Source organism: Topomyia yanbarensis, chromosome 2 (assembly GCF_030247195.1).
Source record: "Topomyia yanbarensis strain Yona2022 chromosome 2, ASM3024719v1, whole genome shotgun sequence".
Taxonomy (NCBI): Eukaryota; Metazoa; Arthropoda; class Insecta; order Diptera; family Culicidae; genus Topomyia; species Topomyia yanbarensis.
The window spans coordinates 194,386,441-194,458,529 of record NC_080671.1 but is presented as its reverse complement, the minus strand read 5'-3'; the positions used below and the strand labels follow the sequence as shown (position 1 = coordinate 194,458,529).

The following is a 72,089-nucleotide window of genomic DNA, read 5'->3' as shown; positions in this document are numbered from 1 at the left end:
GGATGGCAGCGTACTATTTGTTATTTGTGAATACAGTAAAGACCTGTTTTTATCAGCCCCTTGGCGAATTTTAAGCTGATAAAACAGGGACATTGATAAAATCGGGACATATGTATATTTTTGTCTTTTTAACAAGACGCAGCTCTTAAAGTATTTTTCTTTGTTCCTTAGATATAGCCTCGCAACCTTGTCTGATTATTTACTTTAAGTTACCCTTAAGGGGGTCTGACAGAACAAAATTAAAAAAAATAAGTATTTTTCTTTTTGCATTTTCCGGATCTCTAATAATATATACCCAAGAAAGGATTTACTCAAATTCAACTTGGTTCGTCTGCTAGAGCCCATCAAACTACCAACTATCAATTTGCATATAAAGCTAATAAATTCGGGGGCTGATAAAATCGGATCTCCACTGTACTACACAATTTTGCGACGTCAAATTATGTTATTTGAAATCCAGTACCTGAGTAGCCAGATCATACTATACGTCACGCTGTCCATGTAAGCTCGCTCGAAAATGTTTAAAAATTTTTGGCCGAACTGACCACTACAGAGAAGATAACCGCTTTGGTTCACAAATGAAAAAGTATCGATTTGCAAGCAAGGTTTTGAATTTTGGTTCCGGTAGCTTCGACTGGAAGTTGGGATTTGAAAATGTAATTTCTCATCTTTGATTCGCACATTAGATTTTAAATATTCTGTCAGTATTCGGAACGAACATCCCCTTTTTTTGTAATGACTATATATATATATGTTTATTTTTTTTTGTACCTAAGCCAAACTTAAAAATGAATGCCAACATGTTTTTCATGTAATTAAACAATCATGTAGTACTGCACTGTTTACTACTTAGTGTATCCTAATCTGTATGTACTGTTGAAATCATGTTTGAGTCCTGAGCCTGACGACCGAGTACTCGACCTTCATCATCCCAGGGCCATCCGAATGCGGTCATAATAAGCACGAATGGCACTTCTGTAAATCGCTCTAGCACTGTGCCACTAGAACCAAAAGCACCATCAGCCTGATGTAAGGTTATAATTGTATATGTATATTAAATCTCCAAATGTGCCTACGTATACGAGATGGTGAAGCGGGTATTTAAAAGCCACGAACACGTACCTGTAGTACCGAGCTCATTTCGCGAGGGGAGATGCAATGAACTTGTACGCCACGGCCCACCAACTTTAATTGAATGTGTTGTGTTGGGTGCAAGTATATTCACAGCTGACTCGGTGCTTTCATTTGTGAAGACAGTTTACTGACGGAGCTGTCGACCGGTTGTATTGTGGAATTTATTATGTAAATTGATGTGCTTATTGGTCGCGTCATTCATATTCTGGTACAGCTACTCAGTAGACGTATGCTAAATAGACAGCACGGATCTGTTGTAAAACATCAATTAAATCACAGTTTTCGCAAGTTGATTGGTCCGTTTTTTTCCATATAACACAATTTTCAACAAATATAAGGTTTAAATTGCTATAAATCGATAGACTATTTAAGAAGTATCACGTAATCTGCTACAAGTGGTATGTACTCGTATATATAATCAGAACAACCGAAGTTAAAGTTGGGTACATTTTCTTAGCTAGTACAGAAACTAAACTCTCATTGAAAGCATAAGGACAGTCTAAACTATTCAGATTAATCAACAATAGCAAGAAGCCTGGATATTCCCCAGCAAGCGGAATCTCATATTTTTTCCACCCTGCGCAAAAAAAAAAAATAAACAAAAAAATTCACGTTTCTTACGCTAAATGTGAATACTTTGAAATTTAGTACAAGATCGTTAAAATTTTATTTCGAGCATATGGTGCAGGAATTTAAATAAACCGTTCAGTGCAACAGTTGTCAATAATGTTTAATTTCTAGAATTATTATGATGATGGTCCCACCTAATTCTTCACAAGGGCAAAAGCTGAACGATTTATCTGGAAGATAATTAATATAGTTAAAAGCCACCTGGCACACCGATATTTTGAAACGGCCCCCCCTATAAAGTCCACATATTTTTCATAAACGATTTTGTATGGTACCGAAAATACCTGTGCTGGATTTTTTCAGTACCGGTATTACCCTATTAACACAAGAAAGCTATTCAATTAGTCTCTAACAACGATTGGAGTTCCAATTTTCACGGCAATCTTCGAGGTATACCTATTCTTAAAAATTAATCTAAACAAATCGCTGCTACTTTCTGTTGCTCTTTGCGTGCGTTTGTTTCTTTTTGTTTGTATGTTTATATCCTTACAATTCATCTGACAAATTATAGTATTAACGAATAATCTTATTGAAAAAATACCGAAAATATTCAATTTTCAAAACTTAAAATACAAATAAGCGTTGACATTAGTCTCATCCGTTCGTCTTGGAACGTGGCACTCTTGTGTCGTTTAAATTCCATAAGCAAATTAATTATTGGATTCACGAATAATTGTTAATATAGCTCTGGGAAACCAAAGAGACGACGACGAAAGGTTATCGTTAGTATTAAGTCGAACTTTCGTCGTTGAATTCGGTGAGGAGCATTTAAGGAGATAGACACAAGCAGAAATGGACCATTTAGTACTTTTACAGCGATCATACTTTATTGGTCTTATCGGCGTTGTTCCAGCAATTCTTATCCTAGCTGACGACACCGATCAATATAGGTGGAGAGTAGATGGCATCCCTTCAAGGAAGCAACCGCAGGGGAATCGAACAAATGGTTTTTGTACACGTTAAACCAGACTTCCCATGAACATCGACAAGTTTGCACCTGTGTACAAAATTGCATGCGCTCAACCTCAAACATACTTCCTTGCGATGTACAAACTCGTACACAGGGGCGTACATGAGAACGATTCACACAAGCCAAAAAGGGTCAACGCTAGTGATGATGAGAGTAAGAAATAGAAAACTAGCGCCACGATCCTGTGTATACGCACACCGTGTACATACATGGGCTTCGGTTGTGCACGTGCACATGGTGTTTTAGTACGAAATAGCGTGTTCGTGTTCGTACACAAAATGTGGGTTTTATATGAGCACAGAACTAGAGCGAACATTGTGTATATTCATTTGGGAAGACTGCGTTAAATTCTCGCAATGGACTGCATGATGCGGACTCCATATAGCGGGCGAAAATTCCAGAATTGAGCGAACCAGTGAAAAGTATAGCGATTTCGTACAATTGTCAGTGAATTCTCTGATTGATGGATTTTAGTTGGCTATTGGCAAGATAGTTGATATCCGTCCCTTGAGCATTGAAGTTGAAGGAAGCAGACTGGAGCGTGAACTACGAATTGTACGACGTATTCAAACATGCTGACATCGGAAGGCTGATTAAACGCAGCACACTACATTGGACTGGACATGTAGCGCGAATGTCGGAAACCTACTAAAGTTATGTTTAGCAGAGAATCTGGGAGAGGACGTCCACTTTGGGGCAGACCCCGCGCTCGCTGGATGTATGTAAGCAAGGGAGCTGCGCATTCGGTGGATGTTTACAGAAATTGAAGATTGACGGAAACTCCCCCCAGGTGAGTTGCGCACATGACAACGGATTTACCAAATGCAATAGGTCCACTCCCAATGACTATCCTGGTACCACGCTGCATTTACTACACTTTATACGTCTATTTTGCTACGAATTATACATTCACTACACAATAGTACAGACTATTGCGGCTATGCGACTTGGGCGTTTGTTTCTTTTTGTTTGTATGTTTATATGCTTACAATTCATCTGACAAATTATAGTCTTGGCAGTTTGTCTTCACATCTCGCCCTGAGCAGAAGCAAAAAATCGTCCCGCGCAAGTGAAACAGTCAATTCTACCTAAAAATCAATCGGTGCCTATCACACAAGCAGTCCATATAACAATAGCCTATACCTACTGTGCGATATAGTGATGAGTGACGGTGCCCAGCAAAAAGCAACCCAGATGCGACCGAACTGTGTTGCTGTTGATTTTTCAAAATGCCCCGTAAGACCAGCCATTCGGGAAGTGGAACAGTTATTAAAAGTGCAAATGGAACTCAATATGGCTGAAGTGAGAACCCTACAAATGCATCATACCAAAAATTGCGTGCTGATTTCGTTCAAAAACATTAACCATGACAACGGATTTACCAAATGCAATAGGTCCACTCCCAATGACTATCCTGGTACCACGCTGCATTTACTACACTTTATACGTCTATTTTGCTACGAATTATACATTCACTACACAATAGTACAGACTAAGTACAAAACTACACACGTCAGAGTGGACAAACTCCTACCATACGGGAAGTTGACTTCTCCCGAAATATTAATTTCTACACTCATAATTTTATCCCTCTCTCCTTACCTCGTGGTTTCTTACTTGTTTCGTTAAGTTTCGATACCATCATAATCGAAAGAGAAAGTAAACAAAGAGAGGCTCTCATTTGTAGACAGCACCTAATGGAAAAAGTCTTCACATGCGCATTTAACTTCAAGAGCGATGCGTTCATACTTCTCATCTGTTACTCTTGCAGCGCAAATATGCAGAGATCAGTTATGCTAGTGTGAAACGTCAACAATGTATATGTAATCGCTTTGAATTTAATGTTAATATGTATCAGAATAAATATAATTTCTTCATAATGATTTCTTCTAGTCAGAAATACACAAATATGAATAGTTTCTTCCATAAATTGTAGCCGACATTAATTGCAAACGATTGGAAAATTTTAATTCAAGCATTGATGTACGAATTTGTATTCGTACATCAATGCTTTGAATTAAAATCTTCCAATGATTTTCAAATTAGGCTCTTCTGTAAATGTTAGCCTACATTGCAGTCGATTGATGTATGCAAATGTATATGTCACTGCGATGAACTCATATTTATTGAATAAATGAAATTTCTGAATTTCTTCGTATTTCTATGATTTCAATCAATTACGAAATGTTTCTTCCATAAATCATATCCTGCATTAATTGCAATCGATTGATATATCGTCGCTGTTGTGCTATCTTATGACAAGCGCCATTTTGCACATTTCGAGAAAAACGATTTTTAAAGTTTGAGATTGAATATCTTGAAACTTATAAATGGCATAAACAATTCAAAGAAAACAAATGATGCTTCTATCTATTCTGCATTAATCTCTCAAATATTACGAAAATCGGTAAACTACCTTGCGAGTCTTCTTTAAAAATATAAACAAAAGTCGGTCTCACACGTGTCATAGGTGTGTATTGATGACAAAATTTGTATGGCGTGTCATAATCGTGCATGGAAAATTTTCCATATAAAAAATCATCAAATATTAACTTTTATTCATATCTTTGGCTTCATTTGGTCTATAAACAATCGGTGAGATGCATTTTGAAGGGAATGAGTCAGGGAATCTAGAAAAAAAAGTTATTTTTGGTTGCAGTGTTGCCAAATATGCTATATTTCCAGTTTAAAACTTAAATTGCATTTTTCTCACTGTTCGTGCATTTTTGCTTCGAAAATGATTATGCCATTGTGTTTATCAGATAGTTTTACATATAAAAACATCTCATACATAAAGATAATTTGAGCCAATCCCCAGACACAGTCACATGAAGCAAAAAATTAAAAATTTCTCAGCACGTTTCTCGCTATATCTCAGTAACCAAGCAGAATGTCAAAATTCTGTAAACGCCACTTTGTAGAGATTTTTTGGACAAGTAATGTGGCATATCTAACTCAGTTTACCCCAAAATGGCGTTTGTCATATGATACCACAACAGCGACGATATAAAGATGTACATGTGGTTGCATACAATTCGAAGTTATTTGATAAATAAGTGTTAGACACACTCTTTTGCCACATTTTTGGAAAAAAAATCTATCCCTCTTCCTCATTTTTTTTTTCAAGTTTTAAACGACGCAAACAGCCGCACCTGCAGTTAGTTGTATGGTTCCACACAAGCAATGGCATTGGTTAAAAACGCCTTGTAGTGTCGTAACCACAGTGATTGTGTTCACGCCTTAACGATCGAAAATGTTCATTCACGAAAGTTACTAATCACTTCTCTCAAGCGCTACAAATCTCAACACTGTCCGAAATCGCCCAGCTCAAATAACGATCCTACCTGAATCAGCTGGGTACATTACTCGAACGAATCAAACAATCTGAGTAAACAAACGCCAACCTAGAGAGACCAATCAAATCGTGAACCGTCCATTCGACCTTCAGGATCCCACCAATCCACCAAAAACTTCGAGAACCGACCAAGTTAGTGAAGCTATCCTCTATCAAACTGAACCACTGTTCATGGGTAACAATCAAAAGATGCTTATAATAAAATGATTAATTACCGTCGTTATCACCAATCATGCAAGAGCAATTTATCAAAAAATAAGTTGAAAGACGCTAGACGTCATTGTTGAAATGATCAACAGGTAGGGTTTTGAGCCTATTTTCGCCATGTTCAAATTATCATCCCAACCACAGGATCCTAAAGCTTGTGGCAACATCGACTATCTCTGTTCAACGCAAAATGGTGGAGGCACTCGACGTGATGATTAGCATTGCTCAAATGCGAGTTTATCATATGTTTTGTGCCAGTTTTAGAATTGTTTTTTCATTTTATTTTCATTTTCTTGGTTTATTATTAAGCTTAATTTTTGTTCCATTTCTTGGAAGCGAAGCAAATATATTGATTCTAATTTATGGACAATTCATCGATTTCTGACGAGTTGTTAGGAGAATTGTGCGACACTCTCTGCGTATATGATCAACATAGTCAAATCAATCCTACTTGGTTTCAGTACCCCATTTACGTCTAGTTAGCCATTACTCACCTAGCCTGCATGTCTGTTCATCCGTAGACCGTACTCAGACGCACTGCTATTCAACCATGGAGTTGTGATTGAGGCGGAAAAAGTGCATCCATCACAACTAGTGTAGCCCTTTCGTTCGATAAACAAACTGATACTCATTGGTGCATAAAATTGTAGATTGCTTCATTGTGCGCTTTTTCGAACAGTTTTTTTCCTAACCTCATTTATTTAAACTTGTTCCAAGAGAAATACTGCGTGTAAAAGTGTATACTTACGTGTAGATTTATTCGTTTCATTAGAAACGATTAATACACATTTATGTGATTAAATTTATATAACCTTCATCGTGCCAGGAAGTATTCTTGAGTTGTCAATTTTCACATGATTTTTAGTTGACCAGTTTCAAACGAAGATTGTTTTTATTCTCTTGGTGTTATAGACCATCTTCCCAAAAACAATAGTATAAACAGACATTTATTTTTTCCTCATCGAAAAAAGAAACCCTGACACTGAAGCGTCGTTCACCAAAAGAGGTTGCCAGAACTCAACAGCTCTTCCATCTCTCAATCATTCTAACCTTCTCATATTGGTACTAAATATACATTCACTTGTTCCGCTAAATCACGTCGCACTGCCGGTGCCGTGAGTCACGGCCATGATATTGAAATCCAGTCGGTCATTATACGTGTAATACTAAACAGCGGGCGTCGGTTAGGGAGCAGGTACAAAGAGTATAAAGGATAAATTTAGAAGAGTGGCAGAAGTTTCGCCCACGCGCTGTAATTCGGGCGGTTGTGCTTTTCTCTCGTGCTCTCCCCCAAGCGACCATGTCTACCCTGGCTACCCCGCAAAGAACGGCTGGTTGAAAATAACCGTTTCATTTTGGGAAACCAGTCGGTCGGTGACGATTTGTGTGCCGATGGTTCTGTGGTCGTAGATAAAAGTGAAAAGCAAGGGAAAATGGCTTGCCTCTTATTTATGTCTAAATTGTTCCATTTCTGGGAGGTTTATGGGTTATCAATAAAGAAAATTCTCAAGCGAATTTTTCTCTTTGTCGCGTAGAATCGAATATCAGCTGATTGATAAACGGTAAATTGTCTCTCGTTATTAACGAAGTCTTTCTCTCTCTGTGTCTTCACGAGTTTCACTTCTACCCATTCGAAAGTGTTGGTTAGAGCAGCATCTGCGATCTTTGTTCAATACATTGCCTCAAATGGCTGGGTGAAAATTTATATGAGTAATATATTCAAGGCTACTTTGAAACATATCACATTGCCAGTTTAACACATTGACCAGGTCCAACGAACCCAAATACTGACATTTTCTTCAAATCTCTAATCTTAACATTGAAGTGTGAAAACCATCTAGGGGAATTGTGGGAAAAACCGACACTGTGGGTAAAACCGACACCCCACAACTTTGCCTAGAAATCAAATTTTTATTCATTTCATAATGATACATTATTATTAGTACGTTTATGTAGAGCATTTGAATAAAAATTGGATTTACGTTAGTGCGCCGAATGTCAGAAAAATAAACAAAACATACGACAGCAGCGTTCATACTCGTCTGGATGTAAAATTTCGTTGGTAGATTTTAAGGTTTTAACCGAACAAAAGCTTTTCAAATCACCCCATTTTTCAGTACCTATTATTATCGGCCTTTCCTATGATCAATTAGATGCATTGAAGACGAGTTTGAGAAATTCAATATTTTTAATTGCTTTTATAAAAAATGTGCGCTGTTGGGGTAAAACCGACACCCTTTGGTTAGGGTAAAACCGACACACTGTTAAGATGGTTGTGTTTACTTGCGATTCATTACAAAAGGCTGGTGATCTTTGTGACATTTCAATTACACTATTAGCACACTATAGTAATAGCTGAAATACACAGAAATACTTTTATTGTGTTTATTTCTTATAAGTCTCTTTTAAAATCAAAAATTAGAATATTTGCTTATCTAATTCTATCGAAGCTTTTGCTATTTCTCCAAAAAGCTCATCAAACCGAATTTCTAGTGTTTTCTTGGTTTGTCATAGACGAACTTTATCACAATGAGACAATGATATTATGTATACCCCAATAGATCGTTGATAATCAGAGTCCGAAAAATCAAATCTGAAAAAGATAGTTTTACTAAAAAATGTGTGTGTGTCACTTATAAGTGAATGAATCCAATTAGCAGAACGTAGAACGCTTGCAAATCTTCTCTTACGAAATAAAATGACACTGGAAGTTGCAATGATGTGCGCAAGGATTATTTGGAAATACTCATATCAATAAATAATCCTATAGCATAAAATACTCTTTTTTATAGTACTACGCTTTCGAACTTTCTTCCCCTCACTACATGATGAAGCAATAAAAAGCACATATTTTGCATCATACATACTCACACTTTATTAATCACGCATATATCTAATTTTTAATAAAGATAAAGATTTTAATAAAGTGGAGAGAAAATAAATTAAAGGGGGTGTCGATCTTACCCCTATAGGGTGTCGGTTTTACCCGCAGTGCCTACAAAAAGTCACTTTGTTTTCCAAGTTTTACAACCAATAATTTTTAATGAAATTAATTTTTCGAAGCGCTGGAAAAATTAAGCCTTGTTAAAAATTTTCTGAAGAAGAATTGTGCATTAAAATTATAATTTTATTGGTTTTGTGGCAACTTAGAAAAAGTGTTAAGCTTAAGGTGTCGGTTTTAACCATAATTCCCCTACTGGGCCTCACAAGAACTAATTTGGAGGCCGGTTTGGTCATTCAAAACATAGGACATTACATACCCGGACTTACACTGGTGTGTTTCTAGCCTTTGGACCTCTCTAGGCCAAACAAATTTCCCGCATGGTCTTTTATAGAACATAACTCATCATCATGTTTTACCTAAAAAAATGATTATCATTGAATGAAAAAAAAAAATGTTTTAGAATCCCCGATAGAACATTCCAAAGTTATTATTAGGGTGAGGCATTGTTATGTGGAAAAACGTAATCATAACCACATCAACCGAGCACAACACTTTTTTGGTTCCTTTTGGGGTCCCAAATAACTGTGCAAAATTTTGGGTCGATTGGTTTTGACCCGGTGTAGCGCATTGCGTTTGAAATTTGTATGGAAATTAGTATGGGAAAACCTACTTTTTTGCATTTTCAATTCTACAGACTGCAATTATTCCTGCAGTATGCCAACAATTAGATAGAAGTGTAGTCCATGATATGCTGAACAAGGCGGGTTCAAAGCATGACTCGTATTAATTACTATAACTTATCTGAACATATTTTTGAGCTAAACCTAACGATTATTTCACAAAAATGTTTAGTTTGTGCGAATCGAGTACTGATACACAACCATGCACTGCTAAGCCCCATGCAAAACTGACTCAGACATAACTCGGTTATAAGTTCAATAACTTCTTTTAACAAAGCCGGATTCACTAGCACTCTTCGGCAAAGTTGTAGACAATTAAATTATCTTTCTTATTTTCACTTACAGTTATAATACGATGCATACAGCGCCACCTAGCGACGAAAATGCGAGCTAGTGAGTTTTCTCCATGTAAATTGTCGACAAATCCCATGCAAACTTCAGGCACGTTGGTCCGGTAGCTAGACTTGTCCGATTTGCTTCAAATTTGGAGCTAGTACTCCTGGCAAGACTAGGAATCGACTCAGGTGTAGGCCGATAGAGGTCATTTTTTTCCTGTCACTCTAATGACCAACTTTGGGATCTGTAATCAATTACTCCTCAATGGCACAAATTTGTTTTATTCAGATTCTCTCATGAAACAGCTATCGAGTTAATTCTAAGCGCAATTCAGTTGCACTCGTATTCAGTGCTAGTCCATAGCGGCATTAGAAAACGCACTGCTTTCATACTTCTGAATCCCGCACGTTGGCTGCCTCTGTTCTTCGTCTGAAGATAGTCATTAGTCCAAAACGCCGTTCCGGGGTCAAATTATCAGATAGTCCCATGACGATTATTAGCAATCTCTGAGGCAATCCCAAGAATTTTGACATCCGTATTAAAATTGGGGTTTTTCGTGTTGCGAATTCATCTCGTCAGTAACTAGCATCATCTGGGTGTCTAGTTAGACGATGTATCTAAACTAGTACCACCCAAATCAGCACTAGTTAAACACAAAATAATTCCAAACAGTTCACACGACATAACGCACTTTTCAAAAGCATTAATGGGGTCTTCTACTCTCACGGTTTCAAAAAATCGATTTTTTTTCTTTGTCTGATTTCAATCTATATGTATCTGAGAACACGTCACAGAAAGGATTTGGTGAAAATCATATTCCTTGGCATGTTTCTGGGAACCGAAAGGTACCCATCTCCGGCCATTTCTGGATGCAAAACGCGGTACGATGACGCTTGTCTATGGAAAAATCATTGTTTCAAGAATTCACCGGTCGATTCTTTACGGTTTATGTATATGTGAGCGTCTGTGAATGGTTTCTTGCTTTTGTGGGACGAGATTATCGTACGGAAGAAAGAATGCGTCGGACATGTTGAGAAGCGTATGGGAACGCGATTACGAAAACTGAAGAAAGAAAACAAAGGTATCGGTGGGAAAGGAAAGGGAAAGTTGACGGACAAATCAATCGGCCAGCTAACAAAATTTTATGGGCCGGCGATTCGGAGATACTCGCATTCTGTAGAACATATGCGAAATGCAGTCTGGGCTTCCCTCGAACACTGCTCGTCATCGAACGAAAATCCTCAATACTCAAAGTGTTTACCCGGCGAGGACAGTTGGTGCAAGTATCGTCAAGCTGAAGTAAAAGGAACTTTAGAAACTTTCGAACATGGCAGGACCTACGAAAGTCTATCATCTAATGATTTATTAGAAAGATACTCAGGAACTCACACCCAAAACATTAATGAGTCTCTGAATAGTAAAATCTGTTCTTAGCGCCAAAACACACAAATTCTGGCAAGCAGGTGGTTAATGTTGTGACTTATTTGGCAGTCAGTATCTTCAACCAACGATTTTCAGCGATCTTGCAAGCTATGGAGGTATAACTCGTTCTGAACCAAAATGGGTGTCACGGAAAAACAGGCCCGAATTCAACAGAGAGAGAAAAATGTGCAAAACCAAGAACATTTTCGTGATGAGGAGGGTGAGCTCTGTGGACCCGGTATAATAGATTGTTTAGTAAGTTATTACTATCGAGTTATACACCGTACTTTATCTTTAAACGCGTTTTCCCAAAAGTAGTGTTTTTTAGCGGTCAAGTAAGACTTTTCATGGAAGTACTGGTTCGATTTCAATACTTTTTTCTCCAATTGTTCAGAAAACATATCGCTATGTTTGGTCGAGAGGGATTTGCAAAATACCAATTTGTTCAGTTTTTATGACCCCTAATGGGACAAAAAATAACGTAAATATTGGAAATTTTCACAAATCGTTACATAACTTTTACAAATTATAAAATAAAAGAATTTCCTTTCGTCTAAACATATCCAACGTGACTATGATTATAAAAAAATATGAGTTTTCTGCTTACAGATTACCCAATTTGCCACAACTTTACTTAAGCGGGGCCCATGCAGTTTCAACATCAATGTCATCAATGAAGAGTCAAGGTCGCGAGAGATTTTTTTTTGTCTTCAAAAGTAAAATTGAAAAGTGAAAACATGTATCTTCAAAATAAAAAAGTTTCTAAAATTATGGGCCTCGCGAGTAGAAAACCCCCTTCCCGACCAGAAACACAACAAAAAAAATTCAAAAGTATATCTCGCGTTGTTACTTGTTATAATTTTCTGTTATTTTAACTACTAACGAGACCAAATTTATAACATAATCTGTTACGAAAATTGTATTCTGTCATAATCTTGTTATGTCATTCTGATCGGGTTAACATGTCAACAAATTATGTAGTTTTAGATAGAACAGACATACGTCCATAGCACTGAAAAATATTTTCTATTTTTGGTTGAATATTTGAATGTATTTTAGGCGTCCAGATTTCGTCACGAATAAGCCTTACATTGCAAATTGACATAAGAGTTGGTTGCGACCACCTTCAAGGGTACTTGAAATGAGATAGAGTATGTCCCTCTTTTATACACGGTCCACTTATTTGCTTGTCGGTTATTCCTCGGGCGTGGGAGCCATTTTTCGCTATGGGTCTACTTGTGCATATGTTAATGGCTGCATTAACGTAAATAGAACATTGCATGAAAATGTTTAACCTCACTTTTCTGACAGCTCAGAGAGCTTGTGTTTATTTGGAATATTTTTAATTTCACCCAGTACAAGAAACTTGTTTCGAATCGCTTTTAAATTTTAACACCATGTTAACAAGCTGGCTGAGCTTTAATTTTTTCGAGCATTTTTCCTCAGATGACGTCATCTTGCAACGTCCATGCGAACACATTCCCAACTAAAACTATATTTAAAATGACCGGTTAATTAAGCGAAGCATTGTTTGCGAGTGTTATATCCGTTTATCTGTGATTTTCATAAGCACCACGGTTTCAGATCGAAGAGTATGCATTGATCCAGGATTCGCCACAATGAGGCATTGTGATCTTGAAAACATATTTTATTTAGTAATTTAGAGGAATAAAAAAACTTGTTTAGATTTGGAAATAATTAGAATGCACGGTAGTTAAGAGAGCAACAAAGGTTTAATAGAAATGGAATTCCCATTGCAAAAAGTTATGTTTAAAAATTAACTAAAAATGAACTACAGGTTGTAAACATAAACAGTAAAAATTTAAAAAATGTGAATTTAATCGGTAAACTTTAATAAGAGTTATTTGTTACAGGTTTTAAGGATATCACATCCCGAATGTTTAGGTGTTCAAAACTACCAGATGAATCTTGTTTGTGAGGCTTTTCCCCAATTGGGTCGCATGTTGAAACCCTATGCTATGTCCCAGAAATAAATGTTTTATCCATTTTATAAAAACGTGCTAATCCAGTCTAGGGGGTCTAGTTTATGGTGTTCTGATTAATTATCAAGCCAGATTTGTTTCAATAATTATTACTTCCTAGGAGTAAGGCAATGATTTTACCGACTCAAATGTTGCTCATTGATTATTGAGGACAGAATAAAATAGTGTGGTACCATTAATAATTAGTATGAATATGGGATCATACACACACAAAAAAAGACCACCCTACACACAAAAATAGAACAAAAAATAATAAACTGAAATATCCTGCACTGTTTAAAGGCCATTGCACTCACATATAATCCAAAACATTGCTTATATTTATAAGTATGACGGCATGCATAACGCAATTGGTTGGCACTAGTCGCTCCAGTTACTCGTGCTCTACCGGTTATCCACAGCAGAGGTAACTTAATTGCTCACACAATCCATTCAAATCCACCTGGAGTAGCGGGGCTGATGTTGTGGTTATCCACAACTTTTACGCTCACCACTCTTTTCTGCAGTCGGAAAGCACAGGTCCACACTTCGCTGCCAGTGAAGCTTTGTTTTCAGTTGATTTTTGTTTGTGTTTTGCTCAACAGGTTTTGGCATTCACGAAGAATGATCCGAAAGTGCAAGTGAAACCAATAGTTTACGGTGTTGTCAGAAGTCATCAACTGTCAAAATCTGTCACTGAGTTTCTTAAGCTGTCCCGTTATTGTACCACACAGGCAGCATGACACCACCACAAGAAATTGTGCTTCTCCGCGTAATTTTGTAGAAGGTCGCGTGCAAATAAAAAGCATAAAAATATTTCTTACACAACGTTGACGTAATCAACAAGTTCATCATTTTCCACAACTGATAGAGTGGGTTATCGTCGATATAATAGCCGTCATCTATTTGTGAATCAGTTTTCCGAGAGCACATTACACACCTCCAGTATAGAAGAGTATTGAACGAATATGGATAATTTGTAATGATCAATCTCTGTACAAGACGATTGAGGACTGGCGAAGAGGACTTTATGGGTGGAAAGTAAATTTCTCGGTTACTTAATCTTAGGCTACCACTCCACAGTGGGGCCGAGCTGGACAAAACCCCCAAAATTAATTTTCGATTTTTATACCTTTTATTTTTTTTCCTCAATGTACCATACCTAAAGCTGTATTTGCCAAATTTTTTAGTCATTCGATTGAAAAATCTAAGTGCTACATTTTGTTGAACCGTACAAGGTCTTGAAAATCGGCAAGAATTTGCGTAACAAAAAGTTTTTGTTCATTCTAATTCATCTCGCTAGGTACTACAATGATAATTTAACAACACATATAGGCGTTTCTAATAGAAAATGATCTCAGGAATTCAATGGTGTATTTCGATTCGAGAGATAATGAATATTCAAAAAGTTACCAATGGAATCAATATAAGTATTTTGTAGCGGACTTATTTACATTCAGAATGTCATCGCTTTATCGGTAAAAGCGTGTTGAAGGATTTCATCTAGTACAACTGACGTAGAATTCGAGTTTTCAAAAATCATAGTGTCATCTTGCGCCGCTTTGCGACGAAGGTTGATATTTGTTCATTTGTAAAATTAGTTGTTTCATGGAGACGCATGGTATTTTTGGTTTCATGAAGTTTTGCATTATTATTCACCGGTGGATTTCTTTTTCAGAACACTGCTTGTAAACGAAGGGTTTGGGTCGATTTCCTTGATACAAATTTAAGTATGCCTTATCCGTCTTGCAACTATGGCTCGTGTTTCTACATTTTCAGTTATCGTCAGTATATGAAAATTCAAATAAATAGAAGCCAACGATGCAAACTAACTGCAACTATAATTCTATTCACTTCCAAATTGACGAGAGTTTCCTGCAAAAACGCCCACGTCTCTATTTCATAGCACACACAAACAATGCAATGTATACTCAAGATATTTTTGCACGAAAAACCAAGTCAGACCCATAGGGATATTCATATCATCATTGGAATTGAAAATCAATGGAAAGTATTGGGCGGCTTAGCTGCAGTATGCATCGTATGAGCAACTGTGACTAGAGCATAGCACGGCGTGATTTGAGATCTTCATCAAAATCAAATAAACGTGTCATCTTTTAACAGCTTTGGCGATAGCTGTAAATAAATAAACCAATAAAACAAGAATTAAAGGCATTCTATCAAACACCATGCTATCTTTTATAACTATTCTAAACGCATACGTTCATAAATTAGTACATGAGGATTATCTCTTAAAGAACTATGAAGGGATGATTTTTTTAGATTGGACTGAAGATCTACAAACAAATGTATAAAATTACATCATTTTTTATTCACCAGATTTCGATAAATTGAAACCACTCTAGCTAAATCGTCACTAAGGACCTTAGGAAATGAAAATGTTTCTATTCACTTACGAAGTCTGTTCAAAAAATTCACTTCTGCGGAATTAAAAAAAAACTTGAACTACCCTAGGCTGTCTAATTATCATTTTAGCGTCCTAATTTAATCGAAATCGAGTTCAGCACACCAAAATTACCCTCAGATGATATTTTCAGTCATTTTAAACTTTTTTTGAGGTTTTGTCCAGCTTCTGTATGTAGTGGATCCCCTGTGCACTCTCGAGTCCTGTATGTCCTTGTATGCTCGCCTCGTGTGCATCTCATCGACTTTATCCAGGTTACCCACTGACCATTATTTTAAATAGTCTCTTTTCCGGCATTCATGTTTAATTCAAAGCTTATTGTAGTCTGCAGTGTTTTATCAGTCTTTTTTCTACTGTGTCGCCGAGTATTGAGTGAAAGATATAAATGTTGGATTTAACTTCAAAATTCACACATATACTTTTGAATGTATACGTGATCAAGCAAACAAAATCGTTTCTTGAAATTATGTGAGACCGCCTTCTTAAAAAAAACATGCGAGCAACTTTCCAATTTAGGTTTCTAATTGAAAAACGCGGGCACTTTTCAGCCGATTTTGACAATAAACGGTCATCAGATGCAGAATGTTCTCTAAATTTTTATTGAAGCAAGGACGCTTCGTTATAAAAACGTTAAGCTATGTACATATTTTTATGAAAAAATCCTATGTAATGATTATTTTTATATTGTCTCAAAACCGCACAGTATTTTTAACAAAAAACAACACAGCATACGGTTGAAAAGGTCTATTCTCTTCCTTTCAGAAAAATTGACAGTTTGAAAATCGGTAGAAAAATGACAGCGTAGATAAGTTTTAAGTGCCGAAAGTCCCAATAAATAGTTTCTTGCTAAAAATCTTGAGGGTATATCAAATTGATCAAATGAGATTTGGTGCTGTATTTGATCAGATCTACAGCCTTTCGTAGATCACTCTTGAAGAGTGTGTCAATTTCTTTATTATGTTGCGCCATGTTATGTATTGTATACGATAACGAAAATATTTAATTAAGGTAAACTTTTGGTACGACAACCTAAATATATTTTTATCTGGACTTCAAATAATGGCATACTTTATGAGGCACCTTTTTTCTCACAGAAAAACGGTTGATGGTCGAGCGAAAACGGTAAAACTGAAGAAATTTATCGTTGTCTAGAAGAGTTAAAGTTATAGTTGAAAGAACTATTGTTCCTCAAAGAAAGTCAAAATTCTTGATATAAAAAAAATATGCGGTCATGAAAGTTGTGTTTTGACAATTGGAACAATTTCGACGAATATAGAAATCCTATTCGTATTTTTTTTTCAGAAATGGATGTTTATTGGTCATTCATATATAACGAGTAATATAACTTTAAAGTATTTGAAAAAGAGATTCAGTGTATTCAGCTGAAATATTGAAAAAAATCAACAATTTCATCTACATGTCGTCTATCAATACTCCCGTTCTCTCTCAAAACTGAAATAAGACTTATCAATCTCCAAGAAAAATATTGCACGATTTTTTTTTGCACATAATAAGTCGGATAATAAAGGAAAGCTCATGTTAAAAAGAAGGGAAATTTATTAACTACAAATATTGTAAATATAAGAATAAATAACAAGTATTCAACTCAAGGCAGAAAAATCACATGAGTAATTAATAAATTCGTATTTTTATGGATTATTCAGACAAATAGTGTGGCATTCGGTATAATTACTCATTCTACCAATCGGCATTCAACCAAGGTTAAATTTAGTTGTCAATACGAATTTTAGTTGTCAATAATAATAATAACAATTTTGATTTAAGATTTCCAAACTCGATGGAATAATTAACGACATTGTCCATCGATTTATATAATGATTTAACATGCATTTTTGTGTGCGCATTCACTTGCAGCGTACGTCAAATCGTTCCGTGCTTTAGATGTTGTGTTGAAACGTTTTCATGCGAACTGCAAGTAATTAATTTTGGCGTCTTGTTGACTTGCTGTTAAGGTGACAAAGACTGACGGATCGTGTAAATGACACTTAAACGCTCCACACACGTTTTTTGCCATCAATATCCATTTCTCATGATCAAAGGGTATTTTCGTAATTTTACACAATCACATTTTGATGAATTCAGTCTTAGATGTAGTGAAGATGCAAAAATCCGCGAGAAACTATATGAAGTAAGCGGAAATATCAACAAGTTAGTTATGGAATTTGTGTTTCGACCTTTTCTCATTAGAATCCCGAGCAGAGTCTGATAACAAATTGAGAACTAAACTTGATGTTGTAATGTAGTAGGGAATAATTGCTCAGGTTGTTATCATTTTGGTCGTTTTAACGGTTAAAAGATCAAAATTGAAAGCAGAAAAATTGCACTATGACATCAAACAGAAAACTATTTATGCTATCAGTGAAAGCAAATTGAAAACTTCTTGAGATGGTGAAATATTTCATTGATAACAAAATAAGGAATCAATTTGATGTTTGTCAAAGAAATAGAAACAAACATATTTTTCTAAAAATGTAAGCACATCAAAATGAGATAAAAATATGATGCCATATCTGAAAAAGTTTAAACTGATATCAAAATAAGATTTCAATTTGATGCTTGATATCAAAATATGTTGTCTATTTGCTGTAATTTTGATGTTGGACTTTGCTCGGGATCCGACACTAAGTGACAGAACTAAGCTAGCGCCGCCGGATTAACGCTAGCTCCAACAAAACGGAGACACAATTTGTGTTCCTGATCAAACGCCTAATCAAGCGTAATGTCCCGCAAGAAAAGGAGCTCATTTTAAGCTGATGGGAACTAATTAAATCGAAACATGTGGTTTGGATTTACAAGTCAATGCAAGGTGCACTATGCTATATTTTACCTTAGTGGAGAACAATTTAGGTAAAAATATTTTTTCTCAATTAAGGAAAAAAATGTTTGAAACAATCTTTGCGCGTGAAGAACAAAAAAAACCTAAACTAAACTGCCCATAATCGTAAGTTAGTCCCATGTTCTATGGAATTCCCTATCTACATGGGACCGACTTGCGATTACAGGCAGTAAATCAGTTATAGAATTTGCGCTTCGACTTTGTCTCATCAGACTCCGACACATCACGGGGACATCACGCTTGACTAGGGGTTTGTTCAGGAACACAAATTTTGTCTCCGTTTTTTAGAGCTAGCGTCAATCCGGCGCTAGCTTTGAGTCTTGTCACTAAGTTAGTATCGGATTCTAATGAGACGAAGTCGAAACGCATATCCCATACTAATTTAGATATAGGGTTTACCTAAATTGTTCTCCACAAAGGGGAAATATAACTTAGTTAATATCAACGAAGTTCTCTGCTTTCCCTCTAAACCTAGCGATTAATTCGAAAACACCAAAACTAATTGATCGTTTAGCAGTGCTACACTGTTATTTCTTGGCAATTTCATTGTTTCAACGTGTTTTTTTTAATTCGATGAATTCAGACACGCATTGATTTCATCTGCTGCGGTTGGTCGAAGAAACTACATCTGGTTTTCGCTTCAACTAGTAAACACACTATTCAACATATAGTTATCGGTTTTCACACCTCAGCGTTGACGGAACCCTTGTTTGTTGTTTTTATTAGACATGTGGTGCTGTCTCTCATTGTGTACTTCAAATCATGAGAAATGGTCGCTGTTGTGCTATCTTACGACAAGCGCTATTGATATGGTTAGCAAATGGGCTGGGAGTAAATTAAGGACACCCCCATAGAAAATTTGACAGTTGCAAAATTTTACAGTAGACCGACGAAATCTTTGAGGTCAACCGATCATTCAACCGACTAAGTCGGGTTTCTTAGGTACACTATTTTCGTCAGCATATTAATCGCTGGATTTAATCTGTGTAAATCTGGTTTAATCAGTTATTGCATCGGCAGACTCCTATATTGCCTATAGAAGAGCCGGTACAACAACCGACCGCAAAATCGGTTGCATAAATAGTCTATCACACCAAAATTTGGTTGTCGATTTCAATAAAATTTTGCTGAATATTCAAAATATTCGCAAAAATACGAAAAGATTTTGTATGCGGATTTAACTTGCTACATTAGTTAGCTAATGTTGCTAACTAGTAGACTTAGTTTGGAAGCTGAATTAAATTTTCACTTCGGAATCAACCAAACTAAATTTAGTAATTTAGATGAACGTATGTTTCTTAGAATCATTGGCAGCTACAGGATTGAGAGAACTTCTCTTCATGCTCCCCTTGACATATAAAATTCAAAACAAAACTATCAACACTATATTTGTGATGAAATGAGCTTATTTTGCACGTAATTTGCTGTTATAATGAAAATGTTGATAAAAGTCGTCAAACATTTCGAAAGGACATGTATTTAAAATAATTGAAAAGCATGTAATTTTTTTTTCATCACCCGGGCGCTGTGCATGGGACGAGGGGGAGGGGGTAGGTAAATGCTACGTTATTTACGAGGGGGAGGTTAGAATTTTGTGACCAAATGCTACGAGGGGGGAGGGAGGGGTCAAAAATCGCTGAAAAAAGCTACGTCATTTGTGTACGGCCCCTTAAAAAATCACCTTTTGAAAATAAGCGGGGCAAAATGCACCACAATAACGGGGCTTATTGCACTACAACAACGGGGTAGAATGCACCGCAACAACGGGGCATAATGCTCGGTGAACAAGCAAGTAGTTTTGTTTTCTGACGAGATTTCACAAAAGCGCGCCATCAAATAGCCTTAGGTTATGCAATTGGTAGGTTTTCGGAACGATTTTACTATTTTCGATTAAAAACCAGCAAAATCAGCGAAGATGGCATTTTGCCCCCGATGGAGCAGAGATATAAATTTAGCAAAAAGTGAATTATTTAGTAGATTTTTCATATGTAGTGCGACAAAATAATGAACAACGGTATAAATAGAACTGGAAAGCTCTAATATAATAGTAAAACAGTATTTATAATAGCCGAAAATCCTTGTTGTACGAGCCGCAATAATTACATGAGAAGAGCACGTTATTGTTTTTTGTTTATTTCTCGAGCTGCTATTGATGTACGGTTATCAAACTTTGATAGTGTATGTTTACTATGGCGGACTTCCGACTGGTGTTACCGTTTTTTAGAAATTTTCAGTTGTTTTAGATATAAGCAAAGGGTGCATTTTGCCCCGGGGGTGCGTTTTACCCCATCTTCTTCTATCTATCATCGGTAGAACATGCATGTGTAATTTACGCGAAAACAGCACCGCCTGTTTCTGACATCATATTGTAATATATTTTGGCAAGGTTTGCTGTTAGTGTGAATTGCCTAGTAGTACAACCGGCTAGAAAAACACTTTTAATCAAGTTTTCTTTTTTCTCTTTCGTTTACAGGCGAAAATCGCAGTACTATTAGGCGAAAGGAAAGGTCAGGAATCTCTCAAATCCGACCTCATTAGGCGTATTAAAATGTTAGAATATGCTCTGAAACAGGAAAGGGCAAAATTCCACCGGTTAAAGTACGGCGTTGATCCACCCATGAACGACATTAAGCCCCCTTCGGATGATCCAGGCATCGGCACCGAGGTAGCTCCAGGTGAGTTTGAACGGCAAGAGCTTTCAAATGAGCAGTTGATGGTAACCATTTACATGACTGTTTGCAGATCCCGAAGTACCGTACAGCTCCGTGTCCAATATAACATGGAGGCAAGGCAGACAACTGCTTCGGCAGTATTTACAGGAGATTGGGTACACCGAAACCATTCTTGACATTCGTTCGACCCGAGTCCGTTCGTTACTAGGGTTAAACAACAACAGCGAACAGGAGGAGAATGTCAACCCAAATATCAATGGAGGAAGCGAAAACAACAAGCGTGCTAGCGAGTCGCAAGGTAAGAATGTATGCTTAAAAGTAAATCGATTAAAAAACCACAACGCATGCATACGTTTGCCAGGTCGCCGGACACCGGCAAAAAAATCCCAATCTTCAATGAATGAAGCAATGATAATGGACTCGGAGGCAGCAGTCATAGCAAATTTCGAATTCCTGGCACAGGCCGATGCCGAAATGTCCGACGATGACGACATGTCGGACGAGATCGGCGAGAACGAGGAAACGGATATGAAAACGACAAAGCGAAAAGCCAAAGGTGTTACTATGAATGACGGTAAGTGCATCGGAATGGCATGGTTGAGCGATGGGTGAAGCTGAACGTACTCTAATTGATTTTATTTGTTTGTTTCAACAATCTGCAGATGATGTCGATGCTGAAGCAGACGAAGTAATCAATGAATTGAATCTGCTAACAGAAGGTGAGGACAGCAATTTGACTGAAAGCAGGAAAATTGACGGAGGGGATTTATTTGTTGGTGAGTAGTATTTGCGGGAAGGGAAGTTATTATTATTTGTTCTCATTCCCCTCCGTCCTTTTGTGTTATATTCTGCAATACCCTAACGAACAAATTGTAAATTTGCTTGCATCGTATAGTTTGTTTAATATTTGGAGCACAAAGGGTTACGTTTGGGATAATTGTTTGACATTGTCCAAAAGTGTGCGGAAGTAGGAACGACCGGGATTAGTTGGTGGTGTCAAAACACATAAATAAAGCATAAAAGGGCATACAGATAACTACATCTCAAAATAGTAGCCATAACAAAGATTTTGATTAACTCAATCGACGCAAATGTTCGACGCAGAGATCAACAAAATTATCTACAGAATCATGTAGATCTGGCTACTAAGAAGTTTGGCCCCAGTCTCGTAAGTACGAGCCAGGAAGGATTTTTAGTGATCGTAGCACTAGTCATGCATTTTTATTCAAAACATGTATTTGATACAGCTTGATGCGTTAGCTTGGCGGAGCTGTGCTTTTTTTATTTTTACAAGATGTAATTTGTACCATTGCGTGCGGTGACCTTTTTTCGTACACGTCCGTGTCGTCATCGTGGTTATTATTGGTTATTGGTTTGATGTTCGCAATCAGATGTTATTCCTAGCTTTTGCCGGTACGAGTAACGAGTGGGAAGCACTCATTGATGGTACTCAATGTTGGTTTTGTGGTACTTGACGCAGCTTTTACAGTTGTCATTGTCTGAATAACAGCCAAAAATTTGGCCATCGTTTGTGGTTCAGGTTAAAATATTGGTCTCTGTGTGTTGAAGTTTATTTCCGGTTTCCTCGACGGTTTCTAAGCAGTGTAATGCGCCATCTACTCATAGAACTGGCACGTATTAATTTACCCGTTATATGTGCAAATAGCAGGGTGGATAATTGTGTCGCATTTTGTTTTGTGTTCCAGGGTCAAGTAGGAAAGATTGGGTCAGTCCAACCGCAGTCCAATCATTGAGAATACTTAAGAAGAAGTTTCTCCATGTAACCCCTGTAACTGTGTCTACCTCTGATTTGCGACATGATTTTTAATATCAAGTTTGCAGTAATTCCAAATGGTGTAGACGTTTTTCGATTTCGGCTGTCGAAACATAAGTTCCGTAACGGATTTTGTCATAGGTCCATCCATAATTATTGCTTTTAAAGCTTTCCATTTTAACGTTAACTCTAAAAATCTAAGACTGTTTCTTTAGAAATTATAACTCTGCGTAATTGTCCCATTTCGCCCAAAATGTGCATTTTAACTTTCTTTAAGCGTAGTTAAACATGTGTAAGGGAGCACGTCGTTTGGCATAAGTTCATTTGGCATAGGATCGTTTGGCCTAATGTTCAAGCAAGTTGCACATGTATTCGGTTGGCATATTGTTCATTTGGCATAACGGTCAGTTGGCATAATTGGCGCATGGCATAATTAGGAATACGTGCGTATAATATTCGACATCGAATTTGAGTGCAACAACTATAACATTCACCCGAATGGCATTCGCCCGAAAGTCATTTACTCGTTCTCCCAAAAACCATTTACCATGTACCCGAACGTCATTAACCAGAATTGACTATTTACCCGAACGCCAAAAATCCGAATAGACTACTTGCCCGAATGTCAACCCGAATACCGCTTTCACTCAAACAACATAAAATCAAATGAACGGACGGTAACCCTATTCTTATAATACTATTTACTATTGTTACAATTCCAACAAACGGATTCCGCAATGTCATGTCACAGAGTCTGGGTATTGAGCACATCATCATCATCGTGGGCTACTGTGATTTCCTGGTTGCTGTCAGCTGAGAGCAAAAGACCAAATCACCGGCTCCGTCGTCCTTGGAATAACATTCGTTCGTGGCAACGACATCAACAGCTTGCCAGAAATATAATAGTTCCTTCTTTTAAACATGAGTAGTTCTTTATTCTTGCATGCCAAATAAGTTAACTGCTCATTTGTCCGGATAGGGTTCATACAGCTTTCAAACATAAGCATATTTGAATCTATATACCGTATAGCTCACATAACCAAGACCAAGGATCCGAAGCGGCGCAAAGCCACTGTGGATCCGTTGGGCGATGTTGCCGCCGACCCACCGTCGGAACCATGGTCTCTCGCAAGCAAACCTATGATCCACTCCTTCACCCGGATTGCTCAAACATAGGCGCTATGAACTAGACCCAAACGTAAAGCGACGTGGCGCAGCCATACTGGGCTACAACGTCTAATAGAGAATTCCATGTATATTTCAAATTATGCCAATCGAGAATTATGCCAAATAAACAAACGAAAGCATGTGTCATTTGCTGCTATGCAAAATAATCTTATGCCAAACGAACTTATGCCAAGCGACGTGCTCAACATGTGTAAAATATAACATATCTCGTTATTCACAGGTTATAACAAACCCGCCATCCCACGTCATCCCACGATACCCGGCATCACCAACGACGAAGAGGTCGATTCGTCACTAGGGCTAGGCGAATTGGCGCAGCTGACTGTCAACAATGAGGCCGAGTCGACGTACGAGGTGTCCAACGCTAAAGAACCATACCGTAAAACCTGGAATGCCAAGTACACGCTACGGTCGCACTTTGACGGAGTTCGCGCCCTTGCTTTTCACCCACAAGAACCAGTTCTGATAACTGCCTCTGAAGATCACACACTTAAACTGTGGAATTTACAGAAAACCGTGCCAGCCAAAAAATCAGCTAGTCTCGATGTCGAACCACTTTACACGTTTCGTTCGCATAACGGTCCGGTGCTGTGCTTGGCAATGTCCGCTACAGGAGAACAGTGCTACTCAGGTGGATTAGATGGCGCAATCAATTGTTGGAACTTACCAAGTTCCAACATTGACCCGTACGATAGCTATGACCCCGAGGTCATGAAATGTACGCTGGACGGACACACCAATGCCGTATGGGGTCTGGCAGTGAACCATGCGAAAAACAGTCTGGTGTCATGTTCCGCCGACGGTACGGTCAAATTGTGGACACCTTCAGGTAAAATTCCACAGCTGAACACGACGTTTACTTCCGAAACGGAAGGTGTTCCAACATCGGTCGATTTCGTACGAGATCAAACTGACAGAATAGTGGTCGCCTACAGTAGTACACACTGCATAATCTACGACACCGAGACAGGAAGACAAGTGGTGAAACTGGAAGCCAGTCAGGAGATGACTGGTAATGTAGGAAAACATATTAACAAAGTTGTTAGCCATCCGACGCTACCGATCACGATAACGGCGCATGAGGATCGACATATTCGCTTCTGGGATAACACAACCGGTTCGCTAATACACTCAATGGTGGCCCATTTGGACGCCGTGACCAGTCTGGCAATTGACTCCCACGGGTTGTATCTTCTGTCGGGATCGCACGACTGCTCGATTCGTCTGTGGCACATGGATAACAAAACGTGTGTGCAGGAGATTACGGCACATCGCAAGAAGTTTGACGAGAGCATATTAGATGTTGCATTTCATCCATCAAAACCGTATATTGCTAGTGCCGGTGCCGATGCAATCGCTAAAGTGTTCGTTTAATGTACTGTCGTGAAGGAATCAAGTGAAAATTAAACAAAAAGCAAAACAAGTTCTTTATACATTATGATATAAACGTAAAAAAATGCGAGCGGTGGAAAAAGCAAATGATGGCGATACACAAGAGGCAAGAGAAAAGAAAGTAGTCGTTTTTAATTATCACGAACATTCTAGTTACAAAATATAACAAATAAAAAATGAAAAGGAAGCAAGTAAAACTGACTTAGTAATATGCATGATAATTTTTACATAAACGCAAAAACACATGGATACACAAAATAACATACATATACACTTACAAAAAAAATCTAGTATTTGGATGCTGAATACTACCAAGCAATTACATGTTTCAGAGCGACCAGTTTTAAATAAAAGTGCAGCAACACACCTAACAAACAGTGAATCAATCTGCCGACATTAAGATCCACAACAGCAACAAAATCCAGCAAACGAATTTTTATATAGACGATTTATAAACTAATGCAAAAACACAAAACAATACGACATCGGCAAGCAGGCAAAGGAACGTTTGTAGGAAATCAATCCCCTTTTCTTTCTTCGCCTTCAACAGTCAACTAATGCTCCCTCTTGGCCCCTTACCCACGTTCCGCTTGACAAAGCAATTCCGGACGAATGAATCTTGTGCGACAGTCAGTCCATCAATTCCCGTCGAGAAGCATTATTTCCCACTCGGTAGTCTGTATATCTTTTAAATAAATAGTTTTTTTTATGTTGCTAGAACAACACGGGACAAAATATAATAAGCAGAAACATAATGTTGAAACAAGTATAGAGGACACACATTCATGGATTTCAACGTGAGTTTTAGATCGTAGTGTAGAAAGTGATAAGAAATGATATAAAAAGCGAATGAAAAAGCAAAACTATGTGTAACTATGTAGACTTCTATACACACACACAGATAGTGGATAGAACAAGATAATAAAAAATGTAGTCACAGCAAAATTAAAGCGAGTTAACTTCTAGAAACCAGTCGGCAGAAAAAAAAAAATAATTGACCGCATTCGACAGCCGAGGGCTGAGCGGAAAAGGAAAAAAAAACTAATAAAATGTATTTATTTTACTCATATATTCGTAATATGTTGTTAATTAATGATTTGATCTATTATAAATAAAGTGTAGATTAATTACGTTTGTGTTCTTTTAGTTTTCATACACTTCCTTTTTATAGTCCAGTAGGTTTACTTCACGCAAAGGCAGCGCTGGTCGTTACCAACACAAAGTTTTTTTTTATGTTTCCTTGCGTTGTTTTACACTTATTTTTAAAATGGTTAACTACGTGGGATCATAGTTCATTTCTTACACACTTATCCCTAAACATAAACAATCTGACAATTTAGATTGTAGCAATGTAGTGAAACTAGCATGAAAGCTTCTTGAAAAACTAGTTACGAATGGTGTGCTCTCCCTAGTGTAACTTCCAATTCAGAACATGCAATAATTTGTTGTTGCTTGTAAAATAAAAGTGTTAGAAAGTAATATGTCATCGATGAATAATGATTTAATGATGCAGAATTACCATTTCAAGTGCACTTTTCTTCCACATTTCCCACCATTATTCATTTTTTTTTGTTTATGTCGAGAAATGAACATAAATTTAAATTGCTGTAAAAGGAAATTGGATGAAAATGATGTTGAACTTCTCATAGGCCACAATGATTTGCAGCGTCATTGTCGTTGTGGCCGAACGTTCTACGTTCCATGACGTAGAGTCTCTTTTTCAGTATTCGGGTAGCATATTCTTACAGTCACGTCACCTGGTGACTAGAAATTTTCTTCTAGTCACTAAGCGACATGACTGTGAGAATAGGACTCGTGTTTTCGTAGCGTGCTTGTATACTTAGTACAACACGTGGTTTATGTGTCTGCATAATTCTCTATTTTCTACAGTGCGACCGCGTATTGAATGCAAAATTCTTTTCTCTAATAAACCGAGCACTCGATAACCTTCAATACCTATGCCTCATGACCGTAAAAAGGTATCGGAAAAATCGGCGATTTGTATAAAAACAAGTTTTGTGCGCCTCTGTAGGCTATGGGACTACGCAAGCCATAGAAAGTTTTATTCACAACAGTCATTTTCACCTTTTCTGCGCACATTCACAGTAATCTTGGAGCACCGCTGATGAATATGAATTCGTAGACAAGCTCGTACTGTACCCCATCAATTTTCACATCAGAGTCAACACGGTCCGAATTCTCTCGCTTTCTACCAGCTATTATGTTGAACAATAGATTAGCGATTGCATCGCCGTACCTCAATCCATATAACATCGATTATTTTGACGCTTGATCCTGACTCATCCAGTGTCATACGAAGCAATTTTGTTGGAAAGTAATCTTCAAGCATTCAGCCTTATTCTACATTATGACGGATCGCTTTTCTCAACATCGTTTCACTGTATCGTACGCCGCCTTGAAATCGTAAGTTGTATTCCCAGAATTTATTCATAATTCAACATTTGATTCTTCCATTATCGTCCCGAATTCAAACCATGGCAGCTAATAACATTTACTACCTAGTTTGTCAGCTGCTAGTCGTGACTCAAAATAACAGTTCATTATTGGGTAGGGCAGTATTGCTCATCAAAGAGACTTCAAAGACTAAAAAGTCAAACAAACAATGACGAAGCGTCAGAGCCGCCCCATTTCGGAATCTTCCAAAGCATAATTACTTTCTGTAGCAAGCGATGTGATATTGTCGCGATTTCAAATAGGGCCTGACAATGCGTAACTAGCGCATCATTCTGATCCTTGAGAATACTTCGATTTTATAATCTAACCAAAATTTCTAGCCAGTTTGTTCCAAATAATTTCATGTTCTGCATAGAATGACTCTTCATGGGGAATGAGCCATTTGAGCCAATTTATTCTGATTCTTGGGGCCGCGCGCAAATGAGGCAGATTTTTCGACGATTTGAGCCAAGTTTTCTTCTTTACGTTTAGTTACAAAATTCAAACTACCATCTTGAAAACAAATTAGATAACAAATGCATATCTTCTTAGCATATACATACTAAACGGTGGTTCATCTTAGAGTTAAAATAGGCATTGCCGTCTTTCCTCATAATTCTTCTGATGATATGGGAAGGAGAGAAGGAAGTAGAATTGAAAGTTTGAGAAGAATAACGACTCAAAAACAAACAGAAGATATTTCTGGGAGACAGCTTAAAAATTAAGAGCAAGGATTAGAACCCAAAAACAATTGTGTTAGAGGTTCTTCGAAATCGGTTGAAGTCCAAGACTTTTTCTTTATCCAACGTTTCGAAATTTTCAAAGTTGGTTCAGAAGCAACAAAGTCAATCTCAGCGCTTGACCGGGCAAATTCTTCTGCCCATTATTTTCCAGTAACACCAGAATGCCCTCGCACGCAGACAAGTCTGATAGTGTTAGGAATGCTAAATTCTTCGATTTGAGCTCGGCTGTTCGTGAGTTGTCCGAGCTAAGAGCCTTGCTATTGGAGCCGACATTTATAACTTTACCGGACTAGCTCTGGTGAAGAACCGATTGCGCAATACAGAAAATTTCTGTTAGGAATGACGTGTAGTAACTTACGTAGTGAATGAGACTTTTTCCAATCCCATTCCACGGCAGTAGACAACAGCATATCCCTTCATCAGTGTAGCAATCCCTTGCACTTGCTCTTGTCTTCATAGAAGACAATTACTTATCTCAAGAGAGAATCTTCACGTATAATGCTATGTAGAGAAAACTACACTTATCAGTCAATGAACGCATGAATATCCCCATTTGTGAGCAGTCGTATTTGGCTCTTAGCAAAATCAAAAAGGGTTCCTGTAGACCCAACGTACTTAACAGGGCAAATTCTTCAGCCCATTAATTCCCAGTAACACCAGAATGCTCTTGCACCAAGACGAGTCTGATAGTATTAAGAATGCTAAGTTCTTCCACCACTAGCATGAATCTAGAGTTGTTCGAGCTAAGGGCCTTGCTATTGGAGACGAAATTTGTAATTTTGCCGGACAAGTTCTGGTAGTGCGTACGTTGCTGAACTGACATCTATTGTAAACCATCGAGCAATAAACCTCGAGGAATTAGTCTGTCACATCGTAATAACAGGCGCATTACCTGTTTTTTATAATCTGCATTCGCTAGTGCTGTTTCGTGAATGCTAGGAACAGAATAGAAGCGCAGTAATCAAAATGAGGAGCTACAATGGTCTTGCAAACAGTTATCTTCGAGTCAAATGTGATCCAATAAAGAATGCCAAACCTTCTGACAGTTTTCCGGAACTATAGTTCACGTGCTCAGTAAAGCTCAGTTTTTCGTCCAAGTGACCCCAATATATTTGATAGTTGAAACTCGTTCAACCATCTCTCCATCTATTTCAACTGTTGCAATACTCTCATTCCTCTGTCGCGTAGTTACAATCCTATATTTGTTCTTGTAAATATTCAGTCTGAGTTTTTATCACTTCAATCAATCACTAAACTTTGTCAGTGCAAGGTTCATTAGCCTGATGCACTCATCGAAACTATCACCGATGATAAGCAAAACTATGACATCGGCAATGTATAAATGTATAGGATAAACAAAAGGGGTCCTAGTACACTATCCTGTGAACAACCGAGATAAATTCCGGCTTCCGATGATGTAGAGCTGGTGTATCTTGTAACTTGCTCACGTCTTTTTAAGTATCTGCGAAACGATTCGAAAGCATTTCCTCTTACACCACACTGCCAACACAACTTTTCCATTTTCAATGACCTGCTACCATTTTGACAAAATCTGATTAGGCGCTGTTTTAGACGAATGATTTTTCCGGAACCCTGATTGATCACACAACAGTATACCAGCACTATCTACATAACCCATCCATTGTTCTCTAACGACCGTCTCTAAAACATTCTCATACATCGGCATCATATTTATTGGTCTGCGATCCTCTGCTCGTGACGAATTCGAACTTGGAACTTCCGTAACACACCTTACCGGAGTGACTCATTAATAACTGTAATTAATAACGCATTCCCCAGCCTTATAACGCATCCACCAGCACCCGCTTAGTAACATTATCCCTTCCCGAACAATTTTTAAGGTCCGAGACAATTTTCTCAAGTTTAAGCATATTGATAGGCTCGAAACCACAAAGCTGATTTTCGATTACCTCGTTTTCCTCCACTGGTCGCCATATGTAGGTGATGGGATAGTTTGGTAAATCTCTTCAACACTCTTGATAAAAAAACTTATTGAGTTTTTCTACCGTAACTTCGCCATACTACCAGCCTTCTTCTGCATTACACTCCAAATTCTAGATTTGATGTTCGGTAATTTTGTTTACGGTTTTGGTCTGTAAAATTTCATTTCTATTGAATGTTCAGCAAAAATGTTGCAATTGACATTCATCTGTCAAATAATTACCAAATATTCGGTAATTCGAATGAGAATATTGCTGGACATTTGTTTTTATTTCACCGATGTATTTTGTAAACAATGAAATATCATTGCATCTAAACTGTTCAGTGAAAGTTTCACCGATTTTCAGTAAATAGCAATAAATACTGCAAAACAATATGTAAAAATCACTGCAGTTCAGAATTTTTTACTGAACGCTTCAGTAACCACCACGCTTGTCCAATATCGCCATTTTGTAAGTAACCCGATCAAAATGAAATAACAATATTATAACACAATAAAATTTTCGTAACAGATTGTGTTATAAATTTGGTCTCGTTAGTAGTTAAAATAACAGAAAATTATAACAACGCGAGATATAGTTTTAAAATCTTTTTGTTATGTGTTTCTGATCGGGTAATAGAGACAGAAGCAATCTCAAATGTTATAACATACGAAAATTTTAAACAGACAATTAAGATAAAATCCGTTCAAGGAAAATAAAAAAAACATGTTGGACGTGCTCGCGGCAACGGATCCAAAAGTAAAGTCCTTTTTCGGCACATAAAATTTAAAGCTTTGAAAAATTTTGCATTTTTCAGAACTCCGACAATATGGCCGTCGATAAAAAATTTGCTCTTTTGCCGATGAACCGTTTCGAGACCTATGTAGGCGGACTTGGACGTTTTATTCAATGACATGCCCTTATAAGCCCTTCAGAAAACATTTGTTTTTGCGCTGTTGGATATCGGCGACTAAAGGAAAATTAATACACCATCTTAATTTTTTTTCGTTCCTTCGTAATGTGAAATTTTCAAAGCGATCAAAAATGATTTATTCTAGTTACGTTTTTGCCAACTCTAAAACGTGGCATAAGTTTTCAGTACATGAATAAGAGACATTCGAACATTTTGATATTATTATCACCTTCCATTTTTTAAAATACATTCTAGATAAAAAAAAACATTTCGGTTTTTTTTAATTCAACAGTGGTGTAATCCCTTAAGCAACTTCCAAGTTCCATCGAAGTTTAAAAAGCTGGAAAGTTGTCTGTGAACTATGAAGCGTGCTTTGTAAGTTCTGTAGGAACTAACTCTTGGTTGGTTGACCACAGATTTTACAGGCACTAAATATTCATGTACAGTGGACCAAAACAAGCATTCATGTTCACAGATGCCACCAAATTCCCAATTATTCCCGAAAAATCAATGCCGGATTGCGATGTAGATCTGGGAACACTGGTTTTTAAATTATTTACTCATTTCAATACTTTAGCAAACTGCCTTAACCCATTATAACCCAGCTATGTTAAAACTTTTGATATTTTATAAAATACTTCGTAACCCCTTATATTATGCCGAAATAAGTATGGGAAAAATAAAATAACCTCTTTGAAACGTTTTGTTGCGCAAAAAACTAACGTATGAAATTTCATACGTTGGGCTGATAGGGTATCAAAAAATCATTACAAAGAAATTTCGGCTAATATCCTTATATTCAGCATAAAATCGAATAATATCTTCAACCTTGCGAGATCATTAATTTAGCAGCTTTTTTGAATGAATTTAATACTTCTCTCCTCTTTGGTACCGTTTCGTTGCATGATTGGTTCGTTGCATCAAACCATCTTTCCCTCAATCTTTGCAATTATTTTAAGAAAAAGAACATTTTACAAGAATTTACATAAAAAATATTCTGGTTAGAACCAGGCATGATTTGCAACGTATTAAGCATTTGTTAACCTTGAATGCACTGATTCAACGTTAAAATCAGCGGGAAAGTTGTGAATCCCCTCCGGGTTCTAAAGAGAAAATAATTTTGCCTTAGGAAACAAAGATATCGGTTCAGCCTAGCGTATGAAATTTCATACCTGGAACTACCAGCAGAATTTTCGCAATTGTTTCACCAATTTCTTTCATTTTTTCGCACTGAACCACATCTTTCACACCTCTCATGGTCATTCGTTCTCAATCCGAAACAAGAATTAGTGATTTAGAAGAGAAATTTAATAATATGTATTGTTCATATTTTGGTTTAAATTTTGTCCAACTTTGACATTCGAAAACACAATAAAATTTTATAAAAAAGATTATTGAGCATACACATTATAAAACATAGGGTATTAATTAACGTTTACAAAAGACCAGAAATTTGAAAACGCCTTTATTGTATAACAAGTATAATGTGTTGTTTTTGCGTATGAAATTTCATACGCTAGGACATAATGGGTTAAAAATATACCAGTGTGAAAACACGTTGTCTACTGATCTGTCGCTAAACTCGTCTCGCGTACGGCTATTCCGTTCATGCTATCATCTGTAATAGTGATTTGTTTTTAAAATAATTACAGTTGCTAAACCTACTTTATAAAAAGCCCATTTTTTCTTCATATTAAGCACGATCGTTTTTATGTGTACTTATTTGATTTGAATTTTGGACTAAAGCTGTTCTAACAATTTTCAATTATCTGTGGATGAAAGCTGGCACAAGATAGAGAGGCCACTGATAAATTAAAATTGCCTTTTCACAGTCCAGGAATATTTATTCGTTGAAGAAAATATGTTATCTAGAGTGAAGAACTACAAATATGCCATGAATAGCACTCACTAAATAGTCTAGAATGAAGCGTACTATTGTAAAATATCTAATAACATTAGGGCATCATGCAAGCAAATATAATCAATCTCATCACTAATTTTCGGCATGTATCGAAAAAATCTGAGGAATTTTGAGGCATGCAGGTGCCACGCATCAGTGAGTTTTAGTTGCAAGGAATTGTTTGGATCTCTCATACTCACGAGCTACATTCGACTGCATTTACATAGATTACTTCAGGCATTACTCCATAGAGCTACTCATCTCTTTTTAAAAAGAGGAACGTTATGATAATAATAGATAATAACTTTCGTATGAATTAAATTCATAACCCTATTGCGTATTGTATAGACTGCGAAAACCGATAAAGCAAAGGCTGCAATTCACTACAGCAGTGTAAAGGCGTACAGTTTGAGTTCTACCAACACGCAAACAACTCTACTAACCCGATTGATTTTGTTCAACAGCGTGCACTATCCCATCACTAGTTGAATTAATGAAAAAAATCAGCATACATTAAAACGGCAAATCAGTTGTAGTAATTCAGTAATTGGTAAACAAAATTATAGCTGGAATATAAATGAATCATATAGACTACCCAATAGTTAAGCAAAGCAACAGTAGTAGACAAAATAATGTAATTGCAATTTGTGGAGTACTAAACTATTGTGCTAATATTATTCCACGTAGAGAGGGTTAGTAGCGAACGGTCGAAAAAGGCAAAAATATGGCACATCTAAACCGACAGAGGTGGGAGGGGAAACGCACCACCTTTGACTCTATTTTTCCTGTAATATATTGTAACAAACTATTTGACGAGTCGTGTATAATTTACAAAGGGGAAAACCACGAAAAAAAACATCTAAGAAAACAAATTAAACAATAATGAATTAGATCGCCTATAACCTATGAAATATTGATTTTCGAGTAAACAGAAGAGGTATGAACTCTATACAACAAAAAGAACAACAAAAAAGAAAACAACAAAGCGAAAACTAAAAAATAAATTTATTGAAGTTTAAATAAATGGACTAAAATCAACCCTCTTGACTTCTTGATTCCTTCGTTTAAGGGCACTCGAAACCATTGAAACAAATGCAACTTAACCCATCAACACAACAATGGCCGACTTCAAGTTCTTCATAACATTTTATTATTATGATCGTTAGGTATAGATTACAATCGTTAGAAACGTAAACAATATGATACTGGTCATACCATGCAATCGCATACTTTTTTGAGACACTTCTGCCTACAAATTTCACTGTTTATGGTACCTGTTGTTACAAATGTATGATATTTCAATCTATTGGGGTTTTCGATTGATTGACACCGGTGTAGTGGAGTGCATTGAAACTGCATCGTTTTTGCACTTTCTAGCAGAAGTGCAGAAAACTGGGTATGTTCTATTGCAAGGTTGTTAATCGATAATTAATCGTCATCGTCGATAACGTTAACCACCCGTCAACGTCATCGGAAACTCCGTTAACGATAATTTATCGTCGGATTCATCGTCATCGTCGATAATTCATCGGTGGTTATCGCGATACATTTTGCGTTACTTTCCCGTTTATTGGAGTTGAAGTTGATGCGGTTAACTTTCAATTGTTTTGAAATAAATAACTATTGGAGGAAATGTTGTTGGCAGTTGAAAATCAATAGTTTTGGACATTTTCTATGCACAGGGGGGTCCGACGATGTGTCAAAATGGAATTTTTGTCAACTTTTCGGGAGTTTTATATTGAAAGGAAAGTTATTGGCAGTTGACAATCAATAGTTTTGGACATTTTCAATACACATGGGGTTCGACGATGTGTCAAAATGGATTTTTTCAACTTTTGGGGAAAGTTTATTATATTGAAGAAGTTATTGGTAAGTGAAAATCAATAGTTTTGGGCATTTTCAATGTACCATCGGTGCGTCAAAATAGAAATTTTTTCAACTTTTCGCGAACTTTTTATATTGAAGGGCAGGTTGTTGGCGGTTGAAAATCGATAGTTTTGGACATTTTCAATTCAGGATCCACCAGTGCACAGTGTTTCCAAAGTGGCAAAAAGGTGAAAGAAATTCTTTGAACCACGAAAAACATTTTTAATGCTATCGTGTCTTCAGCAAAGTTTATTTATATTTTTTTGCATTTAAAAAGTATTAGTTGGGTGATTAATCCCTCTAAAGCTGAGCAGCAAGTTTTTGTTTGGTCATTTATGAAAATAAAAAAAACTTTCTTTGGCAAAGTTCTTGAGAATATCTTAAGTATTAACTTCGCTGAAGAGACTATGTGTCTTCCTGTCGATTTTAAATTACATTTGTGGAGATTTCTTTGATATACCCCTGAAAATTTGCCTGGTAATTTTATAGAATTTCAAAATGTTCAAAGATTTTGTTCAGTATAAGAAAATACAGAATTTTTGTAATGTAAGTTTATTTGTATCTCTTACAACTTAGAAGTTATCGAATGTTTTAGTGCCTGTAAATCTGTAAAAAAAAACACTATCAAAATCGTTTGGTGGGCTCTAGCCTACGTTCAAGTCAAATTCGAGTAAATTCCTTCTTTAGTATATTTTTCTTATCTTAGAGATGCAAAATATACAAAAATAATAATACTGTACTGTAAGACCTCCTTAAGGGAAATTTTTACTAAATGATCAGAACGGGTTAAGAGGCTTTGTCGAGGGACTAAAGAAGAATATTTTAACCGCTCCGATTTATTAAAAAGAAAAAATATGTTAGTCCAGGTGTTTGCGTTTCGACTTCGTCTCTTCAGAACCAGAAAAAATATGTGCCGATTTTGCCAATGTCATCGATTTATCAGCCTAAAATTCACCAAGGGGCTGATAAAAACGGGTCTTCACTGTATTCAAAAAACGACTAAAACTCTATTATGAGGCCGTTCATAAATTACACTACATATTTAAGGGTAAAAGAAGGAAGAATGAAGCATCTTGTTACACAGTGTAGAGAAGAAAGAGGGGGCTAAAAGCTTCCTAACTAGAAAAGGTAATCAAACATTGGAAATATGTATGTACATTCTCTTTTTTAAAATCCGAAATCTTCTAGTTTAAATTGCAATTATAATAAAATCTGTTAATCACCACACCACTAAAATGTGTAGTGTAATTTGTGAATGGCCTAATAATAGAAGTTTTTTTCAATACACTACAATTTTGCGTGTTATAAATTACTAATTACACAATAGCTCAAAATTTGTTTTTTTCATGGTCAAAACAATTTTGATCACCTTTTTGCCGCTTGGAAACACTGTGCACCTGGGACTCTTCTGTGCACAAACTTATTCGAAAAGTTGAAAAATTCAATTTTGACACATCGTCGGACCCTTATGCGTATTGAAATGTCCAAAATTATTGATTTTTAATTGCCAACATTTTTTCTTTCAATATAATACACTTTCCCGAAAAGTTTAAATAATTTCATTTTGACGCATCGTTGGACCCCGCTGTGCATAGAAAATGTCCAAAACTATTGATTTTCAACTGCCAACAACATGTCCTTCAATAGGTATTTATTTCTAAACAATTGAAAGTTAACCGGATCAACTTCAACTCCAATAAATGGGAAAGTAACGCAAAATGTATCGCGATAACCGATGAACCGACGATGACGATGAAAACGACGATACAATTATCGACGATGACGATGAAGGCGACGATACATTATCGTTAACGGAGTTTCCGATGACGATACATTATCGTTAACGAGTAACGCCGATAAATTATCGTGAAAAATGTATCGTATTAACAACCCTGTTCTATTGACACTTCTGCTAGAAAGTGCAAAACCAGTGCAATCCACTGCACCGGTGTCAATCAATCGAAAATCCCATATAAGAACTTGCCATCAGGAATCAGAATATAGTGGTTCGAATGGCACGTTCCCCGTATGTAGTCGGGGATTTGTGCCTTGCCGTGTCTTCTTATCATTTCCTAAGCGAAAGGAAAGGAGAAGGTGGAAGGAGGAAATAGAATTGGAAGCGTGGGAAAAATAACAGTACAAAAGCAAACAGCAGGTAAATTAAACTCACAAGTCGTTCAAATCGCTTGCGAGTAAGCCGTAAAGCTCTTTACCACATTGGATAAGAATCTTTAGTATGTCTCTTAGTTTTAGTCGTCCAAACACGATGCAAGGACGGGCGAAAGCTCGAAATTGGAATTGCTTTACTCCTGGGCAGTTACATATCAGATGATATAAGGTTACGTAGTCGGATTCACAAAGATCACATGAGAAAGACTCAGCGCGTAGAATAGTTTTGCCATGTGATAAATGAGTTTGCAGTGACCGGTTAAAATCCTAGTCAGCATGCATGGAGTTTCGAAAAATGTAGGAGATTTTTCGATATCACTCGGCCCGGTTGTTCTAGAAACATCTTTGTTTGTTTGTTTGTAGATTTCTCCTATACTTCAATATTAATTTTTCAAAAAGGGCTGATAAGATTTGTAAACGAACTTTCGTTTTGATGATTTCTTTACCCTGGCTATTATTTCAACGCAGAAAAAATGTGATATTGCTTCTACAAAGGGTGAAGATGTTGATTAACGTGTATTTTCAATGAAATTCCACTCAGCAGCAGAATAATGAGCAAAACAAGTTTGTTTACAAAAATCTGTTTAGCCCTTTTAAAGCATCAACGTTCCATGCCGTTGATGTTGTGTGTGGATGGTTCCATTTAACTGCATGTATCTAATCTTGACGTTCCGTACCGGTGATGGAAACTTGATGTATCGTGCCTTATTTGTACAGCAAATTATCTTGCACGATTATGACAAGTCATACAAATTTCACCATCAATACACACTTATGACACGTGTGAATGCGACTTTTGCTCACATATTTAACAAAAACCGATCTTCGTAATATTTGAGATATATTTTTATAAATCATGAAAACTATAGCATTGTGTACAATAAACTCAGGTCACCCGCAATAATCATCTCAAAAGCACCTGACTCAATAAAGCAAGGCAAAGCTAGAAAAGCCTACACGGAAACGAAAAACTACCTAAAATTGAGTTCCTTTGACTCAATCTCGTGGTATCGTGGGGGAACTTAAAATTAGGTAAACCGTGTTGAAGGTAGTTTCCATTTAACCACGGCAAAAATTACAACTCATTGATAGGTTTTTATACTCAAATTTAAGTTGAATTTACCTAATTTGGAGTATATCCCAAACAACTCAAAAGTACCTTCCTCCACTGAAGACCTCGACTGAGTCGAATCTCTCGTTTTGTTTTTGACAACACTAAGAAGTGCGAAAGCGACGCGCAACTCAAAAGTAAGTTAAAAGAACTTATTCTGCAGGTTGTTTTATTTAATCGTGTGCACAGCGTGCCCGAAGCATTTAACCGTTACCAATAACAAGCGCACGCGCAAAGTTATTAACCACGAAATGGTCAGTGCTATCCTAGCACGCCATGCTTGATCGTACACATTTTGAACCAAGTGAATGACAGTTGGTGATAATAAAAGTTTCCCAAGTCGAACCAGCGGGTCAGAAACGGTGTTCTTTTTATGGTTCTGATTGAACCCAACGGGTACATCTACATAATGTACATTGATTTGGATCTTCTGTCGCTGCAGCGAAATGGGTGCCTTGCAGCAGTGTGGCTTGCGGCAACAAATAAAACGTTGTTCCGACGACACTTCAAACGTGGCCAATGTGACAGGATTGACATAGATGATCTGTGGTAAGTAAAAATTTGAGAATCGGTGTCTGTTAATTAAATACAGCAGCTAACATTTTTATATTAGTAAATCCATCTTGGCTTGCGCAAACACCCATTCACCATTGGTACTGGTAGCCAAACTGGCATACGGAGTCACCTATATCTACCAGCAGCAGGTTCAGTTTTTGTACGGTATGTATGAATAATATCGTATAACGTCGTGGTCATAGAATTTATGTTATATAACGTGTTTACGAGTTTCAACTCATCAAACACGGCGAATATTGAAGGCAATCACATTAATACCGTTTTCGTTTGTACCAACTGCTAACGGGATTCGCGTATACGAAAAAAACTAAACGTCAAACGCAGCCACTTCGTTCAAAATATGTGAGATAGATCGAGTGATAATAATCGAAAATACCATGAGGCAATCCATATACCACGTTGACAATTTAGGGGAGTGCAGGAATCACAAGAATTCCACGCTTGTCCATGGGGAGGAGAGTGGGGGTGTGGGAAATGTCCACGAAGACTTTTCATTATATTGTTGGCTTTTATAAGAAATTTGTACCGCCATTGCAATGCATTGGTGTGAGCGCTTACCTTTTAATTTTTTCAAGATTTTGAAATATTCAAAGTGCTAAAAACAACATAGTATTTGAGTCGAACATCGATGGTAACTGTCACTAATTTTTGATTTGAAAACATGTGGTTGAAATCGCGAACCAATTCGAGAATCCAAAGGCAACTTCAATTTTGAGTTATTATGATGAATCTTTAAAACGTAAATATAAAAGATCATAATATCGTTCAGAAATGAGTTATTTCCATGGAAATCTCACAAAAGACTAAAAAGTGTATGACATTCTGTTCTGTCAAGTTTGAACGATTTTCAATACGTTTTTCAGCATCATAGTAGTCTAACATATTGAAAATTTTTCTAAAAACCCATTTTTAACTACCGAAATTTTTTTTAGAAAGTCCACGTGGACATCGTAGAAAGGGGAGTAGGGGTACAGGAATTGTCCACGCTTGTCCACGGAGGGGGAGGAGGGGGTTGAAAACGAAGGTTTTTTTGTCCACGTGGTATATGACCGGCCCCCATACACATTAGGATTGGGCAAAATCATGGCTTACATATACTAGGCTAGCTCGTTAGAGTGTAAACATTTGACGAGAGCGCGTCATAGAAATCGTCGGCGAAAACAATTACATGAAATTCATATATTGTTTGCTGCTAACGAATGATCGGCACCTGGTAAATCACAAGGAAGCTATGCGGATGTCCAAAACCTTTGCTATGATCAGAAAATTACGGTGGGATATGTTTTCTATGGCATACATCCAAATTCCCGATTTACGCTAATAATCACATAGATGCACTGATTATCCAATGTGTCTAGTGTAATTATGGCGTAATTAACGTCAAAAATCCATTGCGCACTATTTTTTCCACCGTAAGAGCTCAAATATTGTCAATTAACAACTTTCGAGAAATCCGTTTGTTTATATCAACAATTTCTCTGACGTCACCGAAAACTGTCGATTCGCGGAATAGCAAGCCTCCTTTCTGTGAGCCGTGGGGCAAAATGATCATTTTTGCAGCACAGCACTTTTTTGATTCCATTTGGGGTCCCAAGTAACTGTGCAAAATTTGGAGTCGATTGGTTTTGACCCGGCGTGGCGCATTGCGTTTGAAATTTGTATTAAATTAGTATGGGGAAACCTACTTTTTGCATTTTCAATTCTACAGACTACAATTCTTCTTGCAACTAATTAGATAGAAGTATAGTCCAGGATATGCCGAACAACTTTGCCGAAGGATGTATTGTGTTAGAATGTCACTAAAACAAGTTATAGTTGTTCAAAGTTCGATAGCTCGAACTAATTGCCAAAAATCATTTTCTTTGCCAACACTGCCAGTGTACCAATGATATTTCATATAGCATTCCGAAATAACATCAAATAGATAAGATTTACCACATTGGTATGTTTGGATGAGTTATTCAAAAGTCTTAGCTCAATTCCATGGGCGTAGATAGTTGAGTATTAGGGCGTAGTGAGGGGAGATGGGGGTGACTTTACTATATAGAAATTCGAACTGAAATAGCTGAAATATTAAAATGTTCAGATGAATTTTTTAAAATATTTGCATAATAGTAACGATGAAATGTATCGCTCTGTATTGGCTTATATCAGTAGAAGTAAAATTACAGATTGATTCAACTGATGTTGAGTTCCTATGTCAGAGGATTGCATTGATATTATATTTCAGTTTAAGACGCATTATGATTTGATAGGATGTTCTTTTCGACAACCTGAAGCAAAAATTGTTGTTGAACTGGGGTTCTTGTGCATTTTTTTTGTTGGAATCAGAAATTAGCTTCCCGCCTCGTCGCTGAGACATCGTTGACAACCATCAAGGGACCCAATCGTTTTGCATTGAGGTAACCCTTACTTTTACTCCACTCGTTTGCTAGTTTTCGCATGAAATCTGTTGAAATTTCCATGATGTCAAAGAACTCCTTCGTGTCTGTAACTTTACTTGCATTAATATAAGTCGATGCAGAGGGATACAGTATGTTTCATTTCATCGTTACTATTATGCATAGGACATTGTGCAAATGTTTTAAAATAATTCATCTGAACATTTAAACGTTTCAGCTATTTCAGTTCGAATTTCTATATAGTAAAGTCACCCCCATCTCCCCTCACTACGCCCTAATACTCAACTATCTACGCCCATGGAATTGTGCTAAGACTTTTGAATAACTCATCCAAACATACCAATGTGGTAAATCTTATCTATATGATGTTATTTCGGAATGCTATTTAGTTCTACAAGATGACGACACGAATGAACTCATGATGAATGAAGTTCACGTTTGACAATTCTCGGTGGTTTGTTTACTTTGTCAGTTCCGTAAGTTCGTGTGCAACGGGTGCTCATCTGTCACATTCGAACTCACGTAACTCCTATGTAAACAAACCACCGAGAATTGTCAAACGAAGTTCATCCGGCTCATTTTGTGGGGTTATGTCGGTTGGGGTAAAACCTAATATGAAATATCATTGGTACACTGGCAGTGTTGGCAAAGAAAATGATTTTTGGCAATTAATTCGAGCTATCGAACTTTGAACAACTATAACTTGTTTTAGTGACATTTTAACACCATACATCCTTCGGCAAAGTTGTTCAGTATATTCTTGACTATACTTCTATCTAATTAGTTGCATACTGTAGGAAGAATTGTAGTCTGTAGAATTGAAAATGCAAAAAGTAGGTTTTCCCATGCTAATTTCCATACAAATTTGAAACGCAATGCGCTACGCCGGATAAAAACCAATCGACTCCAAATTTTGTACACTTACTTGGGACTCCAAATGGAACCAAAAAAGTGCTGTGCTCGGTTTATGTGGTTGCTATTACGTTTTTCCATATAACAATGCCCCACCCTAATACACATGTGATGTTTTTTTCCACTATAGGTATATTTTTTTGTCTCTGCCTCTTTCCCGAATATGTTTCTTATCAATATTTTAGACGAATAAATCATAATCTTTAGATCCAGCTAGCAGAGCCATAGACACAACCGGATACAAATGATTTATACAGAATCTTGCATCATTTCTCTTCTACTTTCAAATGCATACTGAGTGGTCCACACGTTTTTGCCCGTTCATGCGTTCAATCTTTATCATAAATCAATTTGAATATTAAACTTCCATTAAAGCAGGTGCAACCGATTTGTTTCATTCGACCAACTTATCAGTGCCAGCTTAACCAACTCACTAATTAAACGAGACAGAAATTTTGAATCACACTTATAAGAGGGTTAACCATCAAACTTTTGACCTAAAAAGAAGGAGCGTCCCGTTGTCATAAATTCTTCCAAAGCTAGTACAGTGAAGATCCGTTTTTATCAGCCCCTTGGTGAATTTTAGACTGATAAGACAGGGACATTGATAAAATCGGGACCTATATTTTTCATTCTTTTTAAGAAACCGATACTCTTAAAATATTAATCTTTGGTCCCTAGATATAGCCTCATAACCTTTCCTGATTATTTAACTCACACTTCCCTTAAGGGGGCCTGATAGCGCAAAAAACATAAAAAAATTTTTTTGCATATTTCGGATCTCTAAGATAAGAAAAATCGACATAGATCTTTCATTAGGGCTTAAATCGCAGATGTAAACAAACTGCGTTTTCGCTATTATGACATTATGCGACAAAAATACTACAAGATTGAGCTAAAAATAAGTTAAAATGGTTTTTAGTTCGATTTATAATTAAAGAAAACAAAACGGCGAAACATGCATTTTCTTCGAGATTTCGAATTATGCCCTTCTTCTCATATGGAATATAAAGACTAAACTTCCATTTTTAGACAGAACCCGGGCGTAAGGTTATTATTCACAAATTATTCTTTAAACGGCGGTTCTATTATATAAATGATAAGCAATATCTACTATATGATCATATCTACTCGATAGTTGTTGCACATAAACATTCGAATATTTCGATATTTTCATGAAATTTGAAGAAAAGATGCACGCGCCCTTTCATTTACATTGGGTTTCTCTACGCCCATTTGCTGAGCCCTATTAAAAAGTATACTGTCAAGCTCGCCCATTTACCCAGCCCTGCTCAGCAAAACAGAGTCAGTTTAGCCCATTTACCGCGCCCTTCTGAAAATTATGTTCACGGTTTAGCCCTTTCGCAAAAGGTGGTTGCTGAAGGGCGAAATCACAACTGGAATGCAAATTAGGTGTAAGCATTTTTTTAGTTTCTACCCACTAAAAACACATAGGAATTAAATTCTTTGTTATATTGTCATAAAGTTTAACCAAAGATGCTTCAGGAAAAGCATGGTCATAAAGTAATTTATACCTAAAATAAAAACTACATTTAGAAAAGCATCGCGGAATATTGAAATTGATTTTTCTTCATTTGAGTACATTGCGACTTAGGCTAATGGAAGATCTGTGTCGAAATATGCTCAAGAAAGGATTTATTCGAATTTAACTTGGTTTGTCTGCTAGACCCCATCAATCTACCAACTATTAATTTTCATATGAAGCTGATAAAATCGGGGTAGATATAATCGGGGGCTGATAAAATCGGGAGCTGATAAAATCGTATTTCACTTTAATTAACCATTTCAAAGTTATTCAAAACGATCACGTTTTTCGCATTTGAAACCACTGTGCACTGTGTGCTGTTTCACTCGTGATACCATACTTCTCGGACAATTTTCAATTTAGATACTTTTACTGAAACTTTAGAAAAAATGGGCTTATCAATATACATTCGTGCAAGAAACATACATTACATGTATAACAAATAGCCATACATTGCAAGTATTTCAGTGGGACTCACCATCAGGAATGATTCTTCGAACTGGAACGTCTACATGCAAGGCAGTCCAACTAAAATCGGTTTTATACCGACCTAACACTTCTAGATGGCGAATTGTTAGACAACTTTTTCTTGAAGCATTGTAAAACAGACGAGAAATCTCAAGTTTCCATAAGACGCAACGTTGAGTTACCCCCTTTTGAAAGCCAGCTATGACTGGGGTTACCTACAGGGTTAACTTTGGTTATAAATAGCAAAAAATAGTAAAATCATTCGCAGATTTCTTAAATGGAAGCACCCGTGGATTACTTACACGCAGAAGAAAAAAGTCTTTTTTGAAACAACAAAACGTTTACTGACCATAACACCATAAGAGTCCCATGTTGAAAAACAGCAAACCGAGAAAAACGCTGTTCAAGATTGTCCCATCCATTGAGCTAAATGGATGGGACAACCATGTTTTGGTATTTTTTTGATATTATCGTAATTTTATTTGTGCAGTGTGATTCAGTGGTGATACAGAATACAATCCAACGGATAACTCATTTTCGACAAAAATCCACATGGGACTCTTATGCGTTTATGGGCAGTTTAGTTGAAGTTCAAACTTGACGAATGACTGTTTCAAAATAAAATACACGTTCCTCGAAAGCATGTATGTGGTTTAATTTAAAAAAATACTTGATTGCATTTTAAATAGAAACATTGTCGAAACAAAATAAATTATGTTAGATCGAACTGATCCCTGTGTTAAAAACCAACAGAATTTTTGTTTGATTTCAACTAAATTATAGTTGTTCTCTCCCTTGGTAAATACTAACGACTTTTTTATTACGACAAACTTGTTTTTTCGGTTAAACTTACCACGATTTTTTTTTCGTCGATAATGAGAGGAACGAACAACCAACAATTTTGTTGTTTCAAACGAAATATTTATTGAAACTATTGAAAAACAAACAAATGAATTTGTTGGCAATTTCAAGCAAAAGTCTTGATTGAATCTAACTCGGATTTTCTTTAGCACTATATCAAACAGCAAAAATGTTGATTTAAACCAAAATTTGTTTATTCTTGCTGATTTTTTTCTGCGAGCTATTGAAAATGTAAAAAAATGGACTACCTCCTATTGGACACTAGCCATTCAATAATACATAAATATTAGGGACCATCCATAAATGACGTAGCATTATATGGATGAGGGGGTTTTGTATTTTGTGATGATGTGTGACGATAGGGGGTAGGGGGTCATGTCATGCTACGTAGCTTTTTAAAGGGGAATAGGGGTTGACCCGATGTTACGACAATCTTACCCGTTTCATATAACTAACATCGTTTTTTTATGAGGACGAGTGGGGGGGGGGAGTTATCGTCAAGCTACGTAATTACCAGGGGAGGTATTTAGAGGTTTGTGACGAAATGCTACGATTGGGGAGGGGGTGTTAAAAATCACTCATGCTACGTCATTTACAGATCGTCCCTTATACGTACAATTGAAGTTATTCTAATTAGCCTGATAGAATTCCGCTGGATGATGTTGATATTTCTTCGTTGTCTTGAAGTATTATTAAGAACTGATAAAACCATTCAATTGAGACTATCTCCACTTACCATTTCTACATGGAAATGAACTATGGGACCATTCATAAATTACGCAACGCTTTTAGGGGGGGAGGGGGTACGACAAGTTGTGACAAGTTGTGACACAGGGGGGAGGGGGTGTTAACTAGATCGTTACGTAACATGTTTTCATCGAAGAAAAAATTTTTTTTCTTGGAATATGTTACGTAACAGGGGAGGGGGGATGGAAAAATTTGTGACAATTTGTTACATAGGGGAGGGGGGGTCAATTTTGGGCAATTTTTGCGTTACGTAATTTATGAATGGTCCCTATTGTTAAAAACCAACAGAATTGTGTTGAGCGACATAAGGTAATAATGTAGCAGCTTCTAGCACTGCGATAGAAAAAAACTGCTTTGATAAAACAGATTTTTCGTGTTTCTCGATACCAAAATTTTGATGGAAAAATTGTTTTGGAACCCCATATGCACTAGAAAAAGTTGGGCATGAAAAGGTTGAGATAAATTTGACTTTTTGCTATTATTAACACCTTCATGTCCATATGTTGGTTAAAAATAACAACGTTTTCAAAAAGATATAGCTTTTTATCGCGGTGAAATTTTCTCATAATAACAAGCAGGCTAATCACTACTAAAACTTTCTTATTGATAGTTTCTCCATGAAGCAATTACACTAAAAATATCATTCTTGTTTACAGCGATGAACATTTGATTGCAGTAGCGTAGCTAGAAATTTGGTTTGAGGGGGTTTTTGATGAAAATCGTTCGAAAACGCTAAAATTTAATGTAAGTTTGATAAATTGGTGAAAGCTCAGAAACAAAATTAATCTAACATATGCTTTTTATAATCTCTTTTATAATATGTCAATAAAGTCAAAGAATGCAAATGCAAAGTGCATTTTAAAAGTGGAATAAATATCCTTTCTAACGGTCAAGATCACATAATTTCGAAACCATCAACTTTGAAGGTTTAACAACGACGAAGAAGCTTGCCAACAAAAAAGGGCATATTTTGATATAATAATGTTAGTAATGAATCTCCTAGAAGTAATTATGGAGAAATAACTCTTTAAAAATAGTAAGAGATTTAGTGCCTTCAGAAAAAGTGGTTGATATCATTTTAAAAAACTTTGTAGAAAATATGTAGGCTACATAAATGGAATATATCTAGATACAAAACAATATTAAGAAAAAGAATTTAGAAAAATTCTTAACCTTATGTTCGGGATTGGGAATTGATTCTAGGTGAGATGCGTACAACGCAATGGACTTACCAACTACGGATTCAACAAAGTTGTTTGAGATAGCATTTTCGAAAACTTTGCTCAAGACATTAAATGTCGGACTAAATTTGTTTGAAGAACAAATACTTTATAATTACTTCTAGGCGGATTAACTTCCAAAATTACACTATTTATGACACGATCGGGGAGCAGAACGAAAAAAGGGCACAAGTTTGGGGTCCCAGGGAACCCCTGGTGAAAATTTTTTTGAAAAAAATTGGAGCGGGGCTCCACCGTTTAAAATCAAAGTTTTGTGAATTTAAAAAACCTGTTTTAATCCACCTAGCGGGGCAATTGTGCCTTTCTCAATCATGAACACAAGAATTTTTTAGTTGCTTATATTTATTAAAAGCTTTCAAATGTATACATTACAATTTTATTATACATGACTTGACAACTATATACAAGAAAAGAAATCATTATTCGAGTTCTAAAATTTTGCAAAAGAAAAACCAGCCATGGTAATATTGAATTGAAAAAAGAAGCGAAATCGGTTAAGTCCCAAAAAGTCGATTTTTATAAAAACAAATTTTACGAGATAACATAAAATCTCGACGTGTCATGCATTTTAAAGATGTTTGGCATCAAAAATGCGAATTCGATTTCTGAAATTTCATGGGGACCCCCCATTGAAAAAAAAAATTGAGTTCCAGCTTATATGGGAATTTTATATGTTACCGGACGATTTAGTCTATATTTCCGGACCCATATAAGCGATCCGTACGAAATTTTATAGACATCTATGGGGATATTATAGCTATCAAAAATCGTAAATATCTGAGAAACTGCTCAACATATTAAGTTGCTTCCTTCACCGAAATTTTGTATTTCATTAATTGTGAGGATTTTGTAGAACATTTTGAACTTCCAAAAAATTTTGGAAAGAAGTTATAATGAAAAAAATGATTTTTATGGTATTTTATCTGATAATGCTCTATATCTCAAAGATTATTAAAGATAGACTATTACCACCTTCAATAAAGTGTCTTGTAGAAGAATTTACTACAACTTTGCAGAATACACCAACTCGCTATCTCTAATTATACGAGAAATAAATTTAGAATCTCACTTATAGGACGATCAATCATCTTTTGACTTAAAAAGATGGGGCATCTCATTATCATAAATTCATCCGAAGGTAGTATATCGCTATAACAAACCTTTTCGGAGTTATTCAAAACGATCACGTTTTTCGCGTTTTAAACCACTGTGCTATGGGAACGTTTTACCTTTCATATGAGACTAAGTTTGTGAAAATTATTTCAGCCATCTCTGAGAAAAGTGAGTGAGATTGTGTTCACGTACATACACACAAACGCACACACATACATACATACACAGACATTTGCCGAACTCGACGTACTGAATCGAATTGTATATGTCACTCGGCCCTCCGGGCCTCCGTTAGAAAGTCAGTTTTCAGAGCAATTGCAATACCTTTCTATTGAGAAAAGCAAAACATCATTCTAATCGCCACGACGTTATTTTCCTGAGTTACCTGTTTATACTTTATAAAATTTGCATTACACAATCCTCAGACAGGGTCAGCTCTGCAGCATGTAATCAGTCGATTGCCTTTCAAGCATTAAGAAAACAGAAACTGTAAGTAATTTCATTATGGAAATTAGATATATTTTCAAATTTATGCGCTAAAGTAGATAAGTACATTTTAACAACATTCAATTAGCTAGAGATTACTGGGTAGGGAAAGTGAGAAGGTCACGTCACGTCTACCTTTATCAGGAAACATGTTAGTGAACTCGGGTGATTCGTAGTTATACTGCCTAAGCTCGACCCTCATTAACAGAAGACAAAGAAAGTACGATATTAAGCCTGTTCTAATGACCCTGCCACTTCTAGTTTTCCGATCAGTTTACTTCACATCCTTGCTCTCACTTGAGTACTATGGCTCTAATTTTCATAACTTTCCCTACCCAGTAATCTCTAGCTAATTGAATGTCGTTAAAATGTAAAAAAGAAAATGTGACTAACATAGTCGAAATAAAAAAAAGGAAAAAAAGTAGATGAGTACATTATACTGATGCCTCTTTTTACAGTTTTTTTTATCTGGATGTTAAAAGTTAGATGTTTTTTCTCATTTCGGCCATGTAAGAGGCTGTTCACTAATAACGTAAGGCTTATTTACAAGTTTTAACCCCCCCCCCCCCCTTCGCTCCTAGATAATTTTTTGATGAACTTTTCCTACTCCTACCTAAAATCTTACTGTAGTTTTTCGTAATCAACAAATCCTTACTGTAAATTCGTTAATAAACAAGACAGCGACAGCGATAAGTATACCCGTTTATGAACACTTTAAGCAAATTCATGACAATAATTTACTGTAATCCTCTGTAGTAGATTATTTGCATCCTAATCTCACGCAGTGACAGTACACTGAAGTTTTTTTTTATGCGGGGGATACGTACCGCATAAAAAAATCCGCATAAAAAAACCGCATAACTTTGAAAATCCGCATAAAAAAGTCGCATAAAAACCGCATAAAAAAGACTTCAGTGTACTAATTTCAAATTAACTGTTGGGAAATATTCAAAAACTCCGATTTTGTCTACATAATCTACTTCAATCTGCTCCACCTCCTCTGAATCTATTTCCGAGTGATGTAGAACACAAAATAATTTATTACCGCTTCTAGCTGACGTGAATATTTCGTGAGTTGCAACTGTGGCGATTAGGGTAATTTGGGGAGAGATGTCGCACATTTCTTAAAATCGATCCTGTATCAAAATAAACCATTCAATATGTGATGAAATCATTTTTATCTATTGCGACAAGTTTCTAAAATACTGTGAAATGGTTTTTTCATGAAAAAAAAATCATCAAATTTCCATGAACATTTTTTAAAAAAAAGGTCATTGCGGGAGAGATACCGCATATGCGGGTGAGACGCCGCACCATGGTCACAAACTGAAAAATAATAATGTGGTACTGAAAAACTTTCGGAACTCTGTGATGCAACTGGACGCACACAGACGTTAATAAAATTGTCGTAAGCTAATAATAAGGATTATTTTACATCTCTAGTGTTGTAATTCTTTGAAAGACAATGTCACAATATCATATTACCGTATAAAAGTGACCCTATATACGAGATATAGAGTGTGGCATCTCACCCGACGCGGCATCTCTCCCGAAATTACCCTATCGTACGCAATTTCTAGAAATTTCTAGAAGCAAGAAATTGAAAATATTCGACTTTTTGACAATCGTATGATAGAATATTTTTCGATGGCCTTGCAAATTTGGAACAGAGGTTTGAAACGATGGATGTTAAAACAATAGTAAAAATTGACCATTGTTTTAAACATCAGTTGACTCTAAAACTCGATGAATCTTTTTTTTTGTCTGATGGTAAAGAAGAAATCTCTCGGGTAAAATTTACAACACGTTGTTACACATTGCCTACCAACACGAAGGTTATCAACATCACAGATTAAAGATATAACACTCGAAAACAAGGCTTCGTGCGGTTATTTTGAATGAATTTATAGTTGTAACTGTGGTCGCATCCCGAGCAAATTCGCATGGGTTCAAATATCCTACAAACCCCTAAAAATAATATAAATATGGTCCGCGCGAAATTTTACAACCAACAAAACACCATGAAATGGTCTCAAAAACCCATATATGCACCAGAATATGGTTTTTAAATGGGATCTTCCGGACCATGGTGATGGTGTTTTCATGGGTTGAACCCATGAACCCATTCCAAATACTATCAAAACACCATACAGTGGGGGTGAATTTGGACCATGATCATGGGGGCTTTTCGTTGGCTCGGAATTTGTGATAATGGCGCCACTAACATATGCACAAGTATGCGGGAGAATTGTCCTCAATCCTGAGGGATAACCCACTAGTAAATGAATGTTAATAAACCATGTATAAAAGGTGGAGTTAGCGATCTGTAAAAAGTGGCGGATCGATATTTCTTGGAGGAATTTCCTAATAGTGTTATGCTTGTTTGTCTGTGACAACACTTCACAACTTGTTAGGCGAATTGTTTTTTTTATTATAGAGGTTTTAATCTTAGGGCCATTCGCCTCTTTTCGGGTTAGAGAAATTTATTTTAGACAAATCTCTAACCTTATGTGCGGGGTTGGGACTCGAACCCAGGTGAGCTGCGTAAAAGGCAATCGACTTACCAACTACTCCATGCCCGTCCCCTAGGCGTATTGTGATTTCCCTGAATAGGACTACTCCGTTTAGAGACCACCAAGCAATTACTATAACTGCTCCAACACCATCGCCAATAATGTCGCTCATCCACCTTTCCTTGATCATGATTTACAATATGTACACATATTGTTTGATATAATTTTGCACGATATTTTGAGACACGACCCTGATGTAATAAGTGAATGGCCTCTAAGCAGAATTGAAGAATTTACGGTTTTTATACCAAGTATTCCGGCATAGAAAAATAACTAATAAGAATTAACATAATTGGTAATCATTGTTGTAAATTTATTGCAATGACATTATAGCTCGCACAAGACTACGAAGTGCATTGTACAAGGTGAAATAACTTTTGAAGATGTTCTGGGGGATGCAGCTCTTTCGACAGAGGCAGTCATATCACAGCTTCTAGCTGGAGAACAACAAACCAGTGTAAAGTGCGTGGACGACATCACCATGCAAGAAATAACAACTTTTAGTGGAACTGACAAAACGTTTGAAGTAGAGAACGGATTTGGCGAAATACAGCTCAATGATGATAGTCAATTTATCGATATGCTACCCACGAGTTCCAGCTTAAAAGATACTCGAAATGATTCGGGTATTGTAGAGGACTCTCTGGACATTGTGGAATCACAACTCGATAGCCAATCACCAATTGTGGATCAAACTTTGCGCGAAGTTTCTGTCCCAGAATCTGAATTGGAAAATCCTTCGATGGCCATTTTGTAAGTTTATGTTACAACCAAGGAAGATAATTTACTACTTACTACTGTTTTATGTTTTGTAGGAACATGCCCATCGCAAGTACCAGTGTTGTGCGTTTATATCAGCAACATGATTCTGATACAGTCAATCACTCGCGAGAAGCGGATCAGTATGTAGAGGAAATTCCGCTAAGGTAAACATAAAACTTAGCTAAATTCCAGTATATTAAAATGAATTTCTTAATCCTATAAGCAAAAGTTCATTTGAATCTAGCGCAATTCCGATCCCATTTTCGGAAGAAATTGAAGATTCACATCTAAATATTATACCCCTAACAACTACCCGTAAGCGTAAACTAAATGGTTTGATTATTGACAATAAGAATAAATTGGACGCTGATACAATGAAACGAGCTATTAAGGAGAGCTATAAAACTCAAAGATGCACGGTAAATATATATGCTTAATTATTCGAAAACCAACACACATTAGATGGATGATATTTCCAGGATCCGCGTGTTGATGTAATGCCGATTCAAAGAATCCGTTATCCATTCGATCAAGCGTCAATAATCTTTCAACATCCTGTACGAAACACACGTTCGTCCTTGCTACCATACCTGTTCACACGGAATACTCGAAAACGATCTTCGCCAATTGAAGACATTTTGGATCAATCATGGATTGAAGAACTTGAAATCTCGAAGAAAACGAGAACCGAAAAAGAAACGTTGAGTGACGACACCTTGCAATCGCTCGAGCTACTTCGACTGCCTCACGAACAAGCACTGCCATTGGAAATCATAGCTCAATCAGGAGAAATCACGCAGGATGTGACAGCAGTTCCTGGTCCCGTGCATGAACATATAGTTGATCCGATTAACGTTTGCCCGAAAATAGATTCTTTCGATGAGGAAAGCGTGCTAAAGTTACTGCCATATCTGTGGAACAATAATCAACATGGAGTTACATTCAAATCGCTTGAAAAATATTTTTCCAACAGATTGGATGCTGCTAGCTGCTTTGCGACTGTTCTGGGTAAGTTTTTCGATACTTAAGCGCAAATTCACGAATCTGTACAGTACACCACAGACTAACAGACATAACACTATCAGGAAATTCATCCAAAAATATCGATTCACCATTTTTTTCCTAAACGCTATAGCTACACATTTTTAACACACTTCCAAGCATTGATTATCCGTCAATTCTTAACTAGTGGTCCCGTATATTTTAGCCATCTGGTGCCATCATCCCAATTAAAAATATATTTAAAAAGTCCGTTAAAGCTGTCGAAGCATTGATTTCGAGTGTTAGGTTTGTTAGTCTGTATTTTTACTTCGGAGTAAAAAATGCTGGCTAGTTATCGAAAGCTGGAAATCTTAAATATTTGATGTGAGTAAAGTAACAATTAGGTAGGGTGGGGAAGGGGGTGCTTCTCTAATCTTCCAGCTATCACATCACATGATTTGGTATTCTTAGTATGTATAACAAACATAAATATGTGATACAAGGTGATAAAAGCCGACTTAAATCCTGTCAATCCTATTTTTCATTGAATTGTTTCCTCTAAAGATTTCACCAAGTTGCTGTTCATAAATTATGTCGCGTATTGACAGTTGGGGAAGAGCGTGACGTAACATGAATTACCGAGATAATAACTAAAAATGAATATGATATGTACTAGTGGAGCGGGGATAATAAAACCAATATCATTTTTCAATATGCTTGGAGGGGAAGCGTATTTTAGACTTTTCTTTCTACGAGACAATGTATGAATGGCTCCTAAATAAACAATATTCCATAATCAATTCACGTAACATTGATGACAGCGCAGTGAGATTAAGGACAAGTTCCCTATGGGTCATGCGAAACTGAGAGCGTAAAAGTTGAGTAAAAAATTTACGGGACATCCAAAGGTAATTGTGATGTTACCACCATAGGTCTGTCGTTATTCCGTTTGGTACGTGAGTTTTACTGAATTGACAGTGGGCCACACAACTGATGTCTAAGGGACCGTTACAATTATATTGGGATATGCCAGTATGTTGGCCGTAGTGTTCTAGCGGATATTTGTTCAAATGGCAAAACAAATGCTTTAAACTTATTTGTTCGAACCTGGATGTTTGTGACTTAGTTGTAACATATTAAACATTTACCATATTAATTTGGATTTAATTCTGATTATCAAACAAAACTATCATTAATACACACTAGAACAGGAAAAATAACTGGCAGGATAGTTGCAGGGAAATCAGTATTACAATTACCAGCGCTCTCTGATTTACTTAACCTTTCGGCAGTAGCGCTAGTGCTTTGAGTGCACGCTGCTCTGAAAATCTAACGAAACGTCTTAGGGCACCAGCGGCTACTCGTTCAGTGGGCCATAAGCGCGACTTCCGGAGAGTTAATAGTCGATTGAACAGCTTCAGACCAAGGGGACCCAAGAAAAGATCATGAAGAAGACAGAAGTTGAATCAATGCGAACTTTTAATTGTTTTACTGACGACTTAGCATGCATTGTATTGGAGCATGATACATTGGTCTAGACAAAACAGTGGACTTGACGTTATGCACTTCGAGACAAACCGGTGTTTATTTGGCAGACAGTCGCCAATTCTTTCTGATTTCTCGCGGGACGGACCGAGATCCCCTAAGCTATAAGCTGCAGTCCTATCAGCCCGCTACAAAAAAAAAGAAGTGAGTAAAGTAACAATTATTTTCTATGGTTTTTTTGTGGTTCTGCAACGGCGAGCATCAGTCAAAATATGCACGTTTAGGGATTTGTAGAGTCAAACTCTAGATTCAATTGGTTCACGAAATCGGGCATTCCTACGCCGCGAGTTTCCGGTGGAAGCGAAAACAGATTTAATTATTGTTGCTGTCAATATTCAACTAAACACAGACCGATGCTGTTGATTCATGTGTTCTTTCGCATATGCGCGTGTGTTCTTGGATGATCGCGTGCGGACCGTGAATCTGATACTTAATTTACGGTGAATTGAATTCTCCCATAACACTAGAGTTCCAGGCCATGTTGCCATGGAACACGGGCGTTTGAGATCGCGTTAGTAACTTCTTAAGTACTAAAATGTTCACCTTATTACCGGAGTGTTATCAACTTTGCGCGATCGCGGGCGTAGGTGTGCGTGGATGATCACGAAGGGCTAAAGCGCTCGTATTTTAACGTGCCTGTCGCGTGTGCTCGTGTGTATGTGACTTCGCGTTTATGAATTCGATTTTCTAACTGTGTTGCCATTCATATATTCGCGAGTGTTCTTGGATGGTCGCGCGAACCGTCATTCTGATATTTAGTTTTCGGTGTACGGTACATATCTTGACAGGGAGTCAGTTACCCCATATCACTAGAGTTCCCGGTCAGGTCGCCATGTAATGTGTTGTCCAGTGGATATGAGAACTTTCTTTTTTATTTCTCCGGTTGAAAGCATGGGCTTCAGTTACGGTTCAGGTACTCGAAGAGAGCTCCCTCATATTACTAGAGTTCCCGGTCATGTCGCCATGGAACTGTATTGTCTAGTGAATATGAGCGTAATTTTTTTCTTGCCCCAACTGAAGGCATGAGTCTGGACTCCTAGGATCGAGGGTAGAGATTTCCGGACGTGACCGTGACCGCGGTGCTAAATAGGTGCTAAAAAGTTCATTTAATAACTGGGGTGTTGTTGTTTTGGCGAGAATATGCAATTTATTGTGTTAGTGATTTGATACTTAGCGGCAATTGCATTCTGTTACAGTGCTGACTGGAAATGGGTGATTCACGTACGACGGTAAATTCGTAGTCGTACTTTTATTTTTCCAATTCGATCTTCCCGAATGCACGAATTGAATACCAGTAAAAAGTGACCAACGAATGCTAAGAAAGATTACTCACTTCTACCATATACGCTAGTTCTGCATCCATTCCCTGGCCCAGCTGTCACAAATCGTCGCTGTTGTGCTATCTTATGACAAACGCCATTTTGGGGTAAACTGAGTTAGATATGCCACATTACTTGTTCGAAAAATCTCTACAAAGTAGCGTTTTCAGAATTTTGAAATTCTACTTGGTTACTTAGATATAGCTAGAAACATGATGAGAAATTGTGAGTTTTTTGCTTCAAATCACTATATCTAGGGATTGGCTCAAGTTATATTGAAGTTTTAGACATTTTTATGTGTGAAAATGTCTGAGGAACACAATGGCATAAACATTTTCGAAAGAAAATTATACGAGTTGTGAGAAAAACACAGTTTTAGTTTTGAACTGGAAATAAAATATATTTGGCAACACTGTAATCAAGATTAACCATTTTTTCTAGATTCCCTGACTCATTTCCTTTAAAATGCATTTCACCGAATGTTTATAGACCATATGAACGCAAAGATATGAATAAAAGTTAAAAAGTGATGATTTTGTTCTATGGAAAATTTTCCATGCACGATTATGACACGTCATACAAATTTTGTCATCAATACACGCCTATGACACGTGTGAGTGCGACTTTTGTTTACATTCATAGTAAAAACTCGCAACATAGTCAACCGATCTTCGTAATATTTGAGAAATTAATTCAGAACAGATAGAAGCATCAATTGTCTTCTTTGGATTGTTTATACCATTTATAAGTTTCAAGATATTCAATCTCAAACTTTAAAAATCGTTTTTCTCGAAATGTGCTAAATGGCGCTTGTCATAAGATAGCACAACAGCGACGAAATACTCAGACTGCGACTAGCCCATAACAATTGTATACTAGTACCTAAACTACAATTATTACAACACAACCACTACTACGCTTCTACTTTTACATTTTATAATTAGTCTATTAACGATGACGAAGTCGACCGATAAATCGACACACAATGACCCCCACTGCGAGCCGTGCTCACCAACATTGTCATTAAGCTGGGGAAACATTTTAGTTCCACATTTTACGGCATAGAGGACCCTCGGCATGATACTGTACTTTGATGTGGTTAGGGGGCTTTTCCACCAAAGTAGTATTACAGTGATTATATCACAGAAACTTGGGATACGATTATTTTCTTTTTAGTTAAGCTACATTGTGATCAATTTTAGTACTTAACTTGGCTACCTTTATTATTCACTGCTATGGTCTAATAATATAAAATGTCGGTTTAGGGCCCAATTCTCTCTGGAGGTACCCTTCTTTTATTGATATATTTTAAATTAGATCCATGCTAACACTCACTAACACAAATATCTCTCTTATTCTCTCATATACACTCACAATGTCTCGTTCCAAAGTACAAATGTGGCCTACGCGATAACACAAATCTAATGCGAAAGCCCGCGATCTCGTAAGCATTCAAACACCACGGTAATTAAATGAACCTTTGCACCAAAAAAATTTCTAACGTGGTCTCACGCATCAACCCACCGCTCACGCAATCATGAATCGATCACGAACGAAAGTCTCTGCATTTGATCCTAGCAGCCCAAATTCATGCCTTCAGTTGGGCCAATAGGAATAAAAACTAGACAAGGCGTGCACGCGCGACCATTGAAGAATACGCGAACGGCCACACACTTATAAAAATAATGTGTCCACGCGAAGTTATATACATATTAGCACACGCGACAAAAACGTCAACATACAAACGCTCGAGTCCTTCGCGATCATCCACGCACAACCACAACTACGATCTTGCAAACAGGACAACATCCCGGTGACTAAGTGAACGGTTTAGCACTTATAAATTAACAAACGCGGTCTCAGGAGTGAACCTCCAAATGCCCGTGTTCGCGCGATCATGGGTCGGTTTCGTCCGGAAATTCTCATTCTCGGCCCTAGTAACATAAGTCCAATACCTTCAGGTGGACCAATCAAAAAGATGATGCTCATATCCACTAAACTACGCGTTCCATGGCGACATAAAAATCGGATTTATACACACGTCACATATACGCGACAAACAAACATACAAATGCTTGAGCCCTTCGCGACCATCCACGCAACCTACACCCGCGCTCTCGCAAACACGATAACATCCCGATGATAATATGAACCTCTCAGCACTTATAAACATTCAAACGCGGTCTCAAGCGTGAGCCTACAGTCCACCGCACTCGCGCCATCATGAATCGGTCACGTCCAGAATACTCTATCCTCGCTTCCAGAAGTCTAGGTTCATGCCTTCAATTGAATCAATTAGAAAGAAAGCTCTCATATCCACTGGACAACACGTTCCATGGCGACATGACCGGGAACTCTAGTGATATGGAGTAACTTACTCCCTGTCAGAATGTGATCCGTACACCGAAAACTAAATATCCGAATGATGGTCCGCGTGGCCATACAAGAACACAAGCGAATGTGTGAATGGCCACAGGGCTACAAAATCGAATTTATTCACGCACACGTGACAAACACTTGAACATACGAAGGCTTAAGCTCTTCGCGATCATCTACGCATACCTACGTTCGCGATCGTGCAAGCTTTATAACACTGGTAACAATGTAAGTACTTACGAAGTTACAAACGCGGTCTCAAACGCGAACCCGCAAACGCGCGCGATCATGATTCGGACACGTTCGGAAATTTTTACCCTCCATTCTAGCAACTTAGGACCATATATTCAGTTACCTATCAAAGAATAAAGCTCATATCCACTAGACAACACGTTCCATTGCGACATGACTGGGAACTCACCCACTTTCTTCTAGAATCTGAACCGTACACGAAAAATTAAGTATCAGATTCACGGTCCGCGCGCGGTCATTCTAGAACACACGCGAATATGCGAAAGGCAAACGGTTTTAATATATGCACGCGAAGTTTACATACACGTTAGCACACGCGAGATACAAACGCACACGCGATCGAACACGTTAACGTACACGATAATATACGATAATACACGCGATCTCGAAGTCCCTACGTCCGCAGATATCTGAACCGTACACTGAATATCACATTCAGAATCACGGCCCGCTACAATTGGCTTAAAGCAGTGTTTTAGTGGGCGCCATTGTCTCGTCTGTAATTGTAGGACAACTCTAAAAAAAACATTTTGCCGAATAGAGGACGCTAACATTAACTTTTCAGCGGAAAGGATAGAAATTAGATGCCTTCCACAAAGTTGTAGAACAGGCATTTTGCAATAATTCTTACGAACATCTCGATATTCTACCTTTCTTCTATGAAAAGTTAGTGTTGGCGCCCTTAATGCGGCCGCAATTGGAAGTAAAATTTTGCAATCAGAACATAACTCGTATTATGTGCTATAATTCTTCTGAACATACTATTGAGGTAAACCTAACGATTATTTCACAAAAATGTATAGTTCGTGGGAATCGAGTACTGATACACAACCATGCACTGCTAGGCTCCATACAAAACTGACTCAGACATCACTTCGTTAAAAATTTAATAACTTCTTTTAACAAAACCGAATTCACTAGCAGTCTTCAACAAAGTTGTAGAAATTAAATTATTTTTCTTATTTTCACTTACAGTGATAATACGATGCATACAGTGCTATCTAACGGCAAAAATGCGAGTTAGTGGGTTTTCTCCATGTAAATTGTCGAAAAATCCCATCCAAACTTCAGGTACGTTGGTCCAGTCGCTAGACTTGTCCCACTTGTTCAAATTTGGTGCAAGTACTCCTGGTCGGACTAAGAATCGAATCAGGGGTGGGTGGTGTATACGTGTAACTTTGGAATTTTGTCATAGTACATATTTATTCCTCGCCTTATTTTCACGACCTTCTAAAGGATTAAATGATATATGCGTGAGTAATTTTCGGAAGCAATTTTATTTTAGCAACATGCTAAATCTAATATGCCGCTAGCTCTATTTCAACTGTTCGCTTTTGTTGTTAGCATCTAACTTCGCCCTAATCTAGCTAGAAAGATAGTGTTTGTTCAGACCTATATGCAGGAAGGCAAGAAGCTCGTATCATGCACTGTTGAATAATACATGTTAGTCACACTGCACTGTACAGATTTCACCCTGGACCAGTGGTTCTCAACCTTTCTATTACCACGCGCTCCACTTTAGGATAGGACCCCTACGGTTTAACATGGAGTCTTTATGCCATCAACATATTATTTTCAATCTGTAACATAAAAAAAAAATTTAAATTCCAAAACACTTCCGGAAAAGATATTCTTCGCGAACCCCTAGCATCTGCTTTACGGCTCCTAGGGGTCCGCGGTCTTCAGGTTGACAATTACTGGTCTAGACTGTTCAATCGCCCATCTCAGTCATGACAACATTTTAATACATTGTTCTTTTTCTTCTCATAGCGTTAATTGCGAAGCAAAAATTAGTAGTGAGTACAACCGAACGAAATGAAATTTTCGAAATCAATCGAGGACCAAATTCCTAGTAATGGAGAGTATCGATCAGTTTTAAAGGCTGTCATCAGTACAACCGGAATAAGGACTGAATTTTAGACCCTGAACACATTATTTATTACATTTTAAACTGATTTTGGTTCAAAGATAATTTTAAAATAGTGAAAGTAAATAACTTAAATTCCCCATATGTTTTACTTCTTGTTCACAAACCAATCGATTGCGCTAATCCAGAGTAGACGTGAAGGGTTACGAACCCGAAGCACGCGGTAATAAGTGCTTTCAAAGCCAGACCGAACCATGTTCCAGCAGAAAGGGCCTGTAGGGTACCCTCAAGCCAAACGCCACGGAAAGAAATAGCAATGAGTAACACGATCACCAGCGGTACATACTTCTTCTCTAAGTCGTGCCGTGAAAACAGCCACAACAAAGTAGATGTGGTCAAATGCTGCACTAGTAAGATGTTTGATTCCAGGCACCTTTGGGTATAAATCCATGAAAATTCAGCTCCACGAGCTCCGACCCACAGCATAAGACCGCGTGACAGAATAACTTCAGCGGTTGCCCATCCGAGACCTGCTGTAATCAGCTTGCTATGTCCTTTACCGGGGATTTTGGACAGCACAAAAGCTAACCCCAACAGATCAACTAAATCCACACTGCAGCGAAGAAATTCCTAGGAACAAACATATTCGAATATCAAGATCTACATTTCCAACTGTACGTTTAACTTACCGCAATCAGGTTAAATTGGTCATCACTAATAAAGCTATCGGTATCCGGGAAGAAGGTAGCTAACACTAGCATTTTGCACAACTGGGTGAAGATGTAAATACCACCGGCTTGAATGCATTTCCAAAACGCTCCGTACTCCGATCTGATAGGCGATTAGTTAATTAAATTATCAATAAAAGTAGAGTACCTACATGGCTATAATCGCAAATTAATTACTTACAAGCCTGAGTATTTGTATGTCATGTAGTACGGCACGTAGACCAATGCTACACAGTTTCCAAAATGATACAGGGTCATTTTTGTGAAATTATCACATGTATTTGCAGAAACTAATAATATTCTGAGTAGTTCAACTCCAAAACCTTGTACCGTCGAACAATCTGACCAAAATTTAATTCTGTCATTTAATGACAGAAACAGAACTTACTGAACAGATTGGTCGCAAGACACTGGTATAAATAGGTGTGGCAGATCACACGGTTGGCTAATGTTGGAAACCAGAAAATGAAAACAAAGCATACACAAAATAAAATTAACGCAGAAAAATTAAGTAGGTATATTTAAACCAAAAATATGTGTTATTGAATTCTATTTATGGTTTATTACTTCAAACAACAAACTTATTGGTCTGAAAATATTTCTTTATCGCAATAACAATAAACATTTGCTTACAAAAATAAACATTTTTAATTTCAGTAATTTTGTTTTAATTTCAATAAAATATCTATCAAAAATGGAACAATAACTTTTTTTTATTGAAACAATAAATAAATTTTATTGAATTCAATCAATAAATTCTCGACAAACATATGATTACGGCCTAAAAGCCAACTGTTAAAATTCTCTTTGAAAGGAAATTCCGAACAAACCGTTACTCGCCAATGCGGACGAACATGGCCAGGCGATTTAAAAAGTTTGACGTTTGACTCAACTCGCCTGTGCTAATTGCCCCTCGGAACAAATGCAATTTGCGAATGCGATTTAAAGGCAATTTCAATACTTAGACAAATTTTTTGGCGGCTGAAATGGACTTGGTTGTTTTTCGCGTTTTTCAAACATGGCGGTTCATGTTTGGTTAGAGCTTAAAATTGTTTTTTGAACAATTGGTGTTTTCACTTCTCGACAAACATATGATTACGGCCTAAAAGCCAACTGTCAAAATCCGCTTTTAATGGAAATTCCAGACAAACCGTTACTAGTCGAACACAGTTCACAACAGTTTATGAAAGAGAAAACTTTTCATTTTCGTTTACTACCAACATCTGTGATTGGCGTGTAACGGTTTGTCCGGAATTTTCATTCAAAGTGGATTTTGACAGTTGGCTTTTAGGCCGTAATCATATGTTTGTCGAGACTTGTACTTTGTTTGTCTAGTGCACTTCATTTAGCCAACGAATGTGGAAAATTGTGGAATAGTGTGTATGTATAGTAGAACAAGATCTCTGAGTTAGTCTTAATGAATGTCAGATTGTGATAAGTTTTGAAGTGCAATACCAATTTCACCATTGATTCTTCCTATAATTTGGTGGTGATTACCTAGTATATTGGTAAGTATATGTGAGTAGATAATAAATCGGAAAATAAGCATTATTTTTAATTTTCATATTGGGCAATTAAGGGCGATAAAAGGGCGCGTTCCGTGGGCGATTTGGTGGCGATTTAAGGGCGGGTTGGGCGGCGAAAAAATTACGGCGGCAAATCGCCCAAATGTTGCATTTGAAATAGCCCCCTAATTGCCAGCAAATTGCTGGCAAATTGAAGGGCAATGAGCGCATCCGAGTTGGCAAATAGCCCCCCGTTAGCCAGCAACTTGCCCTTTTTGACTGGGAGGTAGTAAACAAAAGAGAAAAGTTAGACAAAGTACAAGTGAAAACACACCAATTGTTCAAAAAACAATTTTAAGCTCTAACCAAACATGAACCGCCATGTTTAAAAAACGCGAAAAACAACCAAGTCCATTTCAGCCGCCAGAAAATTTGTCTAAGTATTGAAATTGCCTTTAAATCGCATTCGCAAATTGCATTTGTTCCGAGGGGCATTAGCACAGGCGAGTTGAGTCAAACGTCAAATTTTTTAAATCGCCTGACCATGTTCGTCCGCATTTTTTTTGACAGGGTATGAACTGTGTTTAGCCAGTAACGGTTTGTCCGGAATTTCCTTTCAAAGAGAATTTTGACAGTTGGCTTTTAAGCCGTAATCATATGTTTGTCGAGAATTTATTGTCTCCCGACCAATATTTTTTTTTATTGGTCTTGATCCATATTTTTATTGAACCTACAAATCTTTTTTCTGCGAGTACACGTAATTATCGACAAACATATGATTAGGGCGTAAAAGCCAGCTGTCAAAATTCACTTTGAGTGGAAATTACGGACAAACCGTTACACGCCAACCACAGATGTTAGTAGTAAACAAAAGAGAAAAGTTTTCTTTTTCATAAACTTATGTGAACTGTGTTTTACTATCAACGGTTTGTATGGAATTTCCTTTCAAAGAGAATTAGACAGTTGGCTTTTTAGCCGTAATCATATGTTTGTAGAGAATTACAGTTTAATTTTTACAATAAGTTATGCTTCTTAAAACTATCGCAAGCTGTTTACTGGTTTCTGATCAGCTGATCTTTAGAAAATTTACGAACAGCTGATCATAGTAACACTAAACCTATATAGGATCAAAATAAGAGCGCAGCAAATGACATTCCGGTCGAGATAGGGCTAGGAAAATAACGCTGTGTAACACAGCGTGTTTTGCCTCATAATCCTCTCGAAACCTAACTGACACATGCATATAAGAGTAATACCTATCGCAGTGCATAGTGTCGTTGGTTCTCATAATCCATTTAGAAATGTCATTTGAGAAAGTGAATTTTTCTTTGGATTCCACGTCATATTTTCTAAATTATTTCACAAATTACAGTTTCAAGTGCTCAAAAGTTATCATTCTCCTTAATTTGCGTTAACTCGTTTCTGCGACCAATGTCATTCGAACGGTAGCGTTTGTCGAAACAATAGTGGACAAATTGCCCTAGGTCAAAACAATCTCTGCACTTCGCTAGCCTTTCGTATGTTTTGATTAGTGAAGTCGATTATGAGATGCAATCTAGAGCTAGGCGTCGATTTGGTCCAGTGGAAGTAAATGATTCACTCTCTGGAGTTGCTATAGGAGACACAAATAATATTACTGAACAGCAAACTGAAGAGTACCAGGAAAAATCGAAATATCGTGAAACTAGCTGGCTACCTTCTATTCCACAGAAAATTCTATCTAGTGTCATAAGTTCCAGATCTTTAGAGAAGGATTATTCTGGTCAGACTACGCAGACCATCCCAATTGTTGGTGGAAGAGGAACTTTTCTTTTTGAAGACGAAGATAAAGAAAACGAACCAGAATTCATCATGACGGCTAGGGATCGATCGACAGAGTTTGCGAATGCGATACGATCGCTTCAAGGCAGAAACATACAACGGGCAGTCAATGTACGGGACCCCCGAAAAGCTAAACAACTGCAAAGTTATTCGGAGTTTATGATGATTGCTAAGCACATTGGGAAGAACATTGCTAGCACTTATACAAAACTGGAGAAATTAACGTTGTGTTAGTTCTTCCACGGCGGTAAATGGCATATAAATTAATGCATCATTTTATTTTAGTGGCAAAGCGAAAAACCTTGTTTGATGACCGACCAGCGGAAATACAAGAGCTAACCTACATTATCAAAGGCGATCTAAATTCATTAAATCAACAAATCGCTCGTCTACAGGATGTTTCCAAGTCACAACGGAAATCCACAACTGGAAAGCATCTCCTATCACATTCCTCCAATATGGTAGTTGCCTTGCAAGCCAAGCTGGCCAATATGAGCTCAGATTTTAAACAGGTTCTAGAGGTGCGCACGGAAAATCTCAAACAGCAGAAAACTCGTCGCGATCAGGTTGGATATTTGAATTTAATGTTATTTTAGCCGATTGATCTCATTTGCTTATTTTACTACTGCTCTTACGCAGTTCAGTCAAGGGCCCATTTCCAGTAGTTTGCCGCCGTCGACAATGCGTGGTTCTACGCAAGGTAGTCTTCTCTTGCAAGAACAGCAAGATCAGATCAGCATTGACATGAACACGTCCGAAGGGTCAGAGCGAGTTCCACTTCTTCAGCATCAACAACAGAAACAGTTAGTACTGTATGATGAATCCGATAGCTATGTTCAAGAAAGAGCCGAAACAATGCAAAACATTGAAAGCACGATTGTTGAACTCGGTGGTATATTCCAACAACTTGCTCATATGGTTAAGGAACAAGAGGAAATGGTTGAACGCATCGACACAAATCTACAGGATGTGGAGTTGAACGTAGAAGCGGCACATGGTGAAATTTTGAAATACTTCCAATCGGTGACTAAGAACCGCTGGTTAATGATCAAGATCTTCGGCATATTAATATTGTTCTTTATATTTTTCGTTATCTTTTTGGCATAAGCTGGCAACTTGTGACCAAAACGTATCTAATTTTGTGTACACTACGATCAGCGGAAGTGTTACTTGGTTGTTAAGTTGATGTAAATATCCAAACCAATTTATCAAAGAAGCTTATAAATAAATGATTATTTTATCCAGTTTTTTATGAAGTCTTCATAGAAATACAAAAAAATTACATCTTTCATTTACCTCAGATGGAGTACCCTTCGAAAGAATGTTTGATTGAAGGGTTCCCCAAGTAAACACTTGATATGACATCAATTCCGTATACTGTGGACATTCACAAATTACGTCACGCAAAAACAACCCCTTTTCCCTTATGGCATTTTCGTTTTTGACAGTACACTACACCGGTGTAGTCGGTGCTACACTCATTCAAACCTGTAATCAGTCTATCTCTTTTTTGCACTACACCGGTGTAGCACCACGAAAACGCTTTTAGAATTTCTTTTAAATGCTAATACCTTGTAAACAAGCTCACTGAACTGTGAATTGTTTTCTTCGATATCGTCATCGTGCAATGTTCCATATTTTCGTCAATAATTTTAACACTATCCTTGACCTGAGTAATGGTAAAATCAACAGGTTACCGTGCGATTAATTAATAAATTACAACATGGTGTCAAACCCACCCACCGTCCGTCCCTGTCCCAAAGTCGCGCTTAATTTGAAACGAATGATTTCCTACGAGCGAATGTAAAGATTTTCGTTAATCATTTGAAACATACGAGCAATATAAAAATGAAACCACTTCAAATAATATATCAACAACTATTCATTATGACTCATTTCTAAAACCACGTTTTTTTGTGTGCCTGTTTAAACTTTGCCATATTAATAAGTATCGAACTTTTTACCTGTTCTTTGTCGCGGTTTTGCCCGTAGTAATCTACAAACTGGCCTTCGGGATCCACCAAATACATAATGATCGTGTGATCCACTATATAATCTTCATCCTGATCCTTAGGTCCAGCACTGAAGTAAACGCGGAACGCCTTACACACTAGTGCAATCTGATCAACGGTGCCCGTCAGACCGAGTAGCTTGGGATGAAACTCCTTCACATACTTTCCAACAAGTTCCTTTGTATCTCGCTGTGGATCCACAGTAATGAAAAGTGGTTGAACTGGATCAGCTTCTTCCAATTTGTCCAAACCATCTACAACAGCTGCCATTTTCTCAAGCTCATCCGGACAAATGTCAGGACAGTGCGTGAAACCAAAATAAATGAGTAGCCACTGACCAAGAAAATCGGCAGACTTTCGAATATTTCCTTCGGTGTCCATCAATTCCCAGGCACCTCCGATTGCCGCTTTTCCTAGCTGTCTTTTCCTTTCCTTCAACAAAGCTAAAAAAAATAATTTCAATTTAATGAAAAACTGAGGTAATTCATTCCGCATACCTTTTTCCTTCTCATCCTTTAAATACCACATGAAGCCGAGACTTCCAAGGCCAGCTGTAGCAATAAATGCAAAGCTTCTCCAAGTAATAGGACCTTTTCCTTTCATCGGATCAGTGGACCGTTTGGTTGCTGTTGTTCGTAGGAATGTGCCATTTAACCATGCTCTGTTGTAAACATTCGGATAACCAATCCCTTTGCTATGTTGCAAAATAACACGAGCAAATATCTTGGACATTATTAGAAACTATTGCGTTTTGAATACTGGATTAACAATCGTATTTTTCACAACGGTTCCACCCGAAATTTCTTCCGATACCTATTGGCTATACGATTGTGTAAAGGCCGGCCTTCTTTTAAAAACAATGACGAAATAACTTAAAGTACACTCTTAAAATCCATTACCTATTGGCAGGGATACCAGGTATATTTTTCAAATGTCCACATTTTTTTTGTCTGAATGTCTTCACATTTCATAAAAATTTCATTTGTCTTCAATGGCCAGGATTCTGAATCGTTTATTGATTTTGAGCCAGAATTCTGCCAAAAATTAGTCACACATCCGAACAAATTTGTCTTCAAAATGAAAAACACGTCTTCACAACATTTCAAATGTCTTCAAAATGAAGACTAATCTTCAAATCTGGCATCCCTGCCTATTTGTAATGGGATTTTCGATCGATTGACGCCGGTGTAATGTAGAAAAACTCTCAGTAAGAGAACTGCGGAGAAAAAAACAGCATTTTTGGCAACGTATGCCCCGGCATTGTATGGCAGCACGTCCAATGTTATAAGGATAGGCAATGTTCGATTGGATTCGTTTTTTGATAGCTAAACGCGAATCCAATCGACCCAAAATGGAGTCTCCGCAGTTCTCTTTCTAGAGTTTTTCTAGTGTAATGGATTGCACTGGTTTTGCACTTTCCTGGTCAAACCATTCGGAATCCTGAATGGAGTCAGTATGGATTCCAAATCAAATGCAACAACCGATTCTGAAACCGATTGAGTTTGTCCAGAATTTCCTTTCAAAGAGAATTTTTACAGTTGGCTTTTAAGCCGTAATCATTTGTTTGTCGAGATATAGGTTATTTAAATCAGAACAAATTAAGTTTTGGACACGACCGAAACAAAACAAATATTTTGGAAACATTGGTCGAGAGGGGTGTGTCGTTTTCAACAGGGATTAGCAAAATACAAGAAGAAGCCAGCTGGCGGGTCCTATCCTAGGGTGCTTAAGGCTAGTTTACAGTTCGGGAAATGGATCGCGGGATTTCGCACGGGATTTGCGTCGGGATTTGATCAGGGAAAATTTCCCGCCGAGATCTCTCCAAACTGTCAAACCAAACACTCTGCTGCTTCTTAAAAATACAAACAGTATCAAACTTGCAGCGAATTGTAAACTTTATAAAAATACTATTTTCCCCGTCGGAAACAATTTGTGTTGAATTGTTCCCGGGCGGATTTCTGTGTGGAGAGTTTTAAAATCCCGTGATGTTTCCCGCGGTTGGGTTTACACTTCAGGAAAACTGTCATTTTTGTGTAGACTTATTTCCCGTCACGGGATTTGAAATCCCGAGCTCCATTTAAAATACACAGGGACCCAAATCCCGTGACACGTTTTCCGAACTGTAAACTAGCCTTTAGGGTGCTTACAGAGTGGCGGCGAGAAGCTGAGCAGGCGCTTGTACTGACAGTATGATGCGAGATGCGAGAAGCCTGCTTGCAGCATATCAAATGGAACCTGTCAGAGTAAAAGCAGGCAGTCGGCGCCGATCCGCTCCGCTTTCACTCTGACATCCTTCCCTTGGTTTGCAGTAAGCAGGTTTCTCGCATCTCGCACTCTAATGTCAGTTCCAGCCCCAGCTCAGCTTCTCGCCGCCACTCTGTAAGCGGCCTTACAGAGTGGCGGCGAGAAGCTGAGCTGGCGCTGTAACTGACATTAGAATGCGAGAAACCTGCTTGCTGCAAACCAAATGGGTGATGTCAGAGTGAAAGCCGAGCGGATCGGCGCCGACTGCCCGCTTTTAGTGATGTCTGATTTTGGCAAATAATCGATTATCCATTAATCGAATAATTTTTGAGAGCTTGATTAATTCATTCGATTAATTGACCAAGATAAGCGATTAAAATCAATAAGCGATTACTTAGTAAATCTTAGTTTGGCGACCAAAAACAAGGTCACTGGACACGTTTTGAAAAAATTGGAGAAGCTTTGTCATATTTCTTGTTCTGCAACTTTCATTTTCAACGCACACCCTTCATTAATTATGCTCTCGATTAATTGATAGCCAGCTACTCGATTTGCTCGATTATATCGGAAGCTTGTAATCGATTATTGATTTTTCGATTATTTTAGAAATTAATCGATTATTTGCGTTAATCGAGTAAAAAAAGGTATCACTACCCGCTTTCACTCTGACAGGCTCCATTTAATATGCTGCAAGCAGGTTTCTCGCATCTCGCACTCTAATGTCAGTACCAGCCCCAGCTCAGCTTCTCGCCGCCACTCTGCACAGAAAAAAATGTTGGTAAAAATAAAAGTTTTTCACTCTAAGCAAAAAACAACCAACGCATAATCTTAGTTTAAAAATAAAACTTTTGTTTTGAGTACTATTCTTCATTTGCTTAAAAGGAAAATTTTTACTTCGATTATTATTCTTGATTAATTTAAAAGTTTTACTTTCAACCTAATAGTTGGCGTTGGTTGTTTTTTGCTAAGAGCGGAACACTCTTACTTTTACCAATATTTTTTTTCTGTGTGTGTAAGCACCCCTAGATTATGAGTTTATTCATGTCATCTTGCAAATTCGTATATACAGTAGAGTGGGACATGGTTATATAAAAAAATAAAATTACGCTCCGAGTAACTTTTTGGGTTCCATTCAGCTCCCAGAACAACTCTGCAAATTTTTAGTTCGATCGGTGAAACTATATTTTTGCACCCATGGTTTAAAATTTACATGGGATTTCGTATGGTGGGGAAATCTACTTTTGCAAAATAATTCTTCCAAGAGCCGCCCGTTATCACCTAAAAATAAATAGATGACTGCTTTTTATACGAAATTTGTCAAAGAAACAAATTCTAGAAGACCACGAAACGATCTGATGCTTGTGGAAAACGTTATTAAGCAAAAATCGATTAATGCCCTGAAGATTGATAAAAATTTCACTTTTCGTAGCATCACTGTTGCTGACGGTCGAATTATATACAAAATGTTTAACTTTTTCTTATTATGTACAAAAGAAACCTCAATGTATCCCCCAAAACCCTTGCGAAGTGACCAAACAGCATAGACAAATGATTTAAACACATCAAGAGAAGATCAAAACAAAATTGCATATAATTGGACAACAAACAGCAGTGGTGCTAGAAAAAATGAATATTTTATCAATCAGAGCATCAATCGGTTTCTAAAGCGTCAGATCGTTTCGTGGTTTTCGAGACTTTGTTTCTTTGTTAAATTTCCCATAAAAGCCACATTACGATTTATTTTTAGGAAACAATGGGCGACTTCCGGAGGAATTATTTTGTGAAAGTTCCCACACTACTTTTACAGTAAACGGCAAGTTACGGCGGATAGCCTAGAACAAAGTTTCAATAGCCTACCGATCGCCAGCGTATAGTTTATCCCGCCAAGCCGCCTTTTCATTTACTGGGTTAGTTTTTCCATGCAAAATCAAATGTAAACTTTAAACAGTGGGCGCAAAAATATAGTTCCAGGGATCGAGCTAAAAATTTGCACAGTTGTTCTAGGACCCAAATGGAACCTGAAAAGTTGCTCGGAGCTGGATTCTATTTTTTGTCCCACCCTAATATACAGGTTTGGCGAAGATGGCACTTTGGTATTCGTAAGATGAACTTTACATGAGTGGTGTGAGTGATCACATTAAAAATCGACTTACTTTCGTCATACCGGTCGTTCCGCTCCCATTTAATCGTGTGACCGCTATGACGTCGACCCGTTGTGCTTCTGGATTGCTTACATATTTTTGGTTGCCAAGTTGCCAACACTAGCAAACCGTGTGTTCTGCCACATCTATATATACTGCATTGGTCATCTTGCAGAACTCATACCCGGTCAAAAAAATGCGGACGAACATAGTCGGGCGATTTATGGCGATTTCGCTTGAACCTAGGATAAGATCCGCCAGCTCTGTCCCCTGTTTTTGAACCAATTCTGAACCAGCTCGTGATTGGACGAAAGTGACATAGGCAAACCTTCGGCTTGGAAACTAAAAGTACTAAAGGGCTGCTTGGAAGTGTTGTCATATTGTGATATCAAACATAAAACGACGATTGTTAACTGTGTTGATTTTTATGTTTTCTCGAGATACCGCTTTGTTTCTATAACATCGAAATCAAACATACTATCCAGAACTGAAGTTCCCGAGAGATCAGGTAGCGCGGTTATCATGGATGCTGTTCTGTGTGCGG

At 37.3% G+C, this 72,089-nt stretch overlaps 5 protein-coding genes across 13 annotated transcripts in view; 3 read left to right on the top strand and 2 right to left on the bottom strand.

The window, feature by feature from the left end:
- LOC131682554 (striatin-3) overlaps positions 1 to 27,098 on the top strand; it is a 58,471-nt gene extending 31,373 nt beyond the window's left edge. For 5 of the 7 annotated variants that reach the window (XM_058964118.1, XM_058964116.1, XM_058964120.1 and 2 more), the window contains exons 3-7: positions 21,416 to 21,617; positions 21,685 to 21,912; positions 21,976 to 22,188; positions 22,277 to 22,390; positions 24,797 to 27,098. In XM_058964118.1, coding sequence (XP_058820101.1) covers positions 21,416 to 21,617; positions 21,685 to 21,912; positions 21,976 to 22,188; positions 22,277 to 22,390; positions 24,797 to 25,950 — 1,911 coding nt within the window. In that variant the 3' untranslated portion in view covers positions 25,951 to 27,098. The remainder of the gene's footprint in view (positions 1 to 21,415; positions 21,618 to 21,684; positions 21,913 to 21,975; positions 22,189 to 22,276; positions 22,391 to 24,796) is intronic. The other 2 variants (XM_058964123.1, XM_058964122.1) reach the window with 2 other exon arrangements.
- Positions 27,099 to 39,377: 12,279 nt separating this feature from the next.
- Positions 39,378 to 61,216, top strand: LOC131682552 (uncharacterized). 2 transcript variants are annotated; one of them, XM_058964114.1, is made up of 8 exons: positions 39,378 to 39,616; positions 39,681 to 39,787; positions 49,359 to 49,422; positions 52,326 to 52,745; positions 52,808 to 52,918; positions 52,999 to 53,173; positions 53,234 to 53,762; positions 60,998 to 61,216. In XM_058964114.1, exons 1-8 carry the CDS (start codon positions 39,441 to 39,443, stop codon positions 61,078 to 61,080), a joined length of 1,665 nt encoding a protein of 554 aa, XP_058820097.1. In that variant the 5' UTR covers positions 39,378 to 39,440; the 3' UTR covers positions 61,081 to 61,216. The 2 variants fall into 2 exon arrangements, with proteins under 2 accessions (XP_058820097.1, XP_058820096.1); XM_058964113.1 differs by having other exon boundaries at positions 52,978 to 53,173.
- LOC131682553 (BOS complex subunit TMEM147) lies at positions 61,142 to 62,223 on the bottom strand. The gene is made up of 3 exons (XM_058964115.1): positions 62,004 to 62,223; positions 61,784 to 61,925; positions 61,142 to 61,724 (listed from the first exon to the last, which is right to left on the bottom strand). Exons 1-3 carry the CDS (start codon positions 62,078 to 62,080, stop codon positions 61,254 to 61,256), a joined length of 690 nt encoding a protein of 229 aa, XP_058820098.1. The 5' UTR covers positions 62,081 to 62,223; the 3' UTR covers positions 61,142 to 61,253.
- A 2,368-nt stretch (positions 62,224 to 64,591) lies between these two features.
- On the top strand, positions 64,592 to 66,398 carry LOC131682550 (syntaxin-5). 2 transcript variants are annotated; one of them, XM_058964111.1, is made up of 4 exons: positions 64,593 to 64,982; positions 65,038 to 65,377; positions 65,434 to 65,714; positions 65,788 to 66,396. In XM_058964111.1, the coding sequence occupies exons 2-4, from the start codon at positions 65,179 to 65,181 to the stop codon at positions 66,253 to 66,255; spliced, it is 948 nt and encodes a 315-aa protein (XP_058820094.1). In that variant the 5' UTR covers positions 64,593 to 64,982; positions 65,038 to 65,178; the 3' UTR covers positions 66,256 to 66,396. The 2 variants fall into 2 exon arrangements, with proteins under 2 accessions (XP_058820092.1, XP_058820094.1); XM_058964109.1 differs by having other exon boundaries at positions 64,592 to 65,377; positions 65,788 to 66,398.
- A 614-nt stretch (positions 66,399 to 67,012) lies between these two features.
- On the bottom strand, positions 67,013 to 68,022 carry LOC131682551 (protein SCO1 homolog, mitochondrial). Its single transcript, XM_058964112.1, has 2 exons — positions 67,658 to 68,022; positions 67,013 to 67,603 (listed from the first exon to the last, which is right to left on the bottom strand). The coding sequence occupies exons 1-2, from the start codon at positions 67,890 to 67,892 to the stop codon at positions 67,047 to 67,049; spliced, it is 792 nt and encodes a 263-aa protein (XP_058820095.1). The 5' UTR covers positions 67,893 to 68,022; the 3' UTR covers positions 67,013 to 67,046.
- Positions 68,023 to 72,089: the final 4,067 nt, after the last annotated feature.

What these genes read in the sequence shown, in the direction of transcription:
- LOC131682552 (XM_058964113.1), top strand. Translation starts at nt 39,441, where the DNA reads ATGGTTCTGATTGAACCCAACGGGTACATCTACATAATGTACATTGAT. An exon ending in ATTGACATAGATGATCTGTG is followed by an intron (nt 39,617 to 39,680) that starts GTAAGTAAAAAT and finishes TTTTTATATTAG; the next exon opens with TAAATCCATCTTGGCTTGCG. An exon ending in GCAGGTTCAGTTTTTGTACG is followed by an intron (nt 39,788 to 49,358) that starts GTATGTATGAAT and finishes CACAATCCTCAG; the next exon opens with ACAGGGTCAGCTCTGCAGCA.
- LOC131682553 (XM_058964115.1), bottom strand. Translation starts at nt 62,080, where the DNA reads ATGACCCTGTATCATTTTGGAAACTGTGTAGCATTGGTCTACGTGCCG. An exon ending in ACATACAAATACTCAGGCTT is followed by an intron (nt 61,926 to 62,003) that starts GTAAGTAATTAA and finishes ATCGCCTATCAG; the next exon opens with ATCGGAGTACGGAGCGTTTT. An exon ending in ACCAATTTAACCTGATTGCG is followed by an intron (nt 61,725 to 61,783) that starts GTAAGTTAAACG and finishes GTTTGTTCCTAG; the next exon opens with GAATTTCTTCGCTGCAGTGT.
- LOC131682550 (XM_058964109.1), top strand. Translation starts at nt 64,876, where the DNA reads ATGCAATCTAGAGCTAGGCGTCGATTTGGTCCAGTGGAAGTAAATGAT. An exon ending in ACTGGAGAAATTAACGTTGT is followed by an intron (nt 65,378 to 65,433) that starts GTTAGTTCTTCC and finishes ATTTTATTTTAG; the next exon opens with TGGCAAAGCGAAAAACCTTG. An exon ending in AGAAAACTCGTCGCGATCAG is followed by an intron (nt 65,715 to 65,787) that starts GTTGGATATTTG and finishes GCTCTTACGCAG; the next exon opens with TTCAGTCAAGGGCCCATTTC.
- LOC131682551 (XM_058964112.1), bottom strand. Translation starts at nt 67,892, where the DNA reads ATGTCCAAGATATTTGCTCGTGTTATTTTGCAACATAGCAAAGGGATT. An exon ending in AAAGGATGAGAAGGAAAAAG is followed by an intron (nt 67,604 to 67,657) that starts GTATGCGGAATG and finishes TATTTTTTTTAG; the next exon opens with CTTTGTTGAAGGAAAGGAAA.